Raw genomic sequence first — 71,373 nt, forward strand, 5'->3', positions numbered from 1 at the left:
GTTGTTAAATCCAATAACCTGTTCCATAATCTCACCATACTAACTTTCCATCTCATTTCACAAGAATCCCACCCCATATCTCCATTAAATGCCAAAACAGGTGCATATTTATGAAGCCCTGGAAAGAATCGAGTTGCTCAATTATGAACGTTTATGTTCTTTTGAAACCCTTTGAACCCCCAAATACCTGACATATAATCTAGAACAGGACACACATGTTTGATACAGTTTTGAATATGTAGAGTAACCCATTTTGGTTTTACCTATAATACCTCCCAGCGCTCTACTTGCTGAGTCTGCTAGAACTGACGAACCTAGTAAAAAAGACATACTTTCATCTAAAAAGAAACCAAGATACTTATATTTATCTGTGAACTCAAGTTGTTTCTCACCAACATAAAACTGAGAGGTACTCCTCACTGAAAATGATGAAAATGGATGGATGGTGACCACTGATATCTGGGCGCTATCAATGCCCTAAGCAAAGCGCCCACCTTCTGGTTACCCCCTGGTTGCTGTTGTTTAGCACTGTTAATGGAGTCAGCTAGCCACTGGCTCAGCCACCTCCATGCTGAGAACCATGTTCAGACAGTTCATACACGCCGAGTTTCACATCCCAAGGTGTTGTTAGATGAATTCATCACTTTGAACAAAGTCGGGCGAGCTGTTCTCCCCTGGCTCCCAGTCTTTTACTAAGCAAAGCTAATCACAGCTGACTCCAGCCACATACCTAAAGCAGAGATTGAGTGAATAACCCTAATGCCCCAAAAACGTCTTTGGAGCTGAAAATGTACATGTTCTCCACTGGCAGCAGCTTTGAACGCTTTTGAAAATCAACACAAGGCCAAAGCAGCAGAGTGATAAATTATTCAGCATCCTCAAGTGTCCTATATATAGCAGGGTACATATCTCAATGTACCACATGTCACTCACAGATATCCAAACCATACAGTTCATATTCATACAGTATACAGCACAGATAATGCAGTGAAACAAAGACAGTTAGTTTCGTCTAGAGTACTGTTTGTAAAACAGATCAAATTATTTGTTCGTATATAAACATTTATAGTCCAATATTTAATATATAGGCATTTTCATGTGTCCTGCTTTCACGTGGCAGTGTGCTTTAATTTACAATGATTATATATTGTAATTGGGATTTCTCTGGATTGTTTCTGCAGTTGTAGGTCGCCTCTTTAAAGTGTATTATGTAGCCTACTGCTGCCCTCTAGTGGAGATGTGGCTCCATTTCACAGTAACCACTTCAACTGTTCCTCATCTGATGAAAACCTGTTTCTACTTCATCAAGGCAGTCGTGCAAATGACAAAGTTATTTGATCTGTTTATTAACAATATCAGTCAATCTCAGCCAACCACAGCTGATTACAAAAGACAATATACCCATAAAACAATACAAAGGTACAAACAACATATAAACATATTCCACAAGCAAAAAACACCAGTAAATCCCCACGACCCTGAACAGTATAAGCTGTTACAGATAATAAATGAATGAATGAAATTTAGTGCATCTCCATGGAGTTAAACCTCACAAAGTCATAAGCAAAGAGCATTTTCACAGATTACATTTTGTGCATATGGCGTTCATCACACCAGAGCCAAGTGTAAAGAGGTGGGAGGGTGAAGCCTGTCTGCATATGTGACTGCTGTTTACTGTGGACTGATCCCTGTTGTGCAGCATGTCACTGCTTGTAGCTGTCAGTCACCACTCAGGCCCTCAATGGTTTCCAGTTTCCCAGTGAAACCAGATGCTGATGAATGGGAAGTGTGACACCTTTGGACCGGGTCTGAAGAGGCCAGCAGTGTGTGTCGTTAAAGATGTGGTTACTGCGGTCACTCGGATTGTGGGTCAAACTGTCCTCATTGATCTCTGCAGTGAGACAAGCGCCAGATACTTAGCCTATATTCTGCTGGCATTATAAGCAGTGATAGTGGGTAGCATTAGGTTAATCCACTTTTTTATAGTTCATTTTGTATCATACTGTGCTTAATCCTTCAGAAATCAACAGTGGATAGACACACAGAGTATAGGGAAATAAAATGCTTGGGCTTTTAAAGGCCCTACTTTTGGACCGAACCAATAATGACAGAGATTATCTGACAAAAAAACTTTAAAGCTGCATTTATCAATATTTTTATGTTAAGAATAGACCAATTTCATTATTATTTATGTGAAAAGTGTCACTCAAGCAGCAACCTGAAACCTATATAGAACTGCCAAAAACTGCAGTACCGCCAATGTCCACTTGAGGCTGGCTCCAAAAGCGAATCAATCCCCACAGACCTCCATGTTAAAATGCTCAACTATACAGCTGAAATAAACATGTTTACAACCTGGAACAAAAAACAGTTTTGGTCTCTATAGCTAATTTCCCTGTTCATGACAATTGTACGGAGGGTGAATTAAGACTTAAAGTTACGCATGTTTAAAATTATGCATTGACAAGTTGCTACCCTGGTGACAACTAGGGTTGGGTATCGTTTAGGTTTTATCCGATATCGGTGCCAAACCGGTACTTTTGAAACGGTGCCGGTGTTTAAACGGTGCCCCAACCGGTGCTTAAAGAATGGAAAACATACAAACTTTGTCCAAAAACGGTGCCTTTTTATTAAGGCATTTTGTGACACACAAGTTGAACAGAATATTAATTTAAAATCCTTAAATAATATAAATACAACAGACTAAGAAATTAACCGATATAAAAATTCACAACAAACTGTTAGAATTATCATAATAAAAACAGCAGCATATCAAAACCAGCAGCAATACATTTACTCGACATAAATTACACATTAACAACATTAAGTTACTCACCCGAAGAAGAACGGCTGCTGTCATCATCTGTAGCGTCAACGACACTGGCAGGGCTGGGAGTGGGACTCTCTTCTCCGGGGATGCTGCTAACTCCAATAGCGGCAGAAGATGTGCTTGGCGTGGGGTCTCGCAGGCTATTAAAGACGGTGCATTGCTCGGCTTTTAAAAAAATGCCATGCGTCGTCAGATGCTTAATCATATTCGAGGTGTTACCTCCCTTGCACAATATCGCCTTCGAGCACTTGTTGCAGGCAGCCGAGTCTGCATCTTTTGAGGTGAAGTGCAGCCAAACTTTCAACCATTTCGCCTTCGGCATTTTAGGTTCACTTCAATCCAATCAAGGGTTATTGTGTGCAGGTGCAGGTGAAATATACTGACGTGACGTCACGTGTAGCGCACATCCACGGCTGCCCAATGAGCTGGATGCACTTCTCGGCAGGGATCCAAAACTCTGCATAACACCGGCACGGCAATAGAGGTAAGGGGGCGGTAATGAATGAAAAATTCAGTGGCACCGAAATGAAGCACCGAAATCTGCGTTGCTTTCCGGTCTGGTTAATACCGTTTACGTCGGCACTGGTGCTGTCATGGTACCGGGTATCGGTACCCATCCCTAGTGACAACGTTGGTGACGTGATCATAACGTAACACAAGATTCAAAGAGTGTAGGTGAAGCCGTTACTATTTAGATGTGTTTTCAGTTTCTTTTTGTAGCCTAAAAAAGACCCTCTAAGGAGTCAGATGTTCAGTTACTTCATTAAGTACTTTGTTTTTATGGTTTTAAGGCTGTTTTGCCAGCAAAAAAATTACAGTCATTGGCATTATCACAGCTAAACAAAGCTATAAATGCACCGTGCTAACCAGGCTAGCAGCTAGTGTTAGGGTTACCTCCACTCTCTCATGAAATATATGGTCACTTCTGGCTCCAAAAATCCAAGATGGCGACGGCCAAAATGCTAAACCCACAAATCAGTGGCTAACATCACAGTGGCCACGTCTATTATTTTATACACTCTATGATGTTACTTGTAGTGATCAAGCTAAAGTGCTAAGTACTTTCTCAGGAGTTGGTGGGGACCAAACCAGAGCTAAAAGCAGATGTTACACTAACAGAAACGCTAAATGCTAACGTTGCTCTGTAGCTGCTAGATTTCTAAATTTCTGCTTGCTGACACATTCACCATAAAAAATTATACATAGATAACATGTTGATGTTTTGATGACAGCTCATCCCCAAGTGGCCAAACAAATTAGCACTGCTTCATGCAGTTTCGTGGGATGTTTGAGCTTGGGAAAGGGTTTCCTTTAAATAACAGCTTCAGTTAATTTAAACTTTGATTGGAGATTTCACATTCGCTGCCGACCACTAAAAAACCCGTCAGGAATTTATTAATTACTGTAATAAATAATGTGTAATATTGACTCAACTATTGACGTGCTAAAACGTTCCCAAATCACATAGTTCATTCCAGGAAAGGTGCAGAAAAGTTTTGGGAGATTACAGACATGTACAATCAAGAATCACCCCAAAAATTCTGCTTTGAATTTTCATGCAAAATATAAAAAAAATGTTAATTGCTACTGGGGGAGTAAAACTGCTGCAATACTTTGGGATAAACAAAGCACATGACACATTTTCAGGTAGTCCACTTTATTTGAAAATTCTTCCTATGAATATCACAAAAAAAGTAAGTCAAATAAAAACATAGGAATGCCATGTAACAAAGCTGTACCATTTACGGGGTCTTTGAGGAGGCAGAGCAGCACACGTGCTCTCAACATCAGGTCATTCTTGTTATTAACGAAACAAAAACTCATCACAGTAAAACCACGAGGCGTTTGTTTTGTTTTGTAAAATATAAATACATCATAAATAACACCAACACAGTAACTGCTCATATCAGTGCAGTTAAAAAGGTAGCTTGAAGGTAACAAAGTGCAAATAGTCAAACAGGGCTTCAAGTCACTGCACTTGGATCACAAGGGTTTCATCGAGCATAATGAGGAACTCACCTTCAAATTACACAGCGTGACAAGTGACTGTCACGCTTTGCCTTTCAGCAGATGGAGAACAATGCTGACAGGCTCGGCTGTAATTAGCAGGCCTGCGTGTGACAGCGCTGATGAAGCACTTGTGCGTTATCTGTCCATCTCTCTCTAGTAAGACAAAGCTGTTGTGAACCACCCTGCTTTCACCATCTCTCAGTAACAACTCTTTTTTAATGCCTACATCTGTAATACAAAAATAGTAACCCTAAGTGTATCTAGAGGGAAAAAGTGCTTAAGAGACAGATATAAAACATCAGGTAAGTACACTTAGATCATAGGTGTGTGAAAGAAAGACAACAATCCTTACATTACTAGATCAATACAGTTTCAATGGCTTAAGCTAACCCTATCCACATGCATGCACAAGTCCACGAGAAATTAAGTGTTCAAGTAGTCGTCAAGCCTAATTTGGACTGGAGCCTGACTTAATCACAGCGCAGAGGGAAGCGTTTATTCACTCATGAACGAGAGGCTTGTGCTTGTGACAGTGCGAGATGTAAACATTGGGTCCATGTCATTGGTTCGACATCCCATTAGTCCGACTGTCCGCGGTGCTGAACGGCTTGTGGCGGGCGTATGGTGCGCCACGACTGGCTTGAGGCGGAGCAGGCTCACGGCTTATGTGTTTGTCACTTTCTTTTTCATTTTAACCCACACCATGATCTTTTCCTGACCCTAACCAAGTGGTTTTTGTGCCTAAACCTAACCAGACCTTAACCACAGGGCATCATGATGATTTCGGAACGGACTTCAGAACAATGAGTTTAATATGGTCGGAACAATGGGCTGTCGAACCAATGGGCTGTCGAACCAATGGGCAGTTCCCGTAAACATTAATGGTGTCCTGCTCGCCTGAACGTTAGCTAGCTCAGTGGTGTTAGGTGGGCTAGCTTTAGATGCACGCTTCCTTCTGCACGGTGATACAGTTGGCGGGTGTTATCGGTAGATAGAAAAAGTTCCTACGTGAAACTACTCACAAAAGATTCTGTGGATTATCGTGAGTAATCATGTCATGACTTCTGAAAATGTATTTTTTTGGCACGACAAACCGAGCAACAGCTAGTTCCATTATATTCAAATGAAGGCAGACATCTCTACGGTCGGTACCAACTCACACCAAAAGAATCTAAACTGATAAACAGCACTACAGGTAAGAGGAAAAATAAGTATTTTTGATTTAAGGGGGAGAAATGACCCTTTAATATGTGTTTAAAATAAACCAATTTAAGGGATTTTCTCGTTCATGTGATGCGTTTATGTTAAATAAACAAAAAATGGCACACATACATTTGTCCAATTTTTAAGTCTTAACTATTAATATAACCCTAATCACAGTCAGGCTCTAATCCAGGTCATCATGGGACATTAAAACTCTCTTTTAAAAACCACAAACCGAGTATCAGAAACTGCCACATAAAAAAATGGCACCAAGAAATTTCGAAAATTCCAATTTTAGTATCAATAAAGCAAACCAGGTATTGTCTTGGCACTGGGAAACAAAATGAACCACATTCAGCCCTAAACACACAACACACTGAAACGATTGTCTTGGTGATCCCGACTGTGTCAGTGAACAAATCACTGGGTGATAACAGGTTTTCAATTCAAAGCTAACGTGAGATTAAACTAATCTATCTGTCTAACACAACTCTACACTACATGCAGCATGCTGCTCTGATCACACACTGTACTACCATGCACAATGACGGTGTTGAGGCGTGTGGGCCGTGGCTGGCAGTGCTCTGACAGGCTGTATTCAGGTTTAATCAGGTTTGTGCGTTGGCATGGAGCGGGCTCAGACGATGCTCTTGAGCTCTTCGTCAGTCAGCTGGTTGACCTCCATGATTTTTACCAGCTGCTTGGCATACTTCACCTGGTCCTTCATGAAGAGTGGGATGTGGACTTTGTCCATCTGAGCCAGCACTTTGAGGCGGTCGACATCTTCGAATGACACCTGAGCCCACAGGAAAACAGAAGAGATAGAATCAGCAGCCTGGTGCGCTGTGACTCGAAAACAGAATTATGATGCGGAAATGCAACCAGAATAATTAACAACTTTAAATACTTAAAACAAAACTAAGAGTTTACAGTCATGCTAGCAGCTTTGTTAGCTCAGTGGCGCTTTGGGCTCAATGCTAATGCCACCATACTAACATGGTCACAATGAGAAATATTGATATTGATGTTTAGTCAGTCAAGTTATCAGTGACTGTTTCTGATTTAATGGCAATCTATCCAGTTATTGTGGAGACATTTCAGCCTGGACACGAGTGGTGAACTGAACCGACCGGCACTGCCATTTCTAGACCCACGCGTCACTCAGGGCTGATAATATCTTTCAATTAAAAAAAAAAAAGAATTGGTGAAAAGTGTAAATGTGAGTGATAACCTGGATTGTTCCTCTGCCCTGAAACAACTGTTGTTGCTAAAAACACATCATTTCTTACATCAGAGTCAACATTTACAGCTGTAACGAGCACCAGTTTAATCATCAGTGCGTTCAGCTCCTCTGATGCAGAAGAACACGGTCTATTCCCTCCTTAGAGAGGTTATTATATAAGTCTCACTCTGACTCGCTTTCCATTCATTCTACTCAACATCTGAACTGTAACCATCTTCTGTGATAACTTTTATTTCATGTGACTGAATGTCACAAATGATTTTGTTCTGCCGTTACTTTCTACTCTAGTGGGGTTGTAGTAGCATTGGTAGAGAGGAGATACCATTAGAAACATGATGTCACTGATGGAAAGGAAAGTAGCTTTACGTAACTGACAGGGAAGTCAGATAAGCAGTTTGTGCACCTTCCAACAGAACACTCCCAGCACACCAATAAGGTCTTATATGTTACTCTGATATAGAGTGACCATTATCATTGCTGAATGACATTAGAGAGGAAGCTGTACATACACCAGCCAAGATGGAAAAAGAAGCAGCTTACTAGTCAGAAGGTCGGTGGTTTAATCCCTGGCTCCTGCAGTCTACGTGACAAAGTGTCCTGGGGCAGGATACTGAACCCAAAATTGCTGATTTGCGTGTGACTGTTTTTGGATGAACACCTTGTAATGTAGCCTCAGCCAAGAATCTTCGAATGGGTGAATAGTGCTTGTGCTGAATTGCTAAAGCTAAGACTAGAAAAACAATACATAAATGTAGTCCGTTTCCGTATATACCTCGAAGGGAAAGCATGTGCTAGTTTTTACCGTTTTGTAGGCTGTTACGTGAAACACTCTGGTGTTTAGAAACATGAATTCCCTGGGTCAGAGGGGTTTGTTGAGGAGTGAGGGTAAATCCTACATCAGACTAAAGATTCATGTCAAGACAAAGCTGTCGTAGATCAGTGTAGCTGTGTGAACTGGCCAATCTCAGCTCGGCTGGCTGACGGCGACTGAGCTTGTCAAGTCGCCAGGGGCTGGTTTCAGAACGTGCTTCAACACCCAGTCACCTTGTAGCAAAGTCAGCTTGTTAAGTCAGTTACAAACTTTTAGCAGATGGCATGTTCACTTGTTGTGGCATTCTCTGACCACAGCCCTCCGCCCAAGCTCGAGTCCGTCTTATCTACATCTCCTCAGCTGTTGATGCGTTGGTCTCCGTCCTCCTGGGGTTGCCTGGCTATTTAAAAATGGCGGGTTTGTGCAGGATGACCTGTGTCGTGTTAGTGACGATTCTTTCTAACCAATCATTGGTCTGCACTAATATACCTTCACCCTCTGGTATCAGATCAGCTTGCTTGAAACCTCGGCTGAAATGGTACCAAAAAAAGTACCAGATACTCTCCACAACTTTTGCTAATGGACAACCAAAAAAGAAAGAACGTCAAGTTGAGTGGCGCTGTGCCGCACTATGCAGTGGAAATGCAGCATATACTTGGCCTGATAACTATTTATATGGTTGTGTTTAAGACCTTTTTTTGTGGACTTTCAGAACACATCACGGACATTTCAGCAGCCAGTTACTGACTGAAGAGGAGAAAGTAGTAGCAGGGCGGAACAGCCATCAACTTAAAGGGATAGTGCACCCAAAAATGAAAATTCAGCCATTATTTACTCACCCATATGCCAAGGGAGGCCCAGGTGAAGTTTTAGAGTCTCCATTAGGTGGAGTTGTGTTGCTACCCCCTCTCCCCTTGGATCTCCGCAAGTGATGTAATCAGTAAACTAACTAAAAGCACCAGATGGAGATAGTTGAGCTGCCTCACCTTTCCTAGAGCCATCAGTAGTGGGAAGTTGATCTGATCTCTGTATCTTAGGATCCTTAGGACACCATCCAGGTAGACCTGGTCTTTAATGTAGCACCCTGCAATGTGAGAGGTGGGAAGAGAAGACCAATAAAAGTCAGATATATCAATTTTTAAAGGCTAATATTACCTCTGTATTTTGAATTTTATATTCAATGTATCACATGTGAATCACTTTGATTTTGTTGTCTTTGTATTACATGTGTAATCAACATTAGCTGCGTATATCAGCAAACTCTCTATCCAGTGACATAGTGACCTGGCTGTGCTGTATCGATCTGGCCCCTCTTGGCTCGGACGCAGTAGTCCCAGCGGGTGTTGGGGTCCTGGACAAAGCGCCCCAGGTCATGAAAGAGCTGACAGAAGGACATGTGGCTGGCCTGGTAGACGGTGTAGTAGAGCAGGGCGGCGCGCCACAGTGTGGGGTCTTTCCTGAACAGGACACTGTGGATGCTGGCCAGGCCCTCCTCTGTGGGGTTCACAGGCTTCAGGTTGTACTTCTTCCTGTTGCTCCTCCACGGCTGGTGGCGGTTGTTGATGCCACGGAAATAATGTGTGCCTGGTGGACAGAGACCAGGACTATTTATATGGCTGCATTAAAGCTTAAATACGAGACAACTTTATGACTAGCAACATCAAATAGATCCATGAATACTGGATGACATCAAATCAGACCTGTGATTAGACAGGTTAATGTCTTATAGTTAAATTTAAATGATTTTCCATTTCTCCAGTGACCTCCAGGTACCCCACATTAGCAATAAAACAAACCGCTGTACCCACCGATCTCATGCCTCAGCATGCCTTCTAGCCAGTGCTCTCGGGCAGTGGAGATGTTGATGGTCAGTGTGGGTCTGCTGTTCACCACAGTCATGGAGCCTCTGGACAGGAGTTCATCTGTCACCCGGACAACAATCTATCAACAGATCAATTATTCAATGTTAGTTTTTAGCTGTTTTTTTTAATTTAGTGTAAGGATGTGCCTGGGAAGAAGGATGTCTCGGCTTTTGGTGCAACAACGAAATCAAATCACTTTTATTTGTCTCATACACATTAAAGTGAAGACACCCGACCCCAGCCCAACAGGCCCCGATAGGTCGGGACGTGTTCAGATGATGTTCGGGTCTGGGAAAGAATGCAGAATGCTGTCGAATAAAATAGAAAAAGAAAAATATAAAATACTGAGTTCAATCTGATTCATAGTGTCCAGCAAATCTGTCAGAGGGGTGGGACTGATCTGTTGTTCAGGAAGTACTGATAGTTTTTATTCTTTTTTATATGACTGCATGACAATTAAATGTCCAGTGAGAAGGATTTAGTGGCATCTAGCTGTGAGGGTGCAGACTGCAACCAACTGAAACTTTCCCAATGTGTGGAGTATTGTTGACATGACTGCTTCCTCACGTATCTCCAGCCTTCTATGTGACTGTGCGCACGTTGCATCCTGTTCTGCCTGCATGTGTTCTGTTTATACCACACTAAGTGTCTGCGTAGGGGGACATATTCAGACGCATGTAGTCAGTGTGTGTGTGAAACTAAATTTTGGGATGCACGTCCGCAAATATGTCAGCGTGACAGATGTGGACAGATGATAAAACTGACGTGCAAACCCTTACATGTTCTTGTCGCAATAGAGATGCTGAAAAAAATATTTTACATAAATGAAATATGTGCTTCTATCATTTTTATCTGGGCTAAACAAAATGGTTTTGGGTTTTCAGGTTGGTTTCTCCTTTAATGCTAATCACTCATGTTTTCTACTCACACTCTAGCGTGTCTAAGCCCATTAGTGCTCTACAAAGCATACACAAGGTGCGTATATGTGGTGTAATGTGTTCAGTGGAACATTAATAACTTGATGATGTAACATGTATTTGTTGATGCTTACATAAACACAGCTCTGCACAAGCAAACCGCAGGATGACTTGAGTGAAGTGGTGGTTTTTTGTAAGGTCTTACTTGTCCCTGGAGCTCATTCACTTTGATGCCCTGCTGTGTGCTGCTCTGCAGTGATGATGTACAAATCCAGCATGACACAGACTGCAGCGTGCAGCTAAAGAAAAATACCAGGCTCCAAATTACAGCATCTTAATGACGTGTTTTGACTGTGTGTGTATGCTCGACAGTGGAAATTGTCAGCCTTGTGTTTGTGTGTTTGTCCTTGCGTTTGAATCAAACTGTGAGTGCGTATAAAAAGCATCTCTATTTTCAAATAGGCCCGAGTCCCCTTGTCCTCTTACCTCCCCCAAGCAACCCTCCCTCTCCATGTATTTCTTGACAATGTCCAAGATGCGACTCTCAGTGAGGAGGTTGCCCCCTGTGGCCTTTTCAAACTTCTCATAGCTGCCATATCGCTGCAATGCATGCTCCATGATGTTCACTGCCTGCAAGAGATAAGAAATTCATAATGAACGTGACCATTGTCACTTACTGTTGTTGTTGCTATGAACATGCAGTACTTGGCAACATGGCAATAACTGCTACATTAATAAAAAGAAGTAAGCTCAAACCCACAGAACGACAAGCAGAAAATCAGACAGATAGTGTGGACAGTTGCATCACATTATCAATAAACTGTGCACTTAATGGACATGAACTACGTCGTCTTACTGTAGTGTGGGTAGCAGTGGTGAAAAAAGGTTGAGTCTGACTTTCCCTGGATAACTTCTTGCTTTTTAAGAGACAGATCGTGTTTTACATTTCGAATCATGTCCAGTATATAAAAGATCTTCCTTCACACTGCTTTAAACTGTCAAAGCTGTGAGTCCTGAGTAATGATGTCACCCTACAAATGCCATAAATACACATAAGACAAATGTGATTAAAGTGACAGTCTTCTTTTGAAGTTCAAAACAGACAAAGAGAACATGACAAACTAGGGCAGAGTCCTGGAAAGAAAAGCACGAGCATCCTCCACTGGATCATTTTACTGCATTTCCTATTGATTCTACTCACTCTGTCTTACTGTCTGTGTACTTGTGTTACTAATGGGGCCAGCAACACAACACCACTGGGCTGTCTTCCTGTTTACTAGAAAATGATCTCACCTCATACTCTAATGCATTTATATGTGTGGTGCATGCATTTGAATTCTTGTTTCTGGAAATACTCTGTGATTCTTCTTCTCATACTGTGAATGCTGACTTAAGACATCCACTTAGGCAGTTTTTTAATGAATCCTCCAGTGTTTGCTAAACAAAGTCTGGAGCATTTGTACCCTGAACGGATTCATCCCAGCGACTTTCCACTCTCTCACACTGCATCAGCTCTGATCGGCCCTGAGGCTGAACAGCATTGGCATCAAGTCTCTCTGATCACAGAATCCAGCTTGACTGTTGGCATGTGGAGGTCGCTGATCTCAAACCAGCCAGCTCAGCACCAGCCTCAGGCACTAGGGGCATTGTTATAGATGTGATGAACGACATGTCACTGCCTCTGGGCCTGAAAATGGTCGACTTTTGCAAATTTACTTTATTTTTTCAGCATTATTATACCTCTGATACAGCACTACAGATCCTGGTGAAAATTGCCAATCCTGCTTTTGATTGTGATGATCAAAGTTGAAAGCTCATTTCCATCGATCTTCCATTTAGAATCAATATTGTGACACCCCTAGATCCTATGGTGATGAATTACTGGCAACCTTGAGGCAAAAATTAACAAGCTGAAGTTGAAGTCCAATACTGAGACTCTCTTTTTAAATCTGTTTTGCTCCACACCAACTACTGAGAAAAAAAATCTGGCTCTTTAGCTGCTAAAATTTGTGGTTTAGACACATGATGCACAGTGGGTTTATCAGCTACTGGAAACTAGGCTGATGAGACGGGTGAGAGAGAATCAAAACAGAAAATTTGCAAAATAAAACAACAACAAAAACAGCAAAACGATTGGCTGAGAGATGCTAAAAGGGGCAAATGCAGAGTTGATATTTCTCTCTGAGTTCATCACAGTGAGCCACCTCTTTCATATTTCACCAAGTCATTTGATCCATTATTAATATAAAAAATACTGATTAGCAACTTCATACAAAAATAAAAGTCTGGTGGAGATATTGAGTCATCTTACTACGTAATGACGAAAACTCTGTCTGTGTGTCTGTTCCACGTTTTTCTCCTCACTGACTTGGTCAATCCATGTGAAATTTGGCACAGTGGTAGAGGGTCATGGGAGGATGCGAATGAAGCAATATTACATCAATTGGCCAAAGGGGGGCGCTATAGCAACCGATTGAAATTGCAAACTTTGAATGGGCATATCTCATGCCCCGTATGTCGTAGAGACATGAAACTTTGCACAGAGATGCCTCTCCTCATGAGGAACAAATTTGCCTCAAGAACCCATAATTTCCGGTTGTATAGATTTTCCGCCATTTTGAATTTTTTGAAAAACACTTAAAATCGATCTCTTCCTAGGAAGTTTGACCGATCTGCATGAAATTCGGTGAACATAATCTAGGGACCAATATCTAAAGTTCCCTCTTGGCAAAAGTTGGAAAACTTACTAAAACTGAGCTTCTATAAGGCAATGAATATTGCGGAGGGCGTGGCTCATCACATAAAGGTGTATAACATCTCAAGGGTTTCACCCATCACCACGCAACTTTGTAGGCATATGACCACACATAATCTGAGGGGACCCCTCCATTATTGACCTCATCAAACAAAATGGGGGCGCTAGAGAGCTAATTTCTTATCTAGGCCTAACCACCATATCGATTTTTACTTAACTTGGTAGATATGTAGAACAGGACGCCTCAAGGTGACTGGAGAAATTTAACTCTAATTGGCAACTGGGTGGCGCTATAACAACAGAAAAATGCTTAAAAATGGCTAAAATGCGACCGATCGCTGTGGCTCCCCCTGTGGACCAATGTTGTTGGTTTTTTTCCCTAATTTTTGGTATGACTAAGTCATGGTATGGTATGCTGTACATAATCATGGAAACTGTCAGTGTGTCATTCTGTCAGTCCCATGTTTTTCAAAAACTCTGTCTGAATACATTGCTCTTCTTAATGGGTTCAGTTGACTATTTAATCTGCGATTTCCTATGACCTGTATCCCAAACACACACCATGTGAAACTGTACGTGGGTAAATGTGCACTTAATGGGTATGGACTAGTCCTGTTTAATTGATGCTCTTGTCTTAAAAGCAGTCAAACTACACATTTATAAAGTCTTAAAAAATACTAAAATCAACCTTTAAAACAAACACCATGTGTAACTTTTCAATCATATAATGTAAATTTTCTGCTGGCTGGTAAAAATTTTGAGAAAAGGACATTCTCTCAGTGTCCACGGTGACATATACAGGTAGATACATACAGTCCTATTACAGAGATATCCATTGCAGGAGATCCCCACTTTGTTTGCACCGCCTACAATGTTAAATATTCAGTGTACAAGAAATTTATCAGTTTTTCTGACATTAAACTGGTATTATAAGTTTTGATAAAACACACTGTTTATTTTCTATTGTCTGTCTCACCCACACAATCCTTAGTCTGCCAAGTTTTCCAAAGCATAGTCACTGCTAATTATTAGAAATTAACAATTGTTTTACCCAAAAACGTTACAATATGAAGTTGTTGGGAGTGTTACGACACATCCCAAATGATGACATAGCTGCTTGGTAGGAAGACAACCAAGAAACACATTAAATTGCAATAAAGTCAGACCAACCAAACAAAATAGGCCAAACACACACCCTTACCTGTTTCAGGAAGCGATCTGAGGCATTGTTATGCCGTGCCAGGATACGTGGACAAACTGGGTTGCTGTATTCAAACTGTGGATTATAGCTGAAGTTAGACTGGAAAAACTTGGCCTTCTCTTTCTTGACATTAGATGGCCTGATGGCTGAAAGGATGCAGATCTTGGCATTGTTTGCTTCCTGTGTAATCGCTGCTTTGTGCAACGACGGGGGTTTAGTGCGAGGGGAACTGGGGATGTGTATCTTCCTGAGCTGTGGGACTGTATGAGGGGTTAGGCCCATGCGGCTGCCCTCCACTGCAATGTTCTGTGCTGGTTTAGAGAGATGGGAGTTGCCTGAGTGAACACGATTTATTTGTGCAGGTTTCCCACCTACTTCTGGAGCATGCAACTTCTTAGGAGCCATGGCCGGGCGGTTTCTTCTACTAAATGTTGTGCCACATTTCACTGATGTTTTTGGCCTCCTGTACGGGGACTGTTTCGGACTCTTCTCCTTCTCCTTAGCCTGCAGCGGGATTTTGTAGCTGCTGCAGGTAGTGCTGAAGAGGTCTAGGACGCTGGAAGAAGTCTTCTCCAGGTACACTTGGCTGGGACTCAGTGCGTTGTCAGCAGAGTTTAAGATGTACTTTTTGGACATTTCGACTTCTTGCCAGTGGAGTATTTCTGAAAGAAGTAAGATAAGAAACCAAGGAAAGACAGTGAATGCTGCTAATTTTAGGATCACCTTCACGTGCAAACCTCAGGATAGCTTGATCGAGTAATCTGCTTATCAAGGCAGGATAAAATTAGATCTATTGCAGTGCCAAGCCAAAAATAGCTATTATAACTTGTAATCAAAAGTGATGAACAGTGTTTTAACATCTCTATAAGCAATGCTTTTTTACAATCATAATGATGTGATCTGACTCAAATAAATCTGATTCAGTTTCACAAGTCAGTATACTGCGGTCACAGAGGAAATCATCCTGTCCCAAGAGACTAGCAGTAAAGCACAGGAGTCAGAGTGCAGGGCATTGCAGTTTCCAGTAAGGTGACCTGGAACATCATCAGTAAGAGTGGGCTCTCTGTTCGGACGGGAGCACTGAGGCGGAATCCATGCAGCCACAGACAGCACAAACTAATGACCTCGGCAGCACAGTGCTGATTGAAAGACGGATGAGGACAAATTGGAGCTTCATTGGCTTGCTCAGCCACCAAATCAAATACTATTACCTAACACGTCAGCTGGTATCTCATCATTCAGTCGGTTTCACCTGATAAAATAGGCTGCAATCACATCATATTGTAGGCAAACCCAGATTCCAATCTAATGGATACTGGGTGCATGTGAAAGTTAATTTAAGGAACTTTCATGCCTGTTATCATTTATGAAATCAAAGTTATGACAGCAAACACAGTCACAAACATTAATGTTCAACTGCACAACAAAATGAATCAATGTTCAACGACTCCATCTCATTCATCACCATTTATCATAATATACAAACACTATTGATTTGAAGCACATGACTAGCATGAGTCAGCACTGAGTCATCTCTCTAGAAAGCATCCTCAAGTCTTTACAACACAATTATACAGGATACAGTGAGTTAAACAGCACACTGAGCAGTACAGGTTATATTTAATACAATATAACAAATCCATGCTTTCTTAAAATACATTAAATATTTTATGTTCACGAAAGTTTCCCTGGTAATAATAAGTTTATTGGGTCCACAATAGCTTACAGGGGCTCATATTTCAACTTGGCTACTTGCTCTAACCAAGCTATAACTAGCTAATGCTAGCTTCAAAACGTTAAGTACTTTTAACATTGACGTTATTACTATTATTAAGGTATTACAGTTAGTTATTATTGCTTTGGATATGTTGTTAATCATCTAGGTAACTGAGCACACACCTACAGTCACAAGAAAATAAGAGAAAAACAAGATTCAAGGTTGTTACCTATTACTTTTATTGAGTCCAGCATCCTCTGAGAAGGTCTCAGTAAGAACCGTTAATATTCTTCGAGGAGCGCTGCGGCTGATAAAGTAGCTAAATTAGCCGGCTAATGTTGAAACCCGACGGGTACAGCTAGTTGGTTGTAGAGCCTATGTGTTAGACATTCAGTGACATGTCTTTAAAGCATTTTAATTAATATACCTGAGCCGACATTAGGCGGTCTGTCTTCTCTGAGCCGCAGCAAAACTGACGCCCGTCAAGCTGTCTGTGTGGTAGACCCTGCACTGACTGATCTGTTTCCATGGTTTCGTTGTTAACTACGCATTACGCGTGAGTGGTCATGGGAAATGAAGTCCCTCAGGGAATAAATTGAGACATTTTTGAGAAAATATAAGAGTTTGGGCTAAAATAGCCGAAGATTCATAAGTTATTTGCAATTGAGCACTAAGCTATTGCCAGTGGATTCAGTTTAGCGGTCCTATGATCCACACTTAGACATTTGTTGCTATTAGACGCCATAATTGTAGTTTTCTATGCACTGATTGCGTCTGCTAGCTTTGATTAAAACCCATGAACATTTAAAGAAGACCACAGCAGTTCAATTCAGCAGATAATAATAATATTGAATATTATTATTTTTATAATAATAATAATAATAATAATAACAATAATAATAATAATAATACGTATTATTACTATTAGTAGCAACAGTAGTAGCAGTAGTATTGGAGACATATAATTAATATTATTATTATTATTACATACACACTAGCCTAATTATAATTTTAAAAAAAGCAAAAAAATAAATAAGGCAGCAAGACTTTTTTTGGCAGCATAAAAAAACGATGTAAGAAAGAGTGGGCCAATGACATCACACTACACTAACACACTTGACACACTTGTAACTGGTCCCTTTATAAAATCTCAAAAAAGAGAGAACCTTACTTTTTTTAAGTTTCCATTACAGGGGCTGGCAAATGACTTAGGTCACTTCAAACTGACATTAAAAATTATTATCAAATTATTATTATTATTATTAGTAGTAGTAGTAGTAGTAGTAGGAGTAGTAGTAGTAAAAATGTATTTATTTGAAGGCACACATACACACTGGCCTACTTATAATTAAAAGATGCAAATAAATAAATAGATAAATTAATAAGGCAGCAAAAAAAAAAAAAAAAGATAAAATAAGATATAATTTATTGATCCCCCAGAGGGGAAATTCAAGTACCACAGTAGCAAAAGACAAAAAAAAGACATTAAATTGAAGAGGAAAATAAAAATAAAAATAATAATAGATAAATAAAAAGATAGAATAAGATAAATTTGCTACATCAGTTGAATAAAATAAAGAGACAGACAGGTGGCAGATAAAGTGTCCTATTGACCAGATGCAAAATAGGTCAGTTCAGAGCTGGATGTATAAACTATGAGAGGAAGACTGGGCTAGTAAGATCACACTAACACGTGACTTTGCCCTAACATTTTTTAAAACTCTTTATTTGTTCATTTTGCAGATAACAAATATACCAACAAAACAAACATTGCATACAAAAAAAACCATACACTGGACACTTTGAACACAACACACAACTGAAACGGGGTGGGGGGGCACTAATCATCTCACAGTCTTATTACTCTGATCTCATTACAGCTGATGACTTGACCCAACCATTTAGACCAAAGTTTCATATGGGTCCCTGCTTTACTCCTTAGGAAGTGAGTCAGTTTTTCCATGGAGTGTATTTCCTCTACAATGTCCTGCCACTGATCTGGACTTGGATCACTTTTCATCCAGTTCCTTGTAACTGCCTTTTTGCATGCAAGTGTCAAGATTTTGAAGAGATAGATGTCCTTAGTTTGAAACATGTCACCAGATATCAGTCCCAAGAGCGCCCTAACATCTCAAAAAAGTGAGAACCTTAAATTTGAAAATGACTCAGTGACTCACACTGACATCAAAAACTTGCAAGTAGATTGTTTTCTTTCTTTTTTTTATTTTTACCTAATTCATACTGATTTGGAAAGTTAATGCAAGATTTAATATGTTTTATATGTGTTACAGGGGCTTTTTAATAGAGAATACTGCTCTTTAATTGGGATGTCTGCAGTCTTATTTGGTGGCTCCACTGTTTTAACATCCTGAGTGATGACTGGGTTTACAGTTAAACACACTGCAGAACTAACAGGCCATCATGGACTAAACTAACCCCTAAAATCTGTTTATTACAGCATGTGAAACTTGATCTGTGCACGAGACCAACGTACGTTTGAGCGTACGTTTTAGCATTTGAACACACACATGACTTATTGATAGAAAATGTGACGCGCATGATGAAGTGTTGTGTCTCGTGCTCTCCGGCCTGGGTGATGCCTTGTTGTAACGTGACATCTTTTTTTCAGTTAACCCGGGCTGTGATTGGCTGTGTAAGTGTAAAACCCGCCCCCTTGATTCTGATTGGTTATCAGGGGCTCGGTTCAACGGTCAGAGTCTGCGCAGTAGGCGCAGCGCTGAAATTCAAATTTGAACAGTTGTTTTCTTGCTGCAGAGAGAAGAGGAACCGACAATTTGGAAGAGAAGCTGAGAGACGCTCAGCTCGCCTCACTACGCCCTGTTTGTGTACACAGAGAGGTGTACGAAACGTATTAATTACAACGCTGTAAAAACATCGCTCGAGCAGAGATAAACTGTCCAACATGGATCCGTTTACGGAGGTAAGTCGACGAGCTAACTTTACTATTAGCTAACGTCAGATAAGTAATGTTAGCATAGTTATCGTAAGGCTGATTAAAACATGCTAATGCTAACCCACCTAACAATAACGTCACAATTCTAACAATGCTTATACACATTTAAAGTTATGGCTAGAGACTAACTTGTATTAACTCCCATAGTACTTGAACATGAGCTAACGTTAGCATACAGAAATGTGTAACAATACAATAAAACATGTCACGTGTTGTTTCTTTGTCTTGTCAGTTGTTAGCAGCCACGAAGCTGAGATACAAATGACAACTTAGTAGCAAGAGCAATAATATTTAAACGGCTAAGTTAGCTATATAAAGTTATAGTTTTCTACATGTTAGACTGCTTGGTAAGTAATTTAGTCAGGCTACTGTCTGGCCAGATCCTTAAACAGCAATGTGCTTATCATAACCCCATAGGTGTGATGTTTCTCACTTCTCTCAACCAAAACCCCCTCAACTGTTATAAATAAACGTTATTCAAATGAGACAGCTTTGTCTCCATTTAAGGGAATGGTATGTGTCAGCACTGGAGATTGTCCAACACTTTCCCCCTTTTGCTTGATTTTCTCTCTTTGCCTGGTGCACTCATGCTGTTGTTGCCAGCTAAAACTAGAAATGATTTCCATCTAACAACAGTTCCTGTTACTCCAGTATCCAGGCCAGCAGAGATAGAAATTTTCAAATCCAGGAACCACAAGCAGGAGTGGCTCATTCCTGTGGAATGCTAGTTAAACATGACCTCAGTTTTCCACACTGCCTGGAGAAAATGCGCAGGCGGTTGCAGTGCAGCTGCAGGAATGTGTTTGGGCTTGCAGAGTTAACGTGCAGTACAGTAAATCAGATTGTGTGACAAGGCCAAGGGATGGGAATGTCATCTAAAGAAAAGAGGAAAGGGGTGGGGATAAAGAGGGCAAGCAAACAGAGGCTTGTTATCTCTGGTGGAGTAGGATTGTTTTGTGTGTCTTAGGCTGTTGTGTTGTCTGTTAAAGTGTCCCATATAGGGACAGACAATGTGCTGTGCCTTGTTCCATACATTTGCGTTCACAGATATCCAACAGTTGGCCAAAGAGACGGAGAATCAGTATATTTTGGCTAATATGAAAAAAGCCACATGCTCTCACAACACCAAGAGTGTAATTATTAAGAGGTCTGAGTCTCAGATGCTGTGTCTCACAAGCACTGTTGAAGACCAATTTCAATGGCACCATTTAGTCTCACTTCATGTGATGTGATGTATGGTTTGCTGTCAGATAAACTTGCACAAAGCACTTATTCAGATAAGAGATAAGAAAACTGATACTGCTGTTCTGTGCAATAGAAATGAAGCTAAGCTGGGAGGTGATCAGCCTATTGGTGGTCCTAATGCTCATTCAGAACCAGTTTCAACGATGTGTCTGGCCACATCAGAAACCAAATGTGTTTATTGTTGTTCTTAATGGCTATCGGGGGTGGGGGCAATATCCTTTCAATATGGGGATAGTGACACACATTTTCAGAGTCTCTCCTGGAAGGCATTCATAGTGTTGCACTTGGTTTTTCACATAGAAAGTGCTAGTAATGGTTGGATCAGTTTCAGCAGACTTTTGTAATTTAGTTACTTTATTAGAGGTGGCATTGTTCCTGTACAATGGGTCTGCAACAGTCAGTGGTTTTGATGCTGTTTGTATGTATAAAGCAGTCATTGGAGTAAGGATTCAACTGTTTTGTTTGTTTGTTGTTTTGTCAAACCAGAAACTGTTGGAGCGGACCCGGGCTCGCAGGGAAAACCTGCAGAAGAAAATGGCAGAGAGACCAAATGCAGCAAACAGACAGATGGTCAAAAGGCCCAGGGAGCCACTGGCTGACACCAATAGTGTGATCAGTGAGCCAGTCGTTGATAAAGGTATGTTTGTTAGATTGCTTTCTGTTTAGATGAGTCTTGCCAGGTGGACTACTGAGTTGCAGCTCTGCTCTTTGCTTATATTTCCCCATCAATTCCTCCCAGTTCCACAGGTGTCCTCCAAGCCTTCTCCGTCCAAGCGCAGGTGCTCAGAGGAAAATCTCCAGCCTGCAGCTGGCGAGGAAAACCAGGAGCCAGTGATGCCACGAACTGTGGCTCACAAGCTCTCAGATCCTCACACAGAAAAGAAACCCCCGGTGGGCCCTGCTAGCCTTCGAGCTTCCTCATCCCTTGAGAAGACTGCTACCCGGCCTTTTGTCCAGTCTCAGCCAGAGCAGCTGAAAACTGCACAGCCAGAGCCAGAGAAGATGGTTGTCACCCCTGCTCCTGATCCTCCAAGCAGCAGAGAAGCAAAGATGGTGTCTGCCAGTTCAGCCCTGCAGAGCAGCAAGGAGGACCTGGTGGAAGACCCAGCTCCATCTGCTGCTGGCATGAAGTCTCGTCTTCAGAGGCTAGCAGAGCAGAGGAAGTGTTGGGATGGCACTGGTAAGAATACTTTGTGTGCTGTTTGAGATCAGTTTGTCTAAGTCTAGATATTTAAAGACTTTAAAGAATCATGGTCATAATCTTTTTCATGTCAGTTTTCCTTTGGAAGCATACACATACAGCCCTGTAGAGAAGTGCATTTATTTAAAGCACTGGTCTACAGGATTCCTGATTTTACTGTGGGTTGCTCCCATGATGCTTCAATACTAACTGTAAAGTCAGTCCTACAGATTGTCCCTGCCCAAATCAAACATATTGCCACCTTTTCCAGACACATCTGATGCAGTTCCGGACTGCACTCCCCTGTCCCTGTTGAAGAGACAAGCTGAGGTCCCACCGCCCACCATTCCCACCGCATCCTCAGGAACTCCTTTGGGGAGGAAAGGCAGACTCGCCAACCTTGCTGCCACCATTGGATCCTGGGAAGACGACTTAAGTCATGCTAACATTCCCTGTGCGAATGTAAAAGAGAAGCCTGGTACAGCTGTTCCCAAGATGGCAGTTAGAGATGCCACTGTGGCTACCAGCACTAAACCAAGTGCTGCAGGCCATGTGATGGCCGGTTCAACTGCAAGCAGCAGCTCTACATCCAGCTCTCAGGTAGATTCACCTTGGATTGTCTTATTCTTCAGCCTAGGCAGTTATGTCTGTTCCACTGATTTTACATAAGCTGTCCGCTTCTGTGAAGTTGACTGCTTTTTTCATTCTATCTCATTTTTAAAGCTCCTCATTTCATACTCTTTTTCGGCACCCACCAAAAACAACCCCTGAAATTGTCATTGCCAAACCCACCACCTGTTGATTGATTGATTGAAATTGAATTGACTGTGTTTGCACAGAAGAGGTCTCGATGCATATTAGTTTAGTTCTGAATGCCCAGTTAGACCCCAAGATCCCCAGGATACCCCGACTTGTGTTGTTTTGACTGTGCTTTATAAATAAAAGGAACTATTGTATGTCTTCTCAGCAGGCTGTGTATTCTCCAGCAAAGCCGAGCTGCGTGGGTCTCCCAGGCCCACAGATGGTTGACACTCCTGCAGCCAGACCAACACTTAAGTCAGTAACCATCTCTGAAAAGAGCTCCGACCAGAAGATCACCTTCCCCTCTAGTCCTCAGAACAGCTCCGTCCAGGGAGCAGCTTTCCCATCCAGTCCCCAGAAGGCCGGCCCCTCCTCAACATCAGTTCCTCAAAGTCCCCTGAAGAATCAGGCCCTCTCCAGGGGCCACAACCTCCCCTCCAGCCCTGTGAAGCCAGAACTTCGTGCCAAGCCCACGACTGCTGGCCCCTCTGTCCCGCAGGAAAAGGCCTCTGCTGGACCTGGTGAGTCATGTTGCAGTTAATTTGGAACTATTTCATAAAGTTAAATACAGAGTGATGATCCAGTTTTTTACTGTGTGTGCATAATGCCCAGTAGTATTACAGCTAGATTTGTTTCATGTTTGACGTTTTGGTTAGTTTCCTTCACATGTATGAAGGAAATTGTTTTTCATTCTTTCATTTCCAACAGGTGTGAAATCTTTTCTGGAGCGCTTTGGAGAGAGGTGCCAGGAGCGTAGCAACCATAGCTCTCCAGCAGGGGGCACTACCCACAACAAGACATCATCATCATCATCATCATCAGTCACGCCAAACACCAGACTGGTACAGGAGAGGCTCAGAGCTGCACAGGCTGCAAACACAGCCACATCTGATCTCACCCAAAGACAGAAGATGGTAGATGAATGTTGTAGTGCATCTTCTCATGGTTGCAATCATTTTGTTTGATATAAGAAGAGTAAAAGGAGACTCCTCTTTATTTCAGGAGCGAGAGTCTGAGCTGGCTCAGATCCGCAGTCGCTTTCAGAAGGGGAACAACATGTGGAAAAACAAAGATGAAGCAGCAGAAACCAATAAAAACACAGACATCAAGGTTGGCTAGCAAACATCTGACACAAAAATGACAACATTATGCTTGACATCTCACAACATAGCCATGTTTTTGTAACATATACGAGATTATATTTAATAAATATTATGCTTTTCAGGAACAACTTGACAAGCCTGTGGAAGCTGAAGTTGCCCAATGTGAGCCAAAGGATGAACCCACAGCACCCTCTACTGAGAGACTAGGCACACCCACAAAGTGCACTCCTCCAGGTACTCAATAATATTTCAGATCTGTGTTTCTATTTGTGTCCAGGCAATAGAGTGATCAGATACTAGCAGTGGAAGCTCTTTCATCAATTAGGTTCTTTTGACATCTGAACCTTAAGCTGTGCCTTCTGTAAAAAATAAGGAATTACCATCATTAGCTGTGTTGCTGGCTGAAAAATTCATTTTGCTGGCAAAACTGCTTCTAGTCACTAGATGATCCAAACAGCTGTGTTTTACATTATAAAGTGAGAAAGTTAAGTGTGCCCATTGCGAATGTCTTATACAGTAGTTACCACTGATATTGGGATTGTGTTGATGTGGAAGCATAGCATCCACCCTCCAGTTTCCCCATGGTTAACACTGCTAGCTCTGTCAGCACTGTTGGTTTTTAGTGCTGCTTATGGAGTTAGCACTGCCAGCAACCAGCTCAGCCACCTCCATGTTGAGAACCGTGTCCCGACAACTCAGACACTCAGAATGTCTCTTGATTCCCCCTGTAAGTTTTCTGCTGTTCAACACCTATATGCAACAACATGCTGTGCAGAAATCTTTGGTACATACTCAGAGACACATCGGCCAACTGCAGCTTAGAAATCACTTTTTTTAACTTGAAATAGCCCTGAATTTTGTTTTCAGCACAGACTGTATAATAAAGATGGATGTCATGAGCGCTCCCCAGAAGTGAAGCCAAAACATCTCTATTGTCCCCTAGAGGCTGGCTGCTGTATGGGTCATAAACCCCACTCCTGTTGTGTTATTTATTTTCTCCCCAGTCTGTCATTTTAGGTGGTTCTTGTCACACCACTTTTCAGTTGTTGGTTATGACTAGTTATTTGATGCTATAAAGAGGTGGTTAGACGTCATGATTGAGAGCTGTGTGTGCCAATTGGTCAGACGAGAACTCAATACAGCAGAGATTGCTACTGCGCAGACTCTGGCTCCAAATCATGTCACCACCAGTGCAAGATGGCTGCAGCTGTATCCAGTATGTTTTGGCTTCATTTTTGCACAGTGGGAGGAACTGGAGACGCATTGCCCATCTTTATATACAGCAGGGATACTCAACTTGCTTTGCCTGGGAGTCACTTTTGCAAACTGACGGGAGGCCAGTTGCAGCAACCTGCACAAGTCAGGTGAACGCAGGGGTGTTTCTAGGATTTGAGGACATTTTGGGCTTGGTCCTGGCCTCTGTCAGGGGATCCTCCCCTGGCACCTTTTGTGATAAACTAGTTCTATTCATGCCTATTTAAACTCTCTAGTCTTTAGAATCGATAAAGTGGGAAAATGAAATGTTTTCTAACATGGATGATGTTGTACAGCAGGTGTTGGGTTGCTGGTCTCGCCTCCAGCCTCAACATCCAGCCCTCTGAGGGTGGTCACCCGTACTGAGGAGAAAACGACTGAGGAAACCCCAGAAGAAACTGAGGTGATCAGTGAGAGAGAGATGAACGTGGACCAGTCCATCAACTCTGCAGTTATCAACGAGCTGTTTGATGGAGTACTGACGCAGAGTGATGATGAGGAAGATGAAGATGATGAGGAAGATGCTTTGAATATCTCCTCCATGTCCCTCCTCACTCCACTGGCAGAGACTGTGGCCGCTGTAGTGAAGAGTCCAGAGAGAAGAATGATGGTAAACACCATTCTCATGTACCTTATGTTAGAGTTGTGAGGCAAACGTGTCAAGATGCAGCTTATCAATGATATTTTATGTTTTTATGCAGACGTCGACACCAGCCAGCTCATTCCTCATAAAGAGCAACACTCCAGACCATGTTTCCAAACCTAGCAAGTTCCAGAGAGCTACCATGGCACGGGCTGCCTCCTCAGATAGTCTTGAGGCCTTAGATGAAGACACACACAAACTGCCATACAGGTAAGCGCTCCCATTTGATTTCAGTTTCATGAATTAGAGTTGGCTGTCCTCGCTGTTGCACTGAATGTGTGTCTGAAATGGTTTTCTTTTTTGTCCTGTGTGATAGCATTGATGCATATAGGTCCACCAGGGTGAAAGAGACAGAGAGGCCCAATGTCAAACAGGTGATTGTGAGAAAAGAGGACGTCTCTCACAGGGCAGAGGAACCCAGGGGATCCAGTCTCTTCAGTATCAAACAGAAGATGAAGGTTTGGAATTAACACTTTGAACCTTGATTCATGTACGAGTACAGTACGGGTGTAAAGTTTTCATGTGATTTGATTTTAGTACGTGAAAAAAACGGTAAATTTGCTGTTTCTATAGATTCTAACAAATGAGATGAACCTGCAGCAGACGGTCATTCATCAGGCCAGTCAGGCGCTTAACTGCTGCACAGATGAAGAACACGGCAAAGGATCCCAGGTGGAGGCTGAGGCAGAAAGGCTGCTGCTGGTGGCAAGTGAGTTCATCCAGACAACAGACACAATACTTGATAACTTAGAAGTTATTCACCTTTATTTATAAAACCTGTAACTATCCCTGGGACTGTCCTACTACCTTTTTCTCAATTCACATTTTAAAACCTACCCATCAGGTTCATTTTGAGATGTGAGGCTGGAAATATACTTTTGCGTTAAATTGGCACAGCACTTACAGCGTAGGCTCTACGTAGATGCGTACCCTCCACCGTAGTGTGCTATAGCACTTCCCCAAAAATGTAAGTGCATGTTGCTACGGCACAGACTTCCTGTGTATTTTGTATACCATTCCCTTGTTGGAAACCCAGCTTTTATTTAGTTTTATTTCACAGACAAGAAACTGTGAGGAAACTAATGCCCCTACAAAGTCTGCTATCCTCTGGGCTAATTTACACAGTGGAAAATGTCATAGGCTTATGCTAATAACATTAGCATGTTGTACGTATATGTGGGGAAACATTTTAGTGTGCGACATTTGTTTTGTCCGTGAACTTTGCGAGTTATATTTGAGCTGAATTTTGTTACTTTTGTTAGATGTTGCTGTGGTTCTCTGCATCATATTTGTGAGTCTGCTAGCTGCTGGGCTAATTTATACAATGTGAAATGTCATAGGCTTATGCTAATGATATTAGCATGTTAACATTGTTTTGTCGGTGAACCTTGTGGGTGAAGCCTAAATTTGTACTTCTGTTTAATGCTGTTGCTATTAAGCCGATTTTTATGTGTGTTAGTTGAATCGGTCAAACTTTACTATACTCCACAGAAACTCACCACAGTGACATAGAGACCCCACCGCCCACTAGTGTTTTGGAGGTGTAACTGCAGAGCAATGCAGGATCACAGTTGCACAAGTATAAATGCTCACAACGGCGCAGGCCTCATAGAACTTACGCACAACTATAAATCAGCTTTTATTATTTACTAAAACAGTGTCACTAACAAGCTGCTGCTTCCTAGCTGTGTAATCAAGGCTCATAGACATCAGCCTTGTATAAATAATGACAGATAATAACAGATACAGCACCACTACTACAACCTGTTTGTTTAAGGACCATGTATACAAGTCTGGGTGACTCCCTGTGGTAGTATCAAAGCTTGACTCTCTGTCTTTTTGACTTTCTTAGCGGAGAGGAGGGAAGCGTTGAAGGCAGAGCTGGACCGTCTGAAAGGAGACCCAACAGGCCAGAAAAAGGCCACTGCAGCCCCAGAACCTGCCGGCATGTCTGCCTCCAAGGGCTCCATCACCCTGCAGGAGCTGCGTTTGCCTCTCAAGGCAGACTTTGTGTGCTCCATTGCCAACAAGCCAGGTAAGCCCAAAATGCATATGCCACACCAATTTAAATCAACTCCCCACTGTTGTTCAGCATTATCTCCAGACATCAGATGGCACTAACACTCAGTATTACACATCAACAAAGATTGCTAATGACAGCATTGTTTGAAATAAAAGTAAAGAAGACGACCTTCAGAATCGTGTTTTGGAGGCCATTTAGATGTTTAGTCCCAGGTTCCTGAGTGTTTGTTATACTGATGGTTGTCTGTCAGCATCAGAAGAAGAATGTCAGGATCAATCTGTATCATTCTGTCTTGTTTCAGAGTCAACCAAACATTCCTTCTTCATGATGATCCGTGCCGGAGCAGAGAACACTGTGGCCACACCATTAGCCAGCACACACCGCGGCCTCAGTGGGGACACCCTGGCTTTCCCCACCAAGTTCACCATGTAAATCCTGCACTATATTAAACAGAAATGTTTTTATTACAGACAAGAGAGTTTGACTTGTTTAAATTCTGTTGATTCTAATTAAAATATTTTGATCGGATTCTCTACTGGTGTACTTGAATATGATGGTGTTGATAGTGATTGTTGATTAGTGACGTCTCTTCCTCCTCACTTGCAGATCTGAAGTTTCCAGTGACTTTACAATCGACATTGAGGTCTATTGCTTGGTGAGTGTCTTACATCAGAGTTTCAAGATTTCAAAATAATGATGCTCAGACCACATGACTTTACGTTACTGTTTTAAACACACACTACAGCTATGTTAGGCAGGCACTCATTTCCTCTGTTTTCCAGATCTGCTTATTCAAATCACATTTGAGTATCTGTGAAAGTAAAATCTGCAGAATTACTGACGACAGATTCATTATGACATCCTCAGGTGCAGAAGCGCGATGTCTGCAGTGACAAGAAGAAGAAACCCAGCAAGTCAAAGGTAAATCCCCAGTTGTTGTTTTTTCCTTTCCACATGGAAAACACATTGTCAGTCAGTGATGGAGCATGCTTCATACTTTGTGTGTGTGTGTGTCCAGATGTTATGGAGACAGGTTCATGAGGCCCATGATTTGTGTATGTCGGTATGAACAGTTTCCGTGTTAAATCCCTCACGTGTTGGTGGGTGTGCACTGTGTGAAGGATGTTACTGGTTCTCTACACAGCTTCAGGTGTCCTTTCATTGGGTGGAGAAGAGTGTTAACTGGCTAGCAACAGATCTGTCCCTCAGACACCTGATTATAATCTGTCGCTCCATTTCTTCTTTCTGAAGCAAATCAACATTATTTGCTTTTATCTCACCAGGCTATCACTCCAAAGAGATTCCTCGCCATCACTGTAAGTCTTTCAAATTTACTTTTCACTGACCAACACACTTTTTTAATATCAGAAGGTATGTCTTATTACTTCTCATCTGTGTCTGTGTTCTGTAATTTGTTGGTTTTGCTTTTTGTCTTGCAGAAAAGTGGCCAGACTCCAGGTAGGTCACGATATAAAATCAGTCTAAAGCTGTTTCCTTTACGTCTTTTATCTTATTATTTTATCCTACACTTCTCATAATGCAACTGAAATGCACCTCTTGATTATGCCTGCACTGCCTTGTAAATGCCCCAGCTATTTGGACTTACTCTCCTACTTTGTAACACACCCTTCCTGTTGTAAATTTATTGTCTCTAAGCCAAAGCTGATCGTCAGGGTTACTTTCTCAAATTTTAAACAGAAGACATTTTTCAACTGTTTCACTTGCTAAGAAGTAATCTTGATGAGTTAAATTGGTGGATCGCCCCTTTAAGCTTCATGTAAGGTATTAATGATGTCATTCTTTCTCTGTGTAGTCGTGGCCAGTCCAGGAGGCCCCAACGCTGTTCGCACCAGTAACTTCGTCCTGGTCGGATCACACAAGCTCACCCTGTCATCTATTGGGAAAAACAAATTTCCTCTGGAGAAGGTACAGAAGACATTAATGTCATCTTTTCATAATGTCATGTTCTTTTTTTCACAGTCCCTTTAGTGCATTTTAGTTTTTCTGCATTCTATACATGGCTGGCCTTAGCCTGAAGCAGAGCTGCAGCCATTAAATATTTTAGTCATTGAGTATATTACCGATTTATCCATTAATTATTTGAGTAATCGGGTAGGAAAGACTTTTGCTTCATTAAAGAGCAATTGTAAATATATATGTAAGAGAAAATAAGACGGGTCTCTAAAGGTTCTGTATACAACATTTTGGAGCGTTAAAAAAGCAGCAAACCACGATTTGCTGTATAAAGATGTAGTGCAGTACTGGCGTCCTGTGCTGCCAGACCCCCCAGCTCATCCACCGATGGGGGTCACCAGGTTTTGTGCCATTTGGCAGACTTTTGCCAGTGGATAATCGGGGAGCTCCAGGAATTAGTAGGCCAGAGGGAGGATGAGCGTTGTTTATTTGCATTTAATGTTACTGCCCCAGGTTGCAACAACACAGAGCTGGTTGGAAGTCAACATATTTAACATACATTCTTTACAAGCTGTCATTTCAATTAGCAAACATTGGACGTCTGCTTTCTGTTGCGTCCATCATGCTGACACAATGATGTTGTAATGTTGTGGTAGACTAATCTTAGTTCAGGTTTACAATAGACACACTGTTCAGAGTTTTCTTCTCTTCATCCCTCGCTATTTTCTCTCCACACCTCCATTTGCATCCAATGCCATCAAATCTTTGTCTTCTATTTTGAGGCCTATTCTTAACATTACCTGTCCACATCACCTGCATTGTACCACAGTAAAAATCAGCTGTGTGAGACACAATGCACTCTATATGGTTATGGATTAAACATAACTTTCATGCAAAGAATTTGTATCAATGATTTTTAATAATCAAGTTACTGAAGTTCCTCGAAACTGTTTCAGCCGTAGTCTGAAGACACTATCCATGCTGTTTGTATGACAACAAATGACTCGGATCACAGTAATACATTTGTTTACTGTCTTCAGAGACTCACAGTAACCCTGTTTGTTCTCATGGGGCAGCTCTCCCTGTGCCCTCACTCACACACCATGATATCTTTCTTTTAGATCAAATATGAAGGAAGTGAAAGAGAGCTACTCAGTGACATGTTTCACACCAAGGTTACTATTTCCCCACTTGTTTCTTCTGTTCTGTTTGTGTGGAAGGAGAGTGAACACACTGTAACAAAGACTATTATTCATTTCATCATTACACTAACACAATTAACTTAATCTGATCACAGCTGTTTCTTTTTTTTTATCTCTAATTATGTTTGACAGGTGCTTTCAGCAACTGTTGTTAACCATCTTGCATTGTAACCTTTTATGTGTTTATCCATGTCTCATGATGTAAACATTTTATAATGGTGAACAGGATGTCCGATGTTTTCCTGATGTGTCTGTACTTTGTATTCAAGGTGCCATTCTTGTGCCCTCTGGAGGGCCACGTCTACCTCAAGCTGCAGTGTGAAGTTGGCTCAAAAGTGGAGGAGAAGGGCTTCCTGGTGAGTGCAATCAGATCAAACATCACTACAGATGAACTCATGCTGAGGCTGGCATTGATTTGCTGATGCTATTTACCAAAACAAATGTGTGTGTAATTTTAATTCCCCTCTTTAGACGATGTTTGAGGACGTCAGTGGATTTGGAGCCTGGCACAGGAGGTGGTGCGTCTTGTCAGGATACTGCATCTCCTACTGGACCTACCCAGATGATGAGAAGCGCAAGGTAACTGAGCTCTTCTGCAACAAATCTGTCGTTGTAGCGCTTCTTTATTTTATTAAGTTACGGTGGCTCCTGTATTTGTTTTTTAAAATTCCTCAACTACCACTGGACAATTGTCAGGCTCGAGCTGAGGGTATTTGTTCTGCAAACACGAGTATCAAGGAACCCTTAAACAACATCATCCAACATAGCTACCTTAAATTATCACACAAAGGGGGGGGGGGCAGTCCTTTGATATAGACATTTTTGTTGTTGGTGTTCCTATTTTGCCATCTGACAGTTTGACATTTTATGTATCTGTTAACACCCCCTCCTTTTTTCCTCCTTTGTCTTTTGTCAGAATCCCATTGGTCGAGTCAACCTGGCTAACTGCACCAGTAAGAAGGTGGAACCAGCCAACAGAGAGTTTTGTGCCCGACCCAACACATTTGAGCTCATCACAGTCAGACCACAAAGAGAGGATGACAAAGAAACACTAGTCAGCCAGTGCAAGAACACCATGTGTGTCACCAAGTAAGTTCCAACCATCCAGTGTACACTTAATAACACATATTTAAAATAAACAAAGTCTTTTAATGACAGTGACCCTGCATTGCTGAGCACGGACTGCTTTTCTGTGCAGAAACTGGCTGAGTGCAGACACCAAGGACGAGAGGAATCTGTGGATGAAGAAACTGAACCAGATTCTGGTGGATCTGCGAATGTGGCAACCAGACGCCTGTTACAGGCCACTGTAATTACTGCACTGTCACCACCAGCCCTGTAATCTTTTGGACTGTCAGTATGAGTGACGCATGCCATGACAAAGTGCAATACAGTCTAAGAATTGTTAAATATGTTTACTGGTGGATGTTTTCCAGGAGATTAGTAATCAGACACATAGCGTATAGATCAGAGAGTAAATAAAGCCATACAGCTGAAACATTTCAGGACAGTATTTCGTGTGGGAGTCGGAGTTTGGCACTATTTTTGTACATTTCCAGACAGGTTTGATGCTCTAATATGTCGGGGTATTATTGAGTTGCCGCATTTTTTTTTTTTATGTTAATGCCAATATTTAGTGTTCTTGACACATAATGCATGGCTTTAAATTATTCAATCAGTGGTTTCAATGCAGAAATCATTAAATATATAAATGGTGTCGGAATTACAGATGAATACTAATGTGAGGCACCATGATTTTATCACATTTTCTCCTGCATGACAGCACAGAACAATACTGAGACTTTTGGTAAGTTTTTACTTTATACATATATATATATTTTAGCATTTATAACCTGAGGCAGGACTTTCACTTGGTTTTCTGTAATTGTCATGCACAGATTTTTAATGCCGGTTTCACACCAGCTTTTGTTCTGTTTGTAATGTCTGTTCAGTGTTTGTAATTATTTCAGTGGGGACGTTAAACGGGGATTGTAAGGTCTGTTACACACTCTACACCAGAGCCTGACCAACAGTTTTGATAAAGGTCCCATCTTAGATATAACAGATGTGACCAGCTCATGTACAAGTCAGGATGTTTTTACAGTGTAGACATGAAGTTGCAGCGCTCTCTGGTGGACAAACTATGTAACAACTGCACTGCTTAAATACATCTTATTGCAGTTCAATACTTAATGCATTCACACTGATACCCACATATATATATGTATTTGTTTTAAGATAATGGCCTGCTTATTTATCAGCCAGCTTTTACTTTATAGCTGGTGTGTGTGTGTGTGTGTGTGTGTGTGTATCTATATATATATATATATATATATATATATATATATATATATATATATATATATATATATATATATATATATATATAATGTGTATATGTATATATATGTGTATATATATATATATGTATATGTATGTATATATATGTATATGTATATGTATGTATGTGTGTGTATGTATATATATATATATATATATATATATATATATATATATATATATATATATATATATATATATATATATATATATATATATATATAGTGTGTAAAGGGCTCATCTACACAAAGGAAGCCATTTTGTTTTGGCATCAGGTCGGCGTGCTTGGTGTTTGTAGCACTGGGCACTAAAAGTGGTCTTCCATTAGTCTACATTCTTAAAGGAATACTTCGGTTTATGTATCAGTTTCTCATCGCGTGTCACCTTGAATTCATGAAGAAAAGGTTGTTTTTCTTGTATGCCTTCACATTGAACAAATAATCCAAAAAAAAAAGCAAAGATTCTTTGAGTTGAAGTAATCAGAGTCCACATTTAACAACGGCACAACTATATCAATATGGTTTGAATATAGTAGGTTGGAATGTTCAAGCGAAAATGCATGTGTTTGGAAAGTACTGAGCAAACGACAGGACAAACGAGACTCGGATGATACTGGAGGAGTTGTGAGAAAGTTGTAAACGGATGTTTTGGTATAGTTTTGCTGTCGTTAAACGTGGTCTCCTTCGATTCATCAAGAACTTTCGCCCCTTTTTGTTCACTGTGAAGACATGCAAGTTCATTCAAGGAAGCGTGCGGTGAGTAACTGATCTACAAATGCTGATTTTGTGGGTGAAATATTCCTTTAAAGGCTGCACTTGTTTCCTTCTTTTTAAGCAAACTGCATCTTTTATGTGTAGTTGTGTATACAGCAGTAATATCTGTGGTGCTGCCACAAAACCAATAACAGTTTCTGACTACCGGTACTTTTTCACTCCCTCACACCCTTTGCGTTGCTCATGCAGAGTATGTAACAGACTTTACAGCGACCCTGCAGGTTGTTGGTAAATGTAGTTCGATATTAACAGATTTTCACCTTCAACTCTCAACTAAAAGACAAATCCTTTTCATGTTGATGACCAACACAAACTACGCTACATGTGTTGTTTCTGCCTACCCTCTACATACGTTTTCATCGTGAAGAATACGAGTGAGCAGGAAATATGTCAGGTGTTGTGGATCAATGAGACAATAAATGCCTGCTTTGACCAAAATGGACCAGGTTATCAATGTTCACGTTCCTTCTGTCATTTTGTTGAAATGTAACTTTTATTAAATAGAGTCTACAATTGGTTTTAAAAAATCTATGAGATATTTTAATGTTATGGTGTCTGTGTGGTAGAAATGAAAAGTGATTATCTGTTAACTTTAACGTCAATGGTCCAGTCAAAAAATGAAATGGTAACCCCATTTTCTCATGTTTTTTTTGTCCAAGTGACTGATGTCAGCAAGTTTTTTTTTAATTGGTGCAGTATCAAGTGAGACCTGCAGTCGGGGGTGCCATGTAACCACGTGGGGCAATCGTGCATTGTTAATTTACATCTACTTGTTTTTGCCACTGACAGGCACTTGATTGTTATTCCAAGTGTCAACATCATGGAAAGGATCCCCACAGAGATAAACCTTTTTGTTAAAGAATGAGATCCTTTCTGTGACATACAGTAAACTCTGCTAATTAATGTGCATGAAACAGCGTGTCTGGCTCTGTCAGAGGGAGGCAGAGAGGAACTTAAGGTTTGCTGAAGAAAACTTGCCAGCAAGCAGGATAGCTTCACAGACAGAGTTTAAGTTACCTCTCTTTCTGAAATGGAAAACCCAGAGTTTCCCTCCTCTCAGGATTAACTAACTCAGTTTTCACTAAACCCACGTCCAGAGACAGGGCCCAGGTCAGCTGAGCTGGGGTTGCATTATAGCTGTGAGGACACCAAACCCTTGCTTACCTTATCTGAGGAGCCAGGTAGGTGTGCTCATGTCTGTATTTGTCTCAAATTGATTTTAACCTCACTAAGACAAGTAAAACTGTTTTTTGTGCCATGCTGCAAAGGACTGTCTTCAGTACTAAAGGACTTTGTCGGTTTTCCTGTGTAGTCGGTTCCATTTTGACAAAAACTGAACTATATTTGTTTTAGTTAGGTTTAATTTTCTCAGTGTATCTGTCTCAGTGTATCTGCAGGTCCTTAAAAAGTCTTAATTTCTTTTTATTAAAAAGTTAATATTTAGTATTTTATGATCAAGTCATTTGTCATAAATTTGAATTTGTGAGGTCTTAATTGCCACAAACATTTCATCTAATTTTATTTATTTACCTGTTCATTTCTTCATGTCAAATCAATCAAGCTCTTCTGATGTTAAAAATCTTTAAATCTACCACTGAACCTACTTAATGTCTTTTGACTTTAAAATGTAGATTAACCTGACTCCAATAACCATATTCCTACATATAGCAAACCTCTGCACAGGACCACTTATATACTACTTATCTTTACATTAACCTGCGATGCTTTAATAAGAATAAGATTCCAAGTGAACTCTGACTTATTTAAAGGTACGTCCTCTTCATGTTTCCTTTCCTAAACTTAACCTACGTAACTTTGGGTTAAATACATAATGTTAAGATATAAGATACATGAACTGCTGCATGACGATACGTTGCAAGGCGCAGTCGTTGCAGTCTATACTTTTATCTGCTTGTCCATGAACAGCTTCATTTAAATACCCTGCTTGGCAAAAGTTTGTAGACACCTGAATATTCCACCCTTAGCTTGTTGTTGAACATGATCTGTCACATGTTGAACCAGGCTGCAGGGTTTGGCTCACATTCAGCCATGTGAGCAGTGATGAGGCCCGACACTGATGTCGTCTAAAATGGCGCTGTATGCTGCAGCGTTAAAAGCAACATTTAGAGCACGTCTATGATTCAGTGAGCTCAGATTGCCTGCACACGGCTCTCAACATGGAGGTTGTTAAGCCAGCGGCTAGCAGCTAATGGTGCTAACAACCGCTAAAGTGCTGACAGAGCTAATGGTGTTAACATGGTGGGACTGGGGGAGGCTGAAATGTGACGCCCACCCTCGTGTGTCATCTGGATAACTGTGGAAGCTTGCACTGTGCTCTCTATTGATGGCACCAAGCGGCAGCTTTTTTTTGAAGGCATGTGGAAGGATGTCTGTTTGAGTGTTTCCAGTCAGGACATGACTTCACCCACTTAAAAAATGCTGTGGGCACAGAGTGGAGGAGTTACACCTTAAACAGTCTCGCAAAGCTCAGTTAATGTGACACAATTGATTTTTTCCAATAGTAACCTCTTTTTAATACTAAGTCTTGAATGTTACCATGCCAACGAGTGGCTTCATTTACATGCTGGGTAGGTTTAAAGCTGTCCGGTAATTTCATAAGCTTCATACCCTTAGAGTCAGTCTTTATTATTAATTCAGGATTAATCATATCTGGTGATACTACGTGGGATCAGCTCAAAGAATTCCTGTAGAAATAGTGATGCTGATTTTAAATGCAGGACTTTGACTTGTAACAGAGTACTTCAACATCTGCTTAATGCCCATTGTTATTGTCATCTGAAGCTGCATCACTGTGGCGGTAGGCTACTGTTCAATTACCCCCAGCTGCATTATAAATTGAATGTTAACTCAGACAGTCAGTGGTCGCTTTGACTGACAGCACGGCCCCCTGAATCTACATCATCCACCTCCAAAACTATGAAGTAGGGCTATCAGTCACACCCATATCAAGACTACTTAATGCCTAAAATGTGATAATATCTCTATGTCACAATGTAGTTTGTAGGCCAGAATAACAAAGTGCTTGTTTTCTTATACAATTTATATATCAATATTTGTACTTTATTTTGATATGTAACAAACTACATCTCTAGTTCTTCCACTAACATAAAGCAGCTGATTACTTCCTTTAGTAGTGTGTGTGAGGTGATGCAACAGTGAGCCTAATTACAGTTGTAGCCCGACATGAGGCTGCACCATCAAGTTGGAAAAAACTCAATAACACCTGATCATTGATAGATGCGGCCTTCAAAATAAAACAGTTTACTGAATAATTTCAAGTTTTTTTGGAATACAAATAAAATATGTATGAGCAATACAAAGGCCTAGAGCTAGAAAAAACAAGAACTATATAAATGTAAAATATATGGTAACACACTTGGGCTACAAATGTGGCAAGTTTGCCTGAAGTTTGAGCATATACTCTAGAAAATTAGGATGTGACAAGTGATGACAGCTACTTCTGCATTTCTTCTAAGTAGGCTCATTGTTTAACAGCTATATTTTAAAAATATTTATAGACGCATCTTAATGTAATTTGTTTGCTGCATTGTTGCTTCCCCCTCATGAATACAGGGCAACAATGTAGCTTGGCACGCTCTTATTTTGAAGACATAATCACTGATTTCCGGTGCTAGATTACGTGCCAAAGTGGAGTCAGTGCAGTTGCATCATTACATCCGAGAGACAGCAGTGTCTCAGCAGCATCTTACATACTACGGGTATCATTTAAAGAAGAAGGTAAGCAAGGACTCAGTGTGTGTATGTGTGTGTTAATTATCTGCTTACAAATACTGAATTAAATTAAACTGATTTTTTAAAGAATGCTGCTTCAAAGCTGAAAGTATAAGTTACACACATATACAGAGCATGACAGTAGTGTGTTACTGGAAATTCGGCTTTAATTGAAATTAAATGCAGCTTTATTTGAGCGGAATTAAACAATAGCACCTAATAATGTATGAGAGCTCCTCTGCTACGTTGTGAGCTGTTTAATTTATTCGCCACAGCTAAGCAAATGTTAAACAGGTAAGATTTTGAATGGAGTTTGGTGCCAGGTGCTGTCGACACAAGGGAACATAATGTTACCTTAGCTAAATGAAAATTCTGCACCTGCTACTGGTCGAACAGGTGTGCTGGTTTAATAATGTTGAAGCTTATAGTCAGGTGTTGGTAATTATTTTGTGTGATGCATAATGTTTGATTAATTAACAGCTAAGTTAAACTTCTTAATTCTTTCAATGGGGTAAGTTGAGATAACCACCCACTTTGTTTGAGACTTATTATGCAAAATTAAACATTTGTGCAGAATTAAACATTTGTGCAGAATATGAACGAAACAGGAAGTTCAAGTTAAACAAAACTTTACACTGAGAGTCACAGTTGTTATACACAGCAGGTTATATTCACCATAGGTCAGGTAGCAGGCGCCCTCTTAGTTTTAATAAATCCACAGTATTGGTGTGTCAGGTAGGAGCCTCAAACAGGCTTTGCAAATCTTTGAAATTGTGTCACTAGTAAATAAAACCCTCCACCAAACTGTAGCCAAAAAGAACAGTGCTTCTTTCTGTGCACACCTGTAAATGATACTTGTCCATTCACCAAATGTAGAGCAGAAACAATCAAGCACTGTCTGTTGCAAAAACTCCTCATGTGGCTGCTTGCTCACTGTAGGTCTTGGTGTGTGAGTGTCTTTGGAGTTTATACATCTTAAAAGGGAACTGCAGCCATTTTCATAATTCATGTATGTTATTCCTGCTTTCTAAGACAGTTCAGCTTCGTTTACCTGCTTGTAAAACTAACTGGTATTCAAAATATTTTATTCCCACTGCTATTCGTCTTTTAAATTCTCTGTAAATATATTTTGTGTGTGTTTTTTTAATCTCTTATTCATAATCAGTCTATTAATTTCTTTTATTATTTATAGATTCCTTTATTCCACTGAACTCTATTTATGTGTTTACATGTCACTGTATGTTAAAATATGGGTGCAAGGCAAGCTGCTCAAACAAATTACCCCTGATGGGATTATTAAATAAAGTTGCCTGAATCTAAATCTGAAAAAAAAAACAACATAAACATCAACAACTCTCCCAAATCTAAAAACTAGAGTGCTAAAACTTAAATTTGTGATGTCATAGGGTTTAAAGTCTGGAGCTGCTCCACTGACAATGAATTGGAAAAGATGTAGACGACACTAAGAGCACCCAGGGGAATGTTTTGAGTATATGGGCATGTTTTCTGTGAACACTACAATAGAATAAAGCTCGTTTGGGTATAAACAAAGGAAATTGTGGGTCCACATTCTCCACGCTGAGCACAAGCTTTTACCCTCAGGTGGACAATACAAGATGCCCAAATTTAAACTGAAACATTTTAAAAATTCATTTATGCCAACCTCAATTAAGATGTTAAATAATGTCGGTTGATGCTTTAGGTGTTGTGTTTTGCTAGTGGTCCTGTGTTGTGTGCTGGTGTTATGTGTAATGCACGAATGGCTGATGTGCAATACTCGTATCGTAAAATCAGGCTCCAATTCATTGTCTATGCAGCAGACTTTATACCCTGTGACGTCACAAGTTTAATACTTACTGCGAACACTTTACTTGAAGGTATCTACATAAGGGTGACATGACACTGTCATAACTATGACATGAACCTGTCATGAACATTATGTACATGTCATACACATTTATGACTGCTGTCATTAAGTGTCATTTGGTTTTTGTAATGACAAGTTGACATTGTTTGGGTTGTCTTGATTATGACAACTTGACATTAATCAAAGTGACATTACCAGAAGTTGTCTTTGTCATAACAAGTTGACATTGTTTGGGTTGTCTTGATTATGACAACATGACATTAATTAAAGTGACATTACCAGAAGTTGTCTTTGTCATGACAAGTTGACATTAAATTTGTTTGGGATGTCCTTATAATGACAACTTGACATTAACCAGGATGACATTACCAGTCTTTGTCAAAACAATAATAATCATTATGTCAACTTGTCATTAACACAAAAAGATGTGCATTTCTTGTTAATGTCAACTTGTCATGACAAAGACATCTTCTGGTAATGTCACTTTGATTAATGTCAAGTTGTCATAATCAAGACAACCCAAACAATGTCAACTTGTCATGACAAAAACCGAATGACACTTAATGACAGCAGTCAGAAATGTTTATGATATGTACTTAATGTTTATGACAGGTTCATGGCCGTGTCATGTCATAGTTATGTGGATACCTTCAAGTAAAGTGTTACCCTTACTTCTCTGGTTTCTGGCCTTGAGAGAGAGCAGCTCATGTTCTCAGATATTGATTGAACCTTTCTCTGCCATGAGATATTGGATTCTTAACTGAGGTGGTGTTCCCTTTAATGGTCTAATTTGGTTGACAGTAGTTCAAGGAAATTCTTACCATCAGACATGTTTCACTTTTTAAACAAGCACTTTCTCAGAAAAATTAAACAGGGATGCTCGAAATTGGATTTTTTGCCAATATATAACAACTAATTTGCTCGATAATCGATATTGATATATCCACTTTTTTCCCTACCTAATTTTAGTGACCACCAAGTGTCTTTTGTAGTGGAGTTAACATCATATTATGCATGCATACTCTTGTCGTGATGGCCCACCAGCAGAGGGAGAAATATATTGCTTTTTATGTAATATTCAGTTACTGTGCAAATTAAGAAAAAGCATGTTGGGTGATTCATTTTAAAGCCGATATCAGCTGATACCGATGACATGCTGGTATTATTGTGCATCCCTAATCTTAACACATAAAAAAACACTGTATTAGTTTCAACGATGGAAACAGATCAATTTAGTTTGTATGCCACATTTTAACTTATTAGTATTTCCTTGTCTAGTTATAATCTGCACATTCATCAACACTGTACATCTGTTTTTTCTATCCTTCTTCCACAGCTCCAAGATGTGCGGTATCTGGGCTTTGTTCGGCAGTGATGAGTGCCTGTCAGTGCAGTGCACCAGTGCCATGAAGATCGCTCACAGGGGCCCCGATGCCTTCCGCTTTGAGAACGTCAACGGCCTCACCAACTGCTGTTTTGGCTTCCACCGATTGGCTATCGTGGACCAGCTGTATGGCATGCAACCCTTACGCATCAAGAAGTTTCCTTTCTTGTGGCTCTGCTACAACGGAGAGATTTACAACCATCTCACAGTAAGACACGCAGATGGTGTTGGTATGGCGGTGGTTTGAAAAAATCTAATCTAATTTATTGTTTCGACTCTACAGAACACTTCGGTATTAATACAAAATCCCAAAACGCTCTTCAGAAAGACAATCACCCATTATTCCTGCCATGACTCAACGATTAAATGATTCAAGACCGAAATCCTTCCATCACTTTTTATGCCTCAGTGCCGCCTACATCTTTGGCCGAAATCATTATGTTTTCGGTTTGTTTGTCTGTATGTACGTATGATATGTATGTCCCCTTCTCGTGAAGACGATATCTCTAGAATGTCTTGAGAGAATTTCTTCAAATTTGACACAAACGTCCTCTTGGACTCAAGGATGTTGGCCACATCTCAAGAGTTATACACTAATTATAACACAATTTTACGAAAATGTTAAATCTGATATCTGAAAGGTCAAAGGTCTACTTCACTGTGACGTCATAATGTTCTGCAAAAAACACTTTTACGGCCATTATTCAACGCCATGACTCAGGAACAGAAGGGGAGACATTTGGTTTACCACAGAAATTTGGACCTCGGTGCAAACAGAAGAGTGTCTGACAGCGCCAGCACATGTAATTTCTGAAGACTGGTGACTGGAAAGTTTTGTGTCGGTGGAAAGTCACACAGCAGAACATATTTCACAAATATCGAAAGAGCTGATTTTAGATTTGGACCTTTCAGGTAGCCACCAAGATTAGCCCATGTCAATGCAATTAAATAATTTACTGCCACTTCTGCTCTGTCACCAAAAGTTCAGATTCTGTTTTTATTATTTTTTTCCGAAATTCTGTGTTCTACAATTAAAACAGCTGGAGCCTATCCCAGCTGACATTGGGCGAGAGACAGGGTACACCCTGGACAGGTCACCAGACTATCACAGGGCTGACACATAGAGACAGACAACCATTCACAGTCACATTCACACTTACCTACAATTTAGAGTCACCAGTTAACCTGCATGTCTTCGGATAGTAGGAGGAAGCCGGAGTACCTGGAGGAAACCCACGCTGACACGGGGAGAACATGCAAACTCCGCACAGAAGGGCTCACTCCTGGGATCGAACCAGAAACCCTCTTGCTGTGAGGCGACAGTGCTAACCACCAAAAATATTTTACAGCAAAAGTGGTGAAACTGACGGAGATTTTGACAGTGGAAAGTAAAGGCAGATTGAGAGATAATGCACCTGAACTCATGTAATTTAATAATGCAAGCTCAGATTGATCCCAAATTTGGTGTGACAGTGTGTAGGGGTTTCCTCTACATATGAGAAAAACATAATGTGAATATCTTGATGCACTGAGGAAACACAGCACTACACCTTGAAGTAAAATAATTGGAAATTCTGAGATGGGGCATTTTGCAAAATAAGTGCTTTTGCTTCTGATCATTTTATTATCAAGTATTACATATTTCCACACTGTGGTATTGCTACTTTTGCTTTAGTGAAAGATCTGAGCACCTCTTCCACCCTTGCAACTGGCTGCGACACCATCACCAGAGCCGTGCTGCTAGCTTGGTTAAAAAATCAGAATCTTTAACACGAGCACATCAACATTTCAGTGAGATACCTGTTGAGCCTGCTCCACCAGCCTCCAACTGTTCTGCTCTTTATAATGTGTAATGCACGTTCACCCTGAGGGTCTTAGAGTTTTGTATCTGTTGTGAATGTTGGGCTAAACCAAATCCTGTATTTCCAGCATTACAATGTGCTACGTTTTCTGTACTTAATAATCATTTTGAGGTGTCCTGTAGTCCATGTTGAGCCTTCACTGCTCCGTCTCCACCAACTACAGCACTTAAATTTTCAATTAACGTTGATACAAAACCTTCAATAAGTAGTCTGTTACAATTTGATCCTGATTTATGTGTATTGACACCATTTAAACTTGTTTCATTTTGCTTGAACAAGTCACACATGTTGGGCCACTGATCATACCTGCTACAGTTTACATATATTTCTGGATTCAGCACTGTCATACCTTTCCAGAAAACCCTGATTGGTGTTTTTGGGATAATCCCAGTCAAAGCTAACTAAAAGTAAATTAATACATTCATCATAGACTTTCGTATTGGATAATTCTAAGCTTCTATTGTACTTATGTGTTTGCAGGACTGTATTTACTATATACATCAAGATATTTTCAGTCCATTTTTAATGCTTGTAGAGAAACCCTCTCCTCACTGTCACACCAAATTTGGTATCAATCAGAGCCTGCATTATGAAATTACACGAGTTCAGGTGTATCATCGCCCATTCAGCCTGCCTTTATTTTGCACTTCTTTTGTAGACAGGATGTGTCACAATATCCGTCAGTTTACCACTATTGCAGCGTCTCAAGGTTTTCAGTGCCTCCCCATGAGGTTACTGTCTGCGTTGCAGAGAGAAGAGGTTGCAGTGGGGTGCCTGTGTGTCCACTCGCTGTGAAATCCTAGCAGATATCATGTCACTGTCCCTGTATCCCCGTGAAATATGTCGATGGCCTTACAATCACGGAGCTCCTGATGGGGCCCCCCTGGCCTCACTTAGAAGGCCTTGGAGACTGTGGCTGAATGGGGACAGGAGAATGGACAAAGACTATGGATATGGTAATCAGTGCCAGGAAAGAGGACAACATCCCCTCTCCTCCGTCTCTGAGATACCAGGTCAAAGACACGACCAAGGAAATATTACCTCAGTGTTGCCAAAAGTGCTGATCTCCCAAGTGACGTTCTAAAACAATTATACGGTCATTAACCAGTCAGTCCTTGGCTGTGAAAGGCCTCTCAGAGTAGCTGGAGATGGTACAAAAACAATGCTGCAGGATCATCAGCATTCTGTCTTCACGACTGAGTAACAGGCGTGATGAGGCCACCCTGTGCACCCTCACCGACATACTCAAGGACAGTTCATTTCCCCTGCACGGTTTCCTGCTTGCAGCCTCAAAACCCACTTACTGACTTCGAATGCACAGGGAATTTGTAGTACATAAGTAAGACTAAAAGACACAAACTTTAGTTTATTCCTCATGCTCTTAAATTGCTGCTCTACCCTGTCTTGTTAAACTTTAATTATTAAAACTGAAACTGAGAGAAACATGAACGGAAATTTTTTTTATTTTTATTTTATTTTATTTTTTTTAAAGATATTTTTTAGGGCATTTTTTGCCTTTAATTGATAGGAGAGTGAAGTGTGAAGGGGAGAGAGAGAGGGAGAGACATGCAGCAAAGGGCCACAGGCTGGAGTTGAACCCGGGCCGCTGCGGCAACAGCCTTGTCCGTGGGGCGCCTGCTCTACCACTAAGCCACCGACGCCCTGAACGGAAATTTGAAGGAAGACGATTGCATAACTGTTGAGACATCAGACAGATGCAGTAATTATTTATCTGATCGAAAGCGGTTTGTTTGTGTCAAGGGTTGCAATTCTAACATGGCTGGACTACTCTGTGGGGTACTGCAGGGTTCTATTCTTGGACCTTTATAATTTCTAATCTATATTAATGATTTAGCAAATGTTTCAAATCTTCTTTCTCCAATTATGTTTGCAGATGACACTACCTTAATTCTTTCTCATTCCAATTTCAATATTCTGATGAAAGAGGCAAATGCTGGCTTAGCCGCATATGCCACTTGGTTTAAATTAAATAAATTATCTTTAAATGTTAAAAAAATCTAATTTTATTATTTTTGGAGGTAAAAGGTTATACCCTAAGGATTTATGTAAAATTATTAGAATTGAGTCTACGGAGATGCCTAGAGTTGCATCCACTAGAATCTTGGGAATTATTGTTGATGAAAACTTAAAATGGAAAGATCAAGCAGACTGGGCTAGCAAAAAAGTGAATAAATCAATTGGGATAATAAGGAGGGTTAGTCATCTCGTCTCCAGAAATTGCCTCCTCACTCTTTACTATAGTTTGATTTATCCGTATCTCTCCTACTGTAATATAGTTTGGGCAAGTACATTTCCTACTACCCTTCACAGAATTCTGGTCCTTCAGAAACGCTTTATTAGAATTGCAATTGAAATGAATTGTTCTGAATCCTATGCTGCATCCACTCCTTTATTCAAAGGACTTGGAATCCTTAGTATTTATGACATCAGTATACTTCAAATCTGTGTTTTTATTTGTGAGACATATAAAAGCAAAAGAAATATTCCTGAGCACTTTATGTGCTATTTTAAAGCAAATTCACAGGTTCATTCTTATGCAACTTTAGGTAGAGGCTTCATATAAGCCTGTTTGGGTCTTCTGCCTCTCCCTGCACTGATCTTTTTTGGTCATTTCTTTGTATTTATATCTTTTATAAAGTGCTAAATAAATAAATCAAAATCTAAATCTAAAGACCAACATCGCCATCACTTAAAGGGAAATTGTAGTATCTGGGCTATTGGTGAAAAGCCCCTTTTGTTAGTAGTAATGGTTAGTTCTGGTTCTAGGGAAAGAGATCCAGGAGGGAAAGACCTGTGTTAACGCCAGGAAAAATGTCAACTGTTTCAGGCAGACTGACGCTCCTATTGAAAATTGTGCTGGTCAGACAGGGTGGTGTTCATCATTAGCATGTAGCTTGTTAGCTAGCTTGACCAAAGTTGAATGAAGTGGAATGTAGCTGTGTGCTCAGATGGTGCAGACATCACACTTGCTAACATTGTAGTTGTGAGCATGTTAGCATCCTGACAGTAGCATTAGCACCACTATGTACAGCCTCATTAGCAGTGCTAGCATTGCTGTAGACTCTGTTCCTTTCATTCCTTCTTCATTGAGCTGTAAGTCATGCTTTTTTGTTGAGTCATTGCAGCTTTTGCTCTCACAAATGTTCGAATAAAGAAAGCGACAGAAAGAATGATAAAGATCAGCTTTTGGTAATCTCTGACACTACAGTATGGGGAGAAGAGAACTAAACTCAGTCCATGCTAAAATAAAATGAATTTTGTTTGATCCAGTGTTTTATTCGTGATAGAGAGGTATGACCATTATGTGAACACACCAGGAAACCTAAAATAATAACCCTGTCTGTGTTATTTGTCCACTTTTCTTCCAGCTGAGGAAACACTTTGACTTTGATCACCAGACTGAGGTGGATGGTGAGATTCTGCTCCATCTGTATGACCGCTTTGGCATCCAGGAGATGGCTTCTCACCTGGACGGTGTCTTTGCTTTTATTCTGCTGGACACCGCCAACAGAAAAGTCTATTTGGGAAGAGATACGTACGGAGTGCGGCCTTTGTTCAAACTCCTCACAGACGATGGATTCCTTGCAGTCTGCTCAGAAGCCAAAGGTAATGTGATAGTTTATTACCCCCCCCCTTGAATCTGGGTCTTTATACTCTTGTTATTAATGTTTTACAGCATTGCTCGATTTGTTGTTTTCCTGATCACAGGACTCACAAACATTACCCATGCGATGGCTACCCCTGCCAACGTTGTCCCCTTCCCCCCTGGGCACTTTGAGGTCTTTGATTTGAAGCAGAACGGCAAAGTTCAGTCCATTCAGATGGCGCCGTTTCACTGCTGCACCAAAGAGCCCGCTCATGCCAAATACGACACTGTGGAGAGACTGCCTACAGGTAGGAAACTATTCATTGTTAACTAGTGTAAATGGAGAGCATTTTGAATGAACTTTTTTGAATCAATGTCATAATCTGATGTCTCCTCAGGTTTCAATGAGGAGACAGTGAAAAGCAACATCAGATTGCTGTTTGAGAACGCTGTAAGGAAACGTCTCATGGCTCACAGGAGGATTGGCTGTCTTCTGTCAGGTAATTTAATATTCTGCCATCTGCAATCAAACAACTCCCATCGCTGTTTGTTACATAAACAGTGATGGCAAAAAGATGAAGATGGGCGGGGCAACACACAATGGTTTGAGTTGAAGGTGTGAGAAAGAACAGTATCAGTAACATTGTTAACACTGTGCTACATTACAGAGAAATACAAAACCGTACTAATGAACCTTCATTAATATAGGCCTATATTTTATCTACAAGTGCACGTCACACACTGAGCGAGCCGCCTGTTAATGACGCTGTGGGCTAATGGGCATGTAGCTACTTCCATGTTTCAGATGATACGTCATGTTTGTAGTTGACCAATGAAGATGAGTTTACACATCACCTTGGGTTCGTCCTTCACCTTCTCAAAATGATCCCACACTTTGGATTTCCTGACCGACATGTTATTAACTAGCCTGTGGAATAACTGCAGGTACCAGCCCTGGAAATTAACCTGACTCCTGTCTGACTGCTGAGCGTGGACACTTCCTGTGTCTGTCCTTTCAAATTAAATTCCTTCTTTCAGGTGGTCTGGACTCCAGTTTGGTCGCTGCGATGCTGGTAAAGCTGGCCAAGGAGGAGAAGCTGCCGTATCCCATCCAGACGTTTTCAATCGGGTCAGAGGACAGTCCAGACATAATAGCTGCTCGCAAGGTCAGTCCTTCTGATAGAGGTCTTTCACATAATGTTTTGTCTGGTAGTATTGTTACAGGTTCACATAATTTGGTCGTAATTGCAGGGTCATTGTATGAAAACATGCCATTTCCCATTCTTAATGTTTGATTTTCAAAGTACTGTTTTAAAACTATTTATGACCCTTTTTGGATTAAATAGATCCTATCAGAAATAGGTGCTGTGCCATCTCAGGCTATCTTATTTTTTATTTTTTTCCACATTTAATCAACATGCATATGTGTGTTTTGTCAACCGTGTTACGATACACCAATTAAGTTTTAAATGCATATTGACAACAAATCTGATATACTATGAAGGATAAATCTTCCCTTGTTACAGTGAGTGTGTTTGTACAGTGAGATGAGGTGTTTATTTTTATCCATGGATGCATATGCTCATTTGCAACTGACGCTTTCATAGCATCTTTCTTTTTAAGAACAGAATATGGAAACAAAACAATAATACCCACATTTCGTTCTGTAGATTATTGGTTTCTTTTACTTAACATATAAAATGAGTTGATTTAACATTTGTCTTTTAATTTTTTGAATTATACTAGAAAATTATACAGGTAACAGGGCTGACACCTCAGTAACAGGGTTGACAACAGTTACCATACTGATAGTTTAAGTTGCAGCTTTGGGTCTAATGAAGATAATGGGACATTCATAAACCTTTAATTCAACATGACTAATCAAAGAATATTTTGGAGACATATTTATTGAGAGGTTTTAGCATTATTCAAAACATGAAGGATATCGAAAGGACAGTGACAGTGAAATTGATCCATTGAACATGTTTGGCCTGCTCCGAAAGTTGCATCATTTCCTGGGAGTGAAATCAGCTTCCTTTTGTGAACATGCTGGTGAAAAGACAAGTAAGTGTCCTCTTCTTTTCATGATTTTTCTTAGAGTTATATGTTTGACAGAGGGGGACAAGCTTAATGTGTCAGTCCTGTTTCCACAAAAGGACACGTTAAAAAGATATTTGTTAGAAATTTTTAATGTACGTAAATAAAATGATATAACCCTCCAATGAATGCACACCATGTGGTCTCATGACCTTCACCACATGGCTAGTAATGGCTGCCAAGAACATTTTTCGTCAACCCTGTTACCATTGTACCATTTACATTATATACATGGTTTTACAAGTTTCATCGCTAGCTGAGAGGGAAATTGAAAAAATTGTACACGTGGTGACAAGTTTTTGAAATTTGGCATAGTGTAAGTTATGGGTATAAGGTTTTCAAAAACCAAGTTGGGATAGCCACAAATTTCAATATGGCCCTCACCAGAGATTTGGATCTGTTCCAAATTGTAATGGGGTCCATGTTGGACCATGTTGTACCAATCCACCAAGTTTAACACCATGACATATTTCAAAAACTTGTCACCAAGTGCACAGTTTTTTCAATTTCCCTCTCAGCTAGCAATGAAACTTGTAAAACAATGTATATAATGTAAATACTATTGGTAAGGAAAGTATATTTTCATGTACTCGCAAAACCATACTTTTGTCAACCCTGTTACCATCAACCGTTTAACGCTAGAATGGTAACTATAAGAAAAATCATGAAAATAAGAGGACACTTAATTGTCTTTTCACCAGCATGTTCACAAAAGGAAGCTGATTTCACTCCCAGGAAATGATGCAACTTTCGGAGTAGTCAATTATCTCAGAAAGGGTGTTTTCGTTAAAAGTAACAGGGTTGACGACTACCTGGCGACCTGACTAAATTGATGTTTTTTTACAACATTTTACATATATTAAGAATAAAACCCATTCATGAATAATGAAAGGACACTTGAGGCTTTATATAGAAGTTTATGTTTTTATGATAGTTTGACTTTTTTGGGCCTTAATAGCTAGTAAAAGTAGAACAATCATATTGAGCGACAGGCCATTTTTACAGCTTTTGAATGATGCTTCATACAAAAAGGTGTTTAAAACTCTTTGAAAACAAAATAAATAAAATTTTACATTGTTTTAATGTTACAAGAGATATCATGGAAAATAAATTCTAAAATGAGTATAGTGTATTTATTGTTTATTGACATTTATAGCACAGTTTTGTTCGAGAGACATAAAATGGCACGTTTTCTTATAATGACCCTGCAGTTAAATTTAGCTTTTTTTAACTAGCAAACAATTATTCTGACGACTTACTTTCTTTGGACAGTCTATGGTGTAAAGGGTTTATGGTGTGTTGTTGAAAAAGCAAAGTGGTTTGTTTGTCAGGTTGCGGCTCACATTGGCAGTGAACACCACGAGGTGAACTTCACTGCAGAAGAAGGAATCCAAGCTGTGGAGGAGGTGATCTTTCACCTGGAGACGTATGACATCACCACCGTACGTGCCTCTGTCGGTGAGTGGAGGGTGGAGCATGCCAGGAAACGTAGTTAATGAAAAATGAAAAAATAAGTTGCATCAAAAGATATAGAGTGTAACATGGCTTTCATGACTCTGAATACTTGTAATAGAGTCCCAGTGGCAGGGAGGTGGAGGGACCGCGGGTGAGCTAGCTGTTAGCTTCCAATACGCTGCATGCAGCTCTGTAGTGAAATAAGATTTTACCCATTTTAAATAGTAAAAATATAGACAGAAAGAAAATCAATACATGGCAGTCAATGTTACTGTGGCGGGCTGCCACAGAAAAATCAGTGTATGGGAAACAATGAGATTTATATTTATTTATAATTTCTGTTGTTATTTCTCAAAAAAAGGAATGTCCAAATCACAAAATTGAAAAGGGAATATCTGAACAGTCAAATATTCAGATTCAGCTCTGCTTTAAAGCTGCGCTGGCGACTGATTCAGCTCTTCCAACGAGGCATTTCAGCAGTCGGGAGTAGTGTAGTCGTTTTTTTTTTGTCTGATAGGTCACCTCACGTTTGTGCTGGTCGATGTGCTCATTCATGCGACCAAAACGTGCCAGCTGCACCCCTACATTCCCTTCCTCCTGATTGGCTCGTCTGAATCACAGTGAAAAGCAGGGAGATTAGTTAAGTGGTGAAAGAGGTCAATGGAGGCAACATATGGGACATTTACTGTGTCACAACACAGCACTACATCATTATATTCCTGATAACAATATAGAATCTATGATCCAATAATCTGGTCCAGTTCATCAAAAAAGTGAATCTGTAAACGTGAAGTCATTGGACGTGTGTATGATGTCATAAGCAATTAAAGATGATTTACTAAAGTAGCTTATATTTATGTATTATACGTTAAATGTGAATTCATTTTGTAATTAGTTCATTGAAATTTTATTGTGATTTGAATTTTTCCATCATTATTTCATTTGTGACCATATGTTTCTTAATGGTCTCATTTATAACTGTAATGTTTTAGCTGGTAGTTCTTCATGCCATTATTTATGGTTGAATTTTGGCACAGAAAATTATCTGCACAAAAAGAACATCTGTTCGTAATGTACAGCCTTTTGTCAACAGTGTTCGTGCTTCAGTGATAATCAATTATCAAAGCTGTTCAAATCATCCTTTATTATTGTAGCCATCTTTCAAACAGTCCTAGCACAGTGCATACTGTGATTATATATTATACTGATTTGTATTAGGACGCCTTCATTATTCTGATCTGACAGTTTAGGTTGCCATCTCTTTGTGATCTCTTCTTTGTGTTTCCTCCACTGTAGGGATGTACTTGGTGTCAAAGTACATCAGGGAGAAGTCAGACAGTGTGGTGATCTTCTCTGGAGAGGGCTCTGATGAGCTGACTCAGGGATACATTTACTTCCATAAGGCAAGTCCTCCAGACACCATCAACCTTTTGAATCTGAATGAAAATACCAGAGTAATATGATTTAATGACATTTAATGTAATGATTTTAATTGTCTTATGCAAAGCAAATGTTTTGTGGTAACTGTTTTGGGCCACATAGTCCAGAAACAAGAGGAGAATCACAAAAGTCAAGGTAAATTCAGACACAGGAGGCTCTGTGGCACATAAACCATGTTGTGAAATGGAGTTGCTCAACAAGGAAGCAATAACATGTGGAAACCACTACTCTGATTCAGTAGAGGAGCAGCCACCCAATGAACTGGGAAAAAGAAACAGAAGTAAGGAACAGTATCTGGAACCACCTTATTAACTAAACTCCCTGAAGGAATAAAAGGCTTGTGCAACTGCAGTCATTTAACATTAGCTCTAACTCTCGTCTTTGCTGTCCTCTAGTGGCTGAATATGTCACCTGCAGTGATGTAGAAGTGACGTCTCTTTTTATCTACCTCTATCTGACAGCTAACACTGACGAGGGACAGGGAGATAGAGATCAGGATGTTTGGTGAAAGTATTCTGGGGACGCAGCATGTACATGTATGCTCCTTAGACTGCTGGGAGGACACCCTTAGGTTTTGTTTTTAATCAAAGACTGTATCATGTCAGCTTAACCAAGTCACTGTTTTTTTTATTTTTTTTTTACTTTTTCCACTCTGAGGCCTATGTTACTGTCTTTTAGAGGCTGGAACAGGCTGTGTTTTAAAGCTAGAGTGAAGATACCGGTGTCATATGAAACTAGACGTGATGAATCCACTGGTACCAGACATGTCATGTTAGCTTGTAGTGAAGGAGTTTAAATAATGCTCCAGAGTTAGAGTAAAATTTGGTGAGGAAAATTACATGGCCATTTTAAACATGGCCTCTTGACCTCTCACCTCAAGATATCTGAATGAAATGGGTTTTGTGGATTGACTGTGCAGTTTTTTGCAAAAGCCATACAACTTTGCAACATGCAGTAAATTTTTTTTCCTGCCATTTTAAAAATGGTGTATTTGAATATTTCTGCATACTGGGGCCCCCAAATAGTATTGCATGAACTGAGTCTGTCTGGAAAGCTGAGAGTCTTTAGATTCAATTAGCCTAATGGTATTCATGTGTGATGAATAAATAACCTATTGTGACCTCTAGGATAATCACAGCCTCTTTAACTTTATAGCCACCACCTAGAGATAATAACATTTCTGCACCAAATCTGTGAAACAAATGAAACAACTTATGAGACATAACTGAGCATAGGAATGGCCTTCATATACTTCCATTATAATGTAGCAGCTCATACAGTAGCTGACTTATATGTTAATGTTCTTTGAGTCTTTATTGAGACATGGCAGACAGAGCAAAGATTGAATGAACTTAAGTTGATCTGTCGTGCTTTACGTGCAGAGTTTTGCTGGACATTCATTAACAACGTGATCTCATCCCCACTATCTGTTGATGCTTGGGCAGAAGCCTCGGGGCCTATTATAATGGCGCCGGGGGGCGGTCTTATGCATTGTATCCTGACGCAGGGGGTTGGCAGGTATTTATGTAGAAGGGATCTCATTGTAGACAAACTACTAGGTTAGGGTCAGGAAAAGCTTTGAACACAAGACATGAACACCTGTCTCCTTCGTCTAAGTCCTGTGCTTGTTGGACCGTCCACCCAAGCAGGCTTTCATCTTCTGAAATCTGTCAGTTGCTCTGAACATCTAATAATGAGGTGGACGGGTTTATATTGGAGCTGGTTGAAAGCTTCTCATGCAGATGCTGAAAGGTGTCCCTGGTGTCATTATATTGATGCCAGGAACACAGCCCAGGCGGTGTATGTTGACGCCCTGTTATTTATTCACCCATGCATTTGGAGTGAATTTTTCCTAAAGTGTTGGTGATGACATAATTGTGCTCCTCCTCCAGGCTCCAACTCCCAAAGCAGCTGCAGAGGACAGTGTTCGACTGATGAAGGAGCTCTACCTGTTTGATGTCCTCCGTGCCGATCGCACCACCGCTGCACATGGGTAACGCCTGTCACTTTATTAAACACCACTGCAATGTGCAGTCACTAAAACACTAAATCACACTGAAACATAAAAACATGAAACATAAATCAGCAAAAGATGTGTCGTCCCCTGTTGCACTCCTTCTGTGCAAATTTTAGAAGTTGGATTTGGAGTTACTTTGCGTTTTTGGTTGATTAAACAACATAATTGATTAATACATTTTCTGTTCATCATACTTTATGGCTTTGAATGGTGGCGCCAACAGTGAAAAATTTAATCCAATTTTGTGGTTTGCTCAGTGAAAAGATCATCTGTCCTTGTACTCAGAAAAAGAGCATGCTCCGTCAGCGCACTTCTGTTTTTCTGTGCTTTTATTTAGCAAGTCACCTAATTAATTGGGCAGAAAAACACTGACATGAAAGACCGACATTAGAAATTGCACTAATTAATATTGTGCAGTAGCTTTTAAGTGCGTTAATTTCAGTATCCCTGATGAAACGCCTGAAAGGTTTTAAGATCTCATCTTTAATTTAACCACGAAAAGGTAAAATTAATATTGCATTTTAATTTGGAGCCAAATGTGATTAATTAAACCTCAATAATGAGCCTAAATATCTGCAGTAATGAAAGCCATCAAAGCCAGAAAGATCAAGCTGTTTGTGATATAAGTAACTGAATTAAAAATGAAAGAACCCCAATGATAAACAGTGATAATTAATAGGAATGGAGCTGGTAACCTTTTTATAATGCACCAGTGGATGAATAATAAATAGTTCAGGTTTGTGGGCAACAGTTAATGTGCTGTACTCTGTACCTATATGTCCACTGGCCATTTTTTAGTTACTTATCTGACGTTCCTCTTTATGTTTCAGTCTGGAGCTCAGAGTGCCTTTCCTGGATCACAGGTTCACAGCGTACTACCTTTCTCTGCCTGAGGAGATGAGGGTCCCCAAGGTCAGTTCATCTGTGCAGCTGCTGTGTTCTCTGAGCACACAAACTAGTGTTCATGTCGCAGTTAAAACATGCAACAGTCTTTGGAGGCAGCGCTCCAGCACGGCTTCATGTAACAATAGTGTTGTCTGTAATGGTCTGAGCAGCACGGAGTGGAGAAGCATCTGCTGAGGGATTCCTTCAAGGATGTCAACCTGATCCCAGATGAGATCCTGTGGAGGCGTAAGGAGGCCTTCAGTGACGGGATGATGTCTGTGAAGAAGTCCTGGTACGTCTGTCTGCAGGAGCACCTGGAGTCTATGGTATGTGTGCTGCGTAAAACTGAGCTTTTGTTTAACAGTACAGGGACTCAGTCACCTGTGCATTCCCTAATTACTGACACATGAACTCACTTTGCTTCTGAAGCAGTCAAGATAATTGAGGAAGCTCTGAGAGGCAAGTTTGTTTTTCCTAGGCCAAGTTTATCTCCTGTGTAAACAGAAGGTTTTACCCTTTCTGTCAACCACCTACAAAGGTCCGCTGTAAAAAATAACACAACTATGCAGTGGCACCGGCAGGATTTTATTTCATATGCACATGAACCACCCGCCTGCAGCATCAAAGAGAAGGAGAAATCCATGTTTTTTGCACTAATGTAAACAATACAACGCCACCATAACACTCTGATTCTCCTACTGCACACATGTCAAACACCAGCCAACAGACGGGGTTTAAACAATCATCTTTACAGCTCTCATACAGCAGCAACAGCGTTCTGATTAATAGCCATTGGGTTGCAGGTGGGTGAAATAGGTCCTTACATCATTAACGAGGGAAATTAATTACGTTCTCTAAAATGAGAACATAGCAGAGCAGAGCTGCAGAGCTGCTGTCCGTTGTTGCTCTGTTCTCATCAAGAGAGATGCTGTGTGCATTTACACATGACGATTTGAAACCAGCAACAGCGCTGACAGACTGCGGTATTAAATCTCTCTGTCATTTTTAAAATCCTTCCAAGGTTTTGAGGAATGCCTTTACACCTTGTCGTTCACAATCTGTACCTTTCATTGTTTGTTTTCTCTCTGTCATTGTGCTTTTGGCATTTATAACATTTATACTTTGCCACATGGATAATTGTGATTATGTATCTGTAGAAAAACAGATAAAACCAAATCGATCCTCTTATGCTTTTCACACTGGTCTTTGCCTATTAAGGAGAACACCACCATTAAGAATTCCATCATGTTATTTCCATGGCCGAGGAAAGGTCAGTCATTATTTCAGTCAGGATCACTTGAATCAAAGAAAACTTTATTTCCATTGCAATTTGATCGGCTCTGTTCTGGGAACTCTCTGCCCTTCCATGTGCCTACATGGAAAGCCAAAAGCAGAGAGAGCACACCTCCCCGACTGAGAGCAGCAACAAAGACCCCCCAGGTACAGAACAGAGCAGCATCAGAAATGACAATTTACAAGAAGTGGAGCTGGGGTGGAGACGGGTTGCAAAGAGGCTTGCACAAGAAGCAGCAACAGTAGGCAGGCTAAAGCAGTTTAAATAGGGCGCACTGAACGAGATTTGCCAATTGGCTGTGTAGAAAGGAATCATGCGATCTAATAGCAATCAGCTGATCGGGCTGCTTGATCCCAGCTGATGTTGCTGGGATACCTGAACTAACGCTACACTCAGTGTGTGTACATGAGCTCTCTCAAAGCCAGAAACCAGAGAAGTAAGGCTCAAACTTGTGATGTCAGAGGGTATTACATCTGGAGCTGCTCCATAGACAATGAAAGGGACAGTTCATTGTCTATGGAGCAGCTACTGAATTTATACTTGATGACATCACACATTTGAGTTTAAGCACTCTAGTTTTCTGGATTTGGTCGACAGTTGTTAACTTAAATATTTGGACTGTCCTAGACCATAGCAATGACATGTATAACTTTTGAAAATGGGCATAGTTATCTTTAAGAATTGCTCTTGTGTTGGTTCGTTGAGCCCAGTCTCACTCCAAAGTCGTTGAAATCCAGCGCTTGTGCAGTGACTTGCGGCGTCAGAAACCAACGAGAAAAGGCGTCCTTCAACATGGCATGATGTGCAACCGGTTGCCATTATAGTTTAATGACAGCGGGACAAGAGTGAAAGTTAAGGCGGCAAAAGTCCAACTGGGGCGGGCGAGAGGGGTGGTGGATGGGTCCAAAAAACACAGACTTTCACCCGTGAGAAGGGTGTTTGTGTCCCCTAAGTTTCTAAACCCAAACCCTGTTATTTTTTCCTAAACCCAAACAGATGTTTTTGTGGTTGAAGGAAAAAAAACATCAATGTAGTGCCTTTATTTTGAAAGAGACTGTATGTAAACAGTAAATTTCCTGTGAAAACAGAAGTGTATTATGAAAGAAGACAATGCATGTAACAGACAGAACTTGACACGGCGTCCCAGAGTGTCAACAGTGAGAATGTGTTGGTTCATTGCTCAGACTGTCATGGCTTTATCTGCTGATTTTGACAGCGCAGAGTCTTGTGTCTCTTTTGATGCAACCAGTAGGAGATGATATAGTAAAAGAAATATATTTTGTTTATTATTTGCTTGTTTTTCAGTACATTTAGAGAAACACATAAACACCTTCGTAGCCCCACAGTGTGTGACCTGCTCTCTGTCTTCTCCCAGGTGAATGATGACGAGATGGAAAAGGCTCACAAGACGTTCCCTCACGTCCCTCCATCCACCAAGGAGGCCTACTATTTCAGACAGGTGTTTGAGAAACACTACCCAGGCCGGTCTGAGTGGCTCTCCCATTACTGGATGCCCCGCTGGACCAACGCCACTGACCCATCAGCCCGGACCCTGGCTATCTATAAACCTGATAAAGACCAGTGATTCACTGGAGCAGCTGCGTCTGTCAGTCAGCAACATGTTGGCCTTCTTAGAGAATTCTGTCTCATGCTTAGCTTTACTTTGTTAAAACTCAGATTCAGATTAACTTATTTGGAGCTAGTTACACTGTACATGAAGTTTGTCACACTGTGATGGGGTTTGTCAGACTCTGATGTAGCAGTACCAAGAAACAATTCAACAGAGGCTTTCTTTGCCTGAGCTGGCTCGTCAAACCCAAAAGCCTCAGTCAGACATAATGGGTGCCACAAAGGTGGTTATCAAGTTTCCTCTGTTTGCCATGTCTTTCTTCCTCAGGCTCCTTACATGTTCCCATGAAACGAGTCAAATGACGTGTTCAGTGCGTCACTCTTAAAATTGGTTGATGGCGTGCCGCCTTCTTCGACCTTTGAAGAATATAAAGAAAGGATCACAGGATAAAGCAGGAGGAGGAAAAAGCATGCAGGCAGGAAATGACTAATAGTGTAAATTCAGTTAATATGAGTATTTTAACACTCCGTTCATTTTTAACATGACAGCTGCACGTTCTTTAAAGGAGCTATATGTAAGAAGTCTAAAGCAAATAGTCATAAAATCCTCCTAATATGTCACAGAGACTAAGGAATAATGTTCATATAACATACTGATCTCACCGACAACAATAATACAGCCAGAATATTTGCATCTAAAAAAAACTTTTACGGTCCACAAATCATGTTTATGTTTTGAATTTGTGTTTTGGCCTGTTGCGCCACCCACTGCCATCTACCAGTCACGCAGTCAGTAGAGTCTCAGCATCAGTTACAGTTACGACTGAGCTACAGCAGCCTTGCTCAGCTCCACAATTTATTAGTAACGTTTCAGTCCTCGGGCGGCACGGTGGTGTGGTGGTTAGCACTGTCGCCTCACAGCAAGAGGGTTCCCGATTCGATCCCGGGTGGGGGAGCCCTTCTGTGCGGAGTTTGCATGTTCTCCCCGTGTCAGCGTGGGTTCTCTCTGGGCACTCCAGCTTCCTCCTACTGTCTGAAGACATGCAGGTTAATTGGTGACTCTAAATTGTCTGTAGGTGTGAATGTGAGCGAGAATGGTTGTCTGTCTCAATGTGTCAGCCCTGTGATAGTCTGGTGACCTGTCCAGGGTGAACCCTGCCTCCCACCCAGTGTCAGCTGGGATAGGCTGGGATAGGCCCCCCCCCGCGACCCTCAAGAGGATGAAGCAGTTAGAAGATGGATGGATGGATGGTTTCAGTCCTCCTGAACCTTTGTCAGGACTGTTCTACACTGTTTAATGACTCAAGTGATATTTTCCAACACACCTGCATCTGAGACAGTTGGATGTGTGAATATCTCTCCTCAAACAAATGGCCGAAGGAAGGTGAAAGGAGTGTTATCAATTAAATAATATCTGTGATAAATACCAGTAGACTAAAACAGCTTCCAGTCCGTGTTTTGCAGTCTACCAAATATAATGCAAAGTGGTAACGTTATAGTACGGTTTGATGGAATTATACAGCATTTCATATACGAGTTAATGTCCAATACAGTTTTTCTTGACAACGAAGACACCCTTCATGACATGAAGCTTAGGGCCTGTCCCAATACCCACACTTCCCCTAGAAATACCCTCTTGCACTTGGTTGTGCTAGTGGTGTCCCAAAACAGAACTGAGGTAGTGGAAGTGGTTTCCAACACTTAAAACTCACCCTAGATTCCAAGGGAGCCCTGACCCACACTTACAGCGAAGTGGAAGATGAAACACTTTGCGAAGTCAGCAACGTTGGCAAGTTTTGGAAAACAATTTGTTACTGTACGATCGGAATGTAGGCTACATACAACAGATGGTTGGACTAGCGTAAACTCATCAGCAACTCGGTTGAACACAGCGTCAAAATATTTAAACAAATCGACTTACCCGAACAAAATCGATCAGAACTAGAAGACGTCGTAGGCGCCTCCTGTTTTCAGCATTTCTTCTCCATTGATTCATCAGACGGAGAAGAGTAAACATAGCACACGCCACAACGTGTGATGTATGCCTGCATGTCGGCCACGCTGATTTGCATGAAGTGGTGTCTCATTTCTCAGGGAAAGATCTCTACCCTAATATTTCTCACTTCCCTCATTGAGGGTTATCTCGCAAACAAGGGCACTCAATACCAAGTGGAAGATTTAAAGGGTAGAAATGGGATTGGGCTTTAATCTTCATCATCACCTTCTTAACACAGCAGAACTGTGTCAAGTTTTTAATCGGTTTCACACATTTTTCCCGCCCTTGTTCCAAACAGATATTGCATATCTTACAGAAGGACCCAAAACTCTATTGGACTAACTGTGTTAAACAAAAGGAAAACATTTTTTCACAGCCAATATATACTACTTGTATAATTATGAATCTCTAATGCACCTGAATGAAACTTTTCAACCAGCAATCCTGCACCTTGGTGTTGCTATCTGCAAGCATGGATCAAAGAGGCATGTAAGAAGAGTAGAGACCATTCTGGGAACATTTCTGGCAATATTTTGTGTTTGAGCAGTTTGCAAACAAAATGTGTCATTTAGACACTTTGTGTTTAAGCAAATGATAAAAACTGTAAAATAGTGAACAGAGAACAAAGAGAACACTACAAACATACTCAGCAGTTCATTGAGAGCAAGAACATTGTGAATACATTAAAACAGCATTGCTCAGATATTCTGCATCACATGTAAACTGTAGGTTCTCTCGGCAAACAAACAAACAAAACAATGCTATAGTTAGCGCTGCTGTAATTGCATGCCTTCATTTGGTGGCACTGATGTAACATCATGACTCAGCAATTTGGATAAAGTGCTTTCATAATGTTTTCCCTCAGCTGAGAATCTGTATCACTTGTAGATACACACTGACTGTAGAGTGACGATACTTAAGGAGCTGTGAGAGGCACTTTTTATCTGATTGAAAGCCGAAACTCGTTAGCCATGCAGCATGAATTGCCATGGCGATGTATCCAGATTAAAACAGAGCCACCTTTATGATGTGTAAAAATGTGGCTTTAGATTCAACATGCCTCTCGAACCCACTGATCCCTCTGCTGTTTGGGGAATTACAGTAATTTTATTTATGTTTTTAATTTACATGCACACGCGTAAGACTGTGTTAAATCCAGATAATGAAAAGTAAATGTATCAGGAGAGGTCAAGAGGCCACAGGCTTACACAGTGGACCTCCGCTTAAAGAGAAACACAGCCACTGATACTGCTCTTAATCCTGTTCAGATTCCAAGTGTACTCTTAATTACGGCCATGCAACTACCAAACACTGGATGCCAAAACAGTCATGTGCAACATGAAAGCTTTTATCTGACAAACTCCATCAAAGTCTGACAAAGATCAGATTAAGTTAGGATGAGACTGGTGTGTCAGGTTTACATCATCACTGCATTCAAAGGACCTACTTGTGTTTAAGTTGTACTGCAAATTAAGTTTTTTTTATTGTCGACCATTTTCCAAAGCTGACAATTAATCACAGCTTTTATTTCCTACCTTCCAGACAGCCACTGGTTTCTGTTCAATCCATTAGTCTAAGAAATGAAAATGAACGCTCAGACTTGAAAGTTGCTCGAGATGGGCGATCCATCACCGTTAACACCTCGTCATGTTTTGGGTGCTTTATGATATATAGTCGCAGCAGATGTGTGAGCAGCTGCGGTGAAGCTGTAAAAGCTGCCTCGAGGAGCTCTAGCATCCCAAAGTGAGGTAACACGCTGTCCTGGCTTTTCTGTTGTGTCAAGAATTATTTTATTTTTGTCAAGGGCACAAAAGTGATCATGAGCTACTGTATTGTCGTCTTGAATCCAAAAATAACCGACCTCAGATGTCAGTCAAAAGCACTAACTGGATTTAAGGTTACCGTCTGAGTCGTAGACACTGTAGCTGCATAAATGACCATAGACGTGATGATAGATATATTTTAATAGGTGAAATGGATTATTTAAAGCTGCTAACACCAAATAGGCTGATGCTTGCTGACTATTATATTACACTGTATGTGTCATGGGTAGAGGTGTCGTATGTGAGCATTGTCAGTGGCTTCTTACACAGTTTGACACTTGCTCTGCTGTTTTCCCATTGGATCTTGGACTGGCTATGCAAACACATTTGTTGCGAGTGTGTGCGTTGTATAATGCTGAAGTGAGGGTAGTATTGTCAAGCTTTGGACTATAATGTGAAGAAGTACAGTTTAGTTACCATTACAAGATTATGCTACAGCTAATCTGACACTGAGGAAAAATTAAACCTAAGTGTCATAGTTTTCAGTAGAGTTTATTGCAAGGCTACATTCATTATATTTTTATTTCTGTGATTCTTCCCACCTCCTAACATTACCATTATCTGTCTGATTTGTTTTCTACTCATATATTGTCTCTGTTTCATACTAATTGCTGCAAAAATAAATTCACCTCTTGGCAGGGAAATGTGTGCCTCATGTAGTGCCTCTGTCGTCCACCAGAGTGTGCCCTCACTCCACCTCTGTGCGGCAGTTTTAGCAGAAGGAATTCACAACTTGCAGGCCGAGTTTGAACCAGTAAAGAAAATAATTTTAATATTTGTGAAACCACTATAACACACAGGTATCGTGTCCTATCACACCACACGTCCAGGTGGGGAACATGACAGCTCTTCTAAAAGTCACTCGAAAGCCAAGATGAGACCCCGTCTCAGTGTGTTGTATTTATAGAACAATCAGTTGCAATTAAACAATCATGAGGCACTAGACAGTGACTTTGGCAGTGCAATTTTCAGCATGCCCTTGGGCATAGCCTTGCTTTGATGGTCCACAACAACATTTAGTCTTTGTAGCATGGCAGATGGTCAAAAATTGCTCACAGAATCCACTAACATTGATAATGACACCGTGTCCCCTCATCTCGCCCCCCATCTACCTTCTGCTGGGACAAATGAAACTGGCACAGGTACAGCACTGCTACGTCACTACAATGTGGAAACAGAATCATTTTTATTCGACTAACAGCTATACACAGTTTGGAGAAAACAAAACCAGCGTCTGGTATCCCTCCCGTGGATGAGGAATGGCTAGATGAGGTGCAGGCAGGTGAAGAGGTGACAGTTTAGCGGCGCCTGTCGTACATCTGTATTGTGCTCCAGTCATAGGACTCTGCAGAGGGAGAACACTTGTTAGCTTTAGCACACATTTTGCCCTTTATCATTTTATTTCTTAAGGAAGAAGTGTGAGATGTGGCTTCAGACATAAGTAGAATGAACTGGAATTTGACTCACCTGGCTCCTCTTGGCTCCTTTTTCCCATCAGTCCAACAAAAGAGTTGACTTTATGCCCTTCAAAGGAAGATATTTTCATTTAAAACAATCCTCTCACACCATTTTGTCTTGTAACTTTACAGGAAAATGTCTTAAAGCTGACTGCAACTGGAGCCGTAACCAGAATTTTAGAATCACTGAACGCAAATGTTCAAAAACCCGCTCACAAAAAAGATACCGTAAAGAAATCTGCTAAAGTTTTTGATCATTCATATTATTTTTTCTATTTACATCTCATTGTATTCATTCATCTAAAAGTCTCCCCACATATTGGTCTAAGAGTTTTGTTACATCAAGGGTGTAATTCTGGGAGATTTTAATTTAATATCTTCAGAAACAAACAGATTTTATTTGTTCATTAACTTCAGTTGGCTTGTGAGTCATTAAAATCTCTGCCTCAGTGTGTATTGTGTATCTGCAGGTTGTGACCACTCTAACCAACATGTAATTATTCCACTCCAGACTGATAAGGCCCGAAGAGATGGAAAAAAAATGTATTCAATAAATAATAAACCTAATTGCATCTAGGATTAATGTTTTTCTGCTCCCACACCCTGTTAAACATCTTGCGGTCCCTCAGATTAATCTTGGGTCCCATTAGGAAGCAGATCAGCAGCTTGCAGCTCTGCACCACATGCAGCTCTTTCGCCCCTCTCCTGTGGCTTTGCAAAAAATTATATGGAAATTACTAATGGCTCATATTTAAAGGTCCAGTGTGTAGGATTAAAGGGGGGATAATTGGCAGAAACTGAATCTTTTATTTGGTGTATAATCACTCAAAATCAATCACATTCAAAAGAAGAACAAATCATTGTGTTTTCTTTACTTTATAATGAGCTCTTTATATCGACACAGGAAGCGGGTCCTTGTCTACGAACATCATTAAAACACTGATATTTAACGTGAAACTGCTTTATTCAGTGTTTTTACAGGTTTAAATCACCTGCTCCGTTTGTTTTGGAGAGGAAGAGACCTCTGCAGATAATTTGGCTCACAGTAAAAACCTCCCAAATGTCTGGATCTAAAGTTATCAGAGAACAAAGGGAAGCACACATTAGGAGGTGCTGGGCTAGCGACCCCTGTCTGACATGCCAAACAGCATCGGAGAAACACTGGTCTGTTTGTTCTGGAGAGGAAGAGACCTTGGAAAAATCAACAGTGAAGGAATTCTAACCAGGCGAAGTTTCAGCTTGTTGCAATTTGCAATCCTCGCCACTAGATGTCACTAAATCCCCCTGAATCTTACACACTGTTCCTTTAACATTTTAATTAGTATTTATCATTGTCGTTTGGCTAAAGCGATTCTTAGATTCTATACACTGAAAAAAATATTTAAACATTTTGGCGACTAAAACGTGCGTCATATGTCTCTGGCCTAGTGCCTTTTCCTCTAAATTTTTACGAACCTCAGCAGCAGTGCCTAGTCGAGGAAAAGCCGTGGATGAAAATAGAGAATTTAATAGTGCCTGGACGGATGAGTTTGCCTCCACCATCTACACTGCCAAGTTAAAACACTAAATAATCATAAATAGCCCGCTGAAGGGGCGCCACCTTGTGGTAAAACATATTAATCAATGCTATATCAGACCGATTAGCAGTGTTGATAGGCTAATTTAGACTTAATAGGCTGTGTTATCTTTATTATAAGGCTAAAAACATGTTTTGCAGCTCCTGACATTTTATTTATTTTTTGTGGCTTTTTTGAGCTCCCAGATAGGAAACTGTGGATTTACAACACCAACCATGTGTGTTTTGTGTTCAACTGTAGAATATAAAGTCGTCCTCAGGATTCCTTGACAGTGTGGCCATGACCTTGTTGCCCTCACTTGAAGCTACATCTTTGTTTGCAACACGTGGACTCTGAATATTTTACTTTAACTTCAGATCAGTGAGACCAAACTGAGCTCTGAGACACTCTGGGTCCTGTTGGGCTTGCAGCAGTGTAAATGTGACGGACAGTTGTATCGCTGGCTGACTGAGGCCTTTGTCAATCACAGTAATGGACTGTAATATGATCATGAGGAGGGGGCAGGGGGGTGTATTGGATTGGGGTGTTATAAAACTATAGGAACCCTGTGGGAATATCTCACATCACAAACATCAATATTTGCATTAGACTGATGAGAGCTCATGGCAGATATATAAAAATATGCCCTTGTCACTCAGAGCTGAACCTTAAGTTGGCTGAATCTATTTTCTTGCCCTGTCTCAGTCTTTGCCCGTTGTGTTTTGTTTAAGACAACAGTGGAAGAGTGGAAGGCATCCTCGTTATAACCCCTCCATCCATCACAAGCGTAAACAATCCAATTTAACTCTCAGATGTCCTTGGGGCATTGATCCCGGCTCTCTCCCTCTCCCTAATCATGAGTGACATACAGTCATGCCTGCATAAGAGGAATACATTAGATGTATACTTACTTATGCTGCACAGTGTTGCTCACTGAGTGGGTGACTAATTTAGACCAAAAAAAACCCTGACAGAGAAAAGAGAAAATCCCTTCCTCCTCATTTCTTTTTCCTGTGCGCTCTTTATCTCCTTCCTCTTTGTCACACACAGACGTCTGCTCAGGACCACCTTCCCTCCTCACTGACAAATTAATGTGGTCCGGCATTCAAAAGAAAAGCAAAAGCAATCATCTGTGGTCCATTAATTAAACTCCCTGAAATTGTTTTTCAGAATCACTGACATAAATATACGTAATAAACTCAGTTTGTAATGTTGTGGGCGAAATGTGAAACGATTTGCTTTCTCCCAGCGTGTTGTCACTGTGCGGGCTCGCTGGAACTCCACATCTGAAACCAAATGACTCACCCTTTCCACTTTTAGTGGGGGTGAGTTCATGTAAATGCATGTATCCCTTGAAACACCTGCTGGCTCCAGTCAAATACAGAAAACCCACAAACTCATCTGATTTTGACAAATATGGCTTCTCTCGTAGGCAACAGGATTCTGAACCTTATTGTTTCAGTATTATGAAGCATTTTAGACTCAGAGGGTTTCAATGGAGTTATTTTAAGCACAAGACACAGTAAGCAGGGGGCATAGGCTTAGATTTTCGGGGGGAAGAAGGGGACATTTCCCCCTCAGAATATAAAACGTGCATTTGTCCCACTAGACTTTCATTTTGACTAAATTAATGACATTTTAACCATAAATTGATTCAAAAAATGCGGAAATAACTGCATTTAAATTCACCAGAATGCAGAAAATTAAGTGTTTGATGCTTAACATTATCTGTTAGAGGACCCCCCCCCCCCAAACCCTTTGTTTCCTATATGTCCCTCCCAATATTGAAATAAAACCCACTGAGAACTCTGGCCTTGTGTTGTCTTTAATCTCTCCCAAAACTTGGGAGTTTTCGCAACTGGAGAGGGGTGTTACATTCTCCATTTAAAAACTTACACATGGAGGGTATTTCTTTGGCTGATCTAAGTATTTCTAAACCTCATATGTTTAAATGTGATCACTTTTAGGCCAACAAAAAGTGCTTGAGAAAGCATTAAGAATGTCATTTTTATGAATGAAACTTATAGAACAACTAAATAATTTTCTAAAGTCCAAATAAAGCATTTTAGAGATTAGATTTTTAGTGTCTGGGAGGTGAGAGGGGTGGGGGCTCCTCCTCCTCATGGCCTCAGTATCTCTAAAATTCTGGCAAAGCTCCTGCACAGTAGTACTTTCTGAACCCATAAAGTCCTTCAGTTTATCTGACGGATTAAGGAGAACCCTACTCTCACTGATCTTGGAGGAAAAATCTGATATCATACTTACTTTTGCGGGTGATCTGTGCATTTGCTGTGGGAGCAAAGAGAGAATCAAGTTTAAAAACCAGACCACAGATGAAAACTAAGTCTGTCTTATATGCAGAACGAGCTCTTACCCATGGAGCGTTTCCCCATCAGACCGATGAACTGATGCGGCCGTGGCTTTCTTGTCATCCTCAGGAGGATTTCTCTGAATGGGTCGTTGGAAAGCCAGCCATCCTGAGGGAGGAAGAAATCTTCATAAGTGTTCACCATGCTGGAGTGTGGAGAACCAGACTGGTGAGGAGTATTATAGTACAGTTCCTGTACCTAACGTCATTTACCACCAAAATGAAAAGGTATTTTTTATCTGATCAGAGTTAGAAATCATTAAATGTATGCCACCAAATTGTAGCTGCTGAATGCATCTTAATGTGACTTTTTTTGTCTGTTATGTAAGAGTATAATTGCACCCCCCACACCTCATCAGCCCACACACACAGGCATAGATTTCAGGGGGAATGTGGGGGATATGTCCCCCTCAATATTTAGAACATGTGCATTTGTCAAGAGGACTTTTATTTTGACACATTTAAAGACATTTTCACCATAAATAGATGCATTAAAGGCAAAGTGAAGCAAAAATATTCACCACCAAATTCACCACAATGCAGGAAATTAAGTGTTTGATGCTCAAAATTTCCAAAAAGAGGACCTTAAACCCTCCGTCTTATAAATGTCCCCCCTTTGCTGGAACAAAAGCTGCGCCCTTGCTGCACACATAAGCTACACAGAGCAATAATCCATATAAGGCTTGAATTTTGAACTTTCATTAAGTGTTTCTATCTCCATCCCAGGATATATTTCCACAGGATGCATTAGTCTGACTGAGATATGGACCTGGGGGCCACTAATGTCTCGCACATTAAGTTGTAATGATTTATTGCGGGCTCGTTCATCTGCAGAATGGCCCCAGCCTACAGTTTAGGCTACTGATGGAGCCGCTTGGCGCTTTTCCAACTTGCAATGTCAAACACAGGACGTGCGTTTCATGTCAATGGAGATTGTTCGGGCTTCAGCTCCTTCTATACTGTGCACTTAAGGGTTTATTTAATTTCCTGTTGGCTGGCTGCTCTGGGCACTGCAGCCGTCTCCATCATCATGATGGCTGTTACTGAGGCTTAAAGTATTCTCTTTAAGATTGTTTCACCTGATGCAAATCAGCTGGTGCATACTTTTCTATAATCAAGTATAAACAATTTAATGTATAGCTTACAAATTAATTAGCATCTGGTGTATCCTGTGTATCTCACATTAATGTAAGGAGAATGTATGATGTCTGCCGTGAGAGCAGATGGAGTAATCTCACACTGTAAATCTGTTTCTAGTTTTCGGAAATGAAGCTTGAACTGGTTCATTTTTTAGTCAGAGAACTGTCGGGATGGCAAAGTGTTAACAACTTTAATAACTTTCTATTGCACATTTCATGCAAAGGTGCAGCCCATGTTAGTACCCTAGTCTTTAAGTCTAATTAGTAGGCTAATAATTAATCGAGATTCTTCTCAAAATCATGGATTTGGAGAGCGCAAGGAGTGCGTAAAAATGGCCACATCTTTAAAAATAAAGTCTAAAAACATGCTTATGTCATTATTAATGCTCAACTTTAATACACGGCGGTTATTAGGTGGGTTCTAGTGATAGTGGAATTAAATTTACCTTAATAAAGTGACATCTCTGAGTAAAACCAAAAGCTAAACATCCAAATTTATCCAGCTATTAACTTTAATATTTGGGTTAAACAAACTTACAGTATGTGCAGGTTTATAAAACTTTCTTCCAGATGAAATTCTACTTAAAATATTTCTGATTTTTTTTTTTATATATATATATATAATTACGGTATAAATATAAATACTTCAGGGTACCTGGATTTGGTTACTGCTCGCCCAGTAGTCCGCCTCTTCTTTTGGGTCGTTTTCCTCACAAAAAACTTGAGCAACGGCGAAAAATGCCATTAAAACAGGTAAAAGCAGCAACTTCATCATGACGCACCTGTTTCTTTTCCCGACAGTATAAGTTGGACTCACTGTTCTGTTAAAACAACCTCTGATACTCAACTTGAAAACAAAATAAAAAACTAAATGAGTAAGCTTGGAGGCACGAGCTGCAGCAGTTCTGTGCGCGCACTGCTTCTTCCCTCAGAGATCAACAGTAGTCCATAGTGCGTGCGTAAGTGCGTGCGTAAAACAGCGCCGTGCCGGGGATCCCGCCACTGTCTCCAATGCTCTCCGCGCGCTCAGCCTCTGCAGCAGCTTCTTCGGTCTCGTGCGTCCTCCTGTCCAGAGAGAGCCTTGCACGCGCTCCTATATAGCAGCCATTGCAGTAGTGGGATTACTCGCGCTCAGTCACGAATACAGTAATATTTCTGTGTCGTTACAGTTACCAGTCAGACGCCCTTTGACATCACCAGCTGTGTGCGTCACTGGACATTCCCCATGTTTAACCAAGTCTAAATGTGACCTGAATTCATGATTAATGCTCAGATCGTGACATCATAACCTGCTACCTCTCCGCACTAATTTAGTAATGGCCTAATAATTTATCGCATCATAAAGCTCTGTGCAGTATCATCATGATAAACGGGCCTTGTGTGAGTTATCTTAAGATGTTATACGCCTTAAGGAGAGTGGAGGAGCTCAGTGTTGTGATCACGATTCATTTTTATCTCATCTATAACAGAGTCAAAGTCGCAGCTCTAAATACGCACAATCTACATGTAAAATTCTGTCACTTCTATATGATATTTTGGATAAAACTCACTTATTGTCGAGTATATTTCACCTTTCATGCACAAATGTGTCTGTGATCACATGACAGTTTAGAGGAAACTGTACTTTCTTGTTTTATCAACATGTTAAAAGCAGATATGACCATATGTGGAGCGGAAAACTTCACTCACATAATCACGTAAGGGTATGATGACGCACTTGGTTTCACGTAGTCTTTACTCCTGATTGCGTTGATGTCAGTGGCGGCCCCAAGAAAGGGCCATGGCCCCCCTGATACATTAAGCCCCCCCCCCCCCCCCGCCCCCCCAAAAAAATAAGGCTGTGACACGTTAACTGTTTAGTGGTATCTGGTGAAACTAGACATCTAAGGCATCCATTGGTGCCAACCATGTCGGCATAGCTTGCCAAGAAGCAGGCCAAATAATGCTCCAAAATTAGGTTACATTGTCATGAGGTAAAAACTGGCATGGCCATTTTCAAAGGGGTCCCTTGAACTCTTACCTCAACATGAGTACCCACGAATGTCCCCTTAACTTGAGAAGACCTGTTCCCAGTAAATGTTTTCTTCCTTACAATCACTGAAAAGGACAACCAGCCTATTTGAAGAACAATGAATCACCTCACATGCATAAATACATCACACATTAAAAAAAGGATTGCTGTGAAACTCAAAAGCCCCGTTTCCACTGAGCAGTGCAGTTCACTTCAGTTTGGTACGACCTTTTTTTCTGTTTCCGCTGTGAAAAGTTGTGGATGGTACCAATAGAACCTTTCTGTACCGTCCCCATGTTTGGTCCCCCCTCTGTTGGGGTACCTAGCACACAGTTCTGGTACTAAAAGGTGGAGCTGTGAACACTGCTTTGACCATTACTTTAGTTTTATATGACATACATTTTAGTGATGAATGGATCAGGTGTTTATATATATTAATTTCGACCAGGACAGCATATATACTAATCCTCGCTAGGAGAAAAAAAAGCCTCATGGAGCATCGAGCTACAGCAACACTTAACCCCTGAGCTTGCCTGAGAAGGACTAAATGCACAAACCTGCTATTTTTAAATATCCCATATAGAGAGACTCACTGCAGCCTGTTTTGTTTTGAAAATGTCGGTGCGCAGCCTCGTTCTGTGGATGATAAACGAAGTGCAGACTTCCATCTGTGTCACTGATAATGTAGTCTCGCCACCAGACAATCAGAGATCTCCGCCTTCTGATAGTCTGGGGACACTCCTTTCTAAAGTGTGTTTAACACACTGGCGAAAACGGCCGGCAACAAAGCAACGCCTCTTGCATTTTTGAAAAGGACACGCCTTCTCAGAAATGTGCGCTCCCCCTTTTCTCGTCCGCAAGGAAACAAACACACAGAGAGCTTGAAAATGGATGCCGAGAGATTAAACTCCGCTTTATCAAACGTGTGCTCATCCGTAAGAAAATATTTTTTTTCCAGTGGATGTCTTAGTTACAACATTATTGAGCTAACTGGAGTAGTTTCATGTCGTATCTGACAACGGGAGGCTTTTAACAGATGACGTCCTGTTGTAGCTTTGCTGCTGCTGTTAGCTGTCCCTGTCAGCTGCAGCCACTGATGCTTTCTAGACATCGTGATTTCCCAAAACTGAATAAATACTAGGGGTGTAAATCACCAGCTTCATCACGATACGATATTATATCGATTTGTTTGGATGACGATACGATGTTTGCCGATATCACAAAGTCTGTCACGATACGATTTTGATTCGATTCGATTCAGGAGCCTGCGATCGATATGACGCGATATCATATGCCCATCAAACACAATCATTTACATCAACTCACAAAAACAACTAGAATATGATTTGACCATTTTATCTCTGAGCTCTGTTTGTTGTTTGAGCGGAGGCGCGCTTGCCCAGAAATGATGACACAGATGTGCTATGTGAATTTCAAAATAAATGTGTATCTTTAAGATGACGATATGGATCGATGTTTTCATTTTGCATCGATATAATCGGATCGTTAATCAATGAATCGATGTATCGATGTGGATCGAAGTATCGTTACACCCCTAATAAATACCACACATAGCAACACAAAACTGCTTTGCTAGGTCAATCATGTTGTAACTAAGATATCCACTGGAAAAAATATTTTTTTCACGAACCGTTTAATGAGTTATTACCTATTACAGACATCGCTAACGGCTAAGAAATAGTAATGTTTGTTCAATCATTGTGTTTATAGACTTTACAAACATCGGATTAGTCTAAACGGTGATACAGTGATGTGAAAAATTTGATATTGA

The 71,373-nt window shown here is 40.6% G+C and overlaps 4 protein-coding genes across 8 annotated transcripts; 2 read left to right on the top strand and 2 right to left on the bottom strand.

Moving 5' to 3' along the window:
- Nucleotides 1-4,470: 4,470 nt before the first annotated feature.
- On the bottom strand, nt 4,471-17,081 carry matcap2 (microtubule associated tyrosine carboxypeptidase 2). 2 transcript variants are annotated; one of them, XM_033636507.2, is made up of 7 exons: nt 16,779-17,081; nt 14,833-15,494; nt 11,363-11,506; nt 9,906-10,038; nt 9,382-9,681; nt 9,084-9,181; nt 4,471-6,839 (listed from the first exon to the last, which is right to left on the bottom strand). In XM_033636507.2, exons 1-7 carry the CDS (start codon nt 16,801-16,803, stop codon nt 6,681-6,683), a joined length of 1,521 nt encoding a protein of 506 aa, XP_033492398.2. In that variant the 5' UTR covers nt 16,804-17,081; the 3' UTR covers nt 4,471-6,680. The 2 variants fall into 2 exon arrangements, with proteins under 2 accessions (XP_033492398.2, XP_033492399.2); XM_033636508.2 differs by having other exon boundaries at nt 16,977-17,080.
- A 2,244-nt stretch (nt 17,082-19,325) lies between these two features.
- anln (anillin, actin binding protein) lies at nt 19,326-33,130 on the top strand. Of its 3 annotated transcripts, none has more exons than XM_033638063.2 (23): nt 19,326-19,490; nt 21,255-21,405; nt 21,508-21,948; nt 22,220-22,548; nt 22,916-23,270; nt 23,458-23,663; nt 23,752-23,859; nt 23,975-24,086; nt 25,403-25,716; nt 25,808-25,959; nt 26,066-26,207; nt 26,323-26,458; nt 27,602-27,784; nt 28,074-28,200; nt 28,379-28,427; nt 28,640-28,693; nt 29,056-29,088; nt 29,212-29,230; nt 29,586-29,698; nt 31,158-31,244; nt 31,360-31,467; nt 31,805-31,977; nt 32,087-33,130. In XM_033638063.2, the coding sequence occupies exons 1-23, from the start codon at nt 19,473-19,475 to the stop codon at nt 32,199-32,201; spliced, it is 3,525 nt and encodes a 1,174-aa protein (XP_033493954.2). In that variant the 5' UTR covers nt 19,326-19,472; the 3' UTR covers nt 32,202-33,130. The 3 variants fall into 3 exon arrangements, with proteins under 3 accessions (XP_033493954.2, XP_078031813.1, XP_078031812.1); XM_078175687.1 differs by having other exon boundaries at nt 25,406-25,716; XM_078175686.1 differs by having other exon boundaries at nt 22,919-23,270.
- Nucleotides 33,131-35,055: 1,925 nt separating this feature from the next.
- On the top strand, nt 35,056-57,448 carry asns (asparagine synthetase). Of its 2 annotated transcripts, none has more exons than XM_078175487.1 (12): nt 35,056-35,182; nt 40,958-41,213; nt 46,257-46,494; nt 46,597-46,782; nt 46,873-46,974; nt 47,513-47,640; nt 49,903-50,029; nt 51,323-51,429; nt 53,359-53,459; nt 54,314-54,395; nt 54,539-54,694; nt 57,038-57,448. In XM_078175487.1, exons 2-12 carry the CDS (start codon nt 40,965-40,967, stop codon nt 57,245-57,247), a joined length of 1,686 nt encoding a protein of 561 aa, XP_078031613.1. In that variant the 5' UTR covers nt 35,056-35,182; nt 40,958-40,964; the 3' UTR covers nt 57,248-57,448. The 2 variants fall into 2 exon arrangements, with proteins under 2 accessions (XP_078031613.1, XP_033492540.2); XM_033636649.2 differs by lacking the exon at nt 35,056-35,182 and adding an exon at nt 37,654-37,760.
- Nucleotides 57,449-61,795: 4,347 nt separating this feature from the next.
- On the bottom strand, nt 61,796-68,642 carry tac1 (tachykinin precursor 1). Its single transcript, XM_033637836.2, has 5 exons — nt 68,226-68,642; nt 66,438-66,540; nt 66,329-66,352; nt 62,518-62,574; nt 61,796-62,395 (listed from the first exon to the last, which is right to left on the bottom strand). The coding sequence occupies exons 1-5, from the start codon at nt 68,343-68,345 to the stop codon at nt 62,349-62,351; spliced, it is 351 nt and encodes a 116-aa protein (XP_033493727.1). The 5' UTR covers nt 68,346-68,642; the 3' UTR covers nt 61,796-62,348.
- Nucleotides 68,643-71,373: the final 2,731 nt, after the last annotated feature.

The sequence above is a fragment of the Epinephelus lanceolatus genome, chromosome 16, assembly GCF_041903045.1.
Source record: "Epinephelus lanceolatus isolate andai-2023 chromosome 16, ASM4190304v1, whole genome shotgun sequence".
NCBI lineage: Eukaryota > Metazoa > Chordata > Actinopteri > Perciformes > Serranidae > Epinephelus > Epinephelus lanceolatus.

Bases quoted from the DNA above. Each gene is read 5' to 3' on its own strand.
- matcap2 (XM_033636507.2), bottom strand. From the start codon at position 16,803: ATGCTGGACTCAATAAAAGTAATAG. The intron at 11,507-14,832 runs GTAAGGGTGTGT...TATCTCTTGCAG, and splicing joins CAGATCGCTTCCTGAAACAG to GCAGTGAACATCATGGAGCA. The intron at 9,682-9,905 runs GTGGGTACAGCG...TCTGTCCACCAG, and splicing joins CATGCTGAGGCATGAGATCG to GCACACATTATTTCCGTGGC.
- anln (XM_033638063.2), top strand. The intron at 21,949-22,219 runs GTAAGAATACTT...CACCTTTTCCAG, and splicing joins GAAGTGTTGGGATGGCACTG to ACACATCTGATGCAGTTCCG. The intron at 25,717-25,807 runs GTAAACACCATT...GTTTTTATGCAG, and splicing joins GTCCAGAGAGAAGAATGATG to ACGTCGACACCAGCCAGCTC.
- asns (XM_078175487.1), top strand. From the start codon at position 40,965: ATGTGCGGTATCTGGGCTTTGTTCGGCAGTGATGAGTGCCTGTCAGTG. The intron at 51,430-53,358 runs GCAAGTCCTCCA...CTCCTCCTCCAG, and splicing joins GATACATTTACTTCCATAAG to GCTCCAACTCCCAAAGCAGC. The intron at 54,695-57,037 runs GTATGTGTGCTG...GTCTTCTCCCAG, and splicing joins AGGAGCACCTGGAGTCTATG to GTGAATGATGACGAGATGGA.
- tac1 (XM_033637836.2), bottom strand. From the start codon at position 68,345: ATGATGAAGTTGCTGCTTTTACCTGTTTTAATGGCATTTTTCGCCGTT. The intron at 66,541-68,225 runs GTACCCTGAAGT...TTCCTCCCTCAG, and splicing joins CGAGCAGTAACCAAATCCAG to GATGGCTGGCTTTCCAACGA. The intron at 66,353-66,437 runs GTAAGAGCTCGT...TTGCTCCCACAG, and splicing joins GATGGGGAAACGCTCCATGG to CAAATGCACAGATCACCCGC.